Source organism: Lactuca sativa, chromosome 3 (genome assembly GCF_002870075.4).
Source record: "Lactuca sativa cultivar Salinas chromosome 3, Lsat_Salinas_v11, whole genome shotgun sequence".
NCBI classification, from domain to species: domain Eukaryota; kingdom Viridiplantae; phylum Streptophyta; class Magnoliopsida; order Asterales; family Asteraceae; genus Lactuca; species Lactuca sativa.
In genome coordinates this window covers 209172898-209244986 of record NC_056625.2, presented here as the reverse complement: position 1 = coordinate 209244986, position 72089 = coordinate 209172898, and the positions used below count along the sequence as shown (strand labels likewise).

General features: G+C 39.4%; 4 protein-coding genes across 4 annotated transcripts; 3 read left to right on the top strand and 1 right to left on the bottom strand.

The window, feature by feature from the left end:
• The first annotated feature begins 40096 nt into the window (after positions 1 to 40096).
• Positions 40097 to 43365, top strand: LOC111877720 (protein NUCLEAR FUSION DEFECTIVE 4). The gene is made up of 3 exons (XM_023874228.3): positions 40097 to 40555; positions 40882 to 41819; positions 42698 to 43365. Exons 1-3 carry the CDS (start codon positions 40220 to 40222, stop codon positions 43206 to 43208), a joined length of 1785 nt encoding a protein of 594 aa, XP_023729996.1. The 5' UTR covers positions 40097 to 40219; the 3' UTR covers positions 43209 to 43365.
• An 808-nt stretch (positions 43366 to 44173) lies between these two features.
• Positions 44174 to 49091, bottom strand: LOC111877715 (peroxidase 55). Its single transcript, XM_023874224.2, has 3 exons — positions 48876 to 49091; positions 48615 to 48806; positions 44174 to 44731 (listed from the first exon to the last, which is right to left on the bottom strand). The coding sequence occupies exons 1-3, from the start codon at positions 49089 to 49091 to the stop codon at positions 44174 to 44176; spliced, it is 966 nt and encodes a 321-aa protein (XP_023729992.1).
• A 5459-nt stretch (positions 49092 to 54550) lies between these two features.
• On the top strand, positions 54551 to 56305 carry LOC122196048 (zinc finger BED domain-containing protein RICESLEEPER 2-like). Its single transcript, XM_052769892.1, has 2 exons — positions 54551 to 55287; positions 55375 to 56305. Exons 1-2 carry the CDS (start codon positions 54551 to 54553, stop codon positions 56303 to 56305), a joined length of 1668 nt encoding a protein of 555 aa, XP_052625852.1.
• On the top strand, positions 56304 to 57168 carry LOC122196354 (zinc finger BED domain-containing protein DAYSLEEPER-like). The gene is made up of 3 exons (XM_042898825.2): positions 56304 to 56755; positions 56832 to 56896; positions 56979 to 57168. Exons 1-3 carry the CDS (start codon positions 56485 to 56487, stop codon positions 57024 to 57026), a joined length of 384 nt encoding a protein of 127 aa, XP_042754759.1. The 5' UTR covers positions 56304 to 56484; the 3' UTR covers positions 57027 to 57168.
• The last annotated feature ends 14921 nt before the right edge of the window (positions 57169 to 72089 follow it).

The following is a 72089-nucleotide window of genomic DNA, read 5'->3' as shown; positions in this document are numbered from 1 at the left end:
CTCTCTGCATATCAGACCTACATGCTGATGCTGGGATAGATATGGGTAGTGACATCAACTTCTTCGTCACTAAGGATCTCAAAAGGTACCTCCCTTCTTCTGATCAAACTCTTTTTGGACCGATCCGTAGGCTTCCCACTCATATCCTTTCTTCTCTTGGTCCTGAGACTGCTGATGTCTCAGACCACATTGAGGCTACGGAGGGTATTACCTCATACCCTTCTACCCCGCCTCTTCCATCCGCAGCCGTTAACCCTGAGGGTACCGCAGTCCCATCTGCCACTAATTTATCCAACCTTTCTCAAAGAAGAGAGCAGTTAGCATCCAAGAAGAAACAAAGAACACCTAAGAAGGATGCTCCCAAACAAACCGCACCCACCAAGAAACACAAAACCAAACCAACCACTGTATCTAGCAGTGATTCAGAAGAGGACAGGAAACCAATATCTATCCTCAAGAAAAGAAAAACCACCACTACCTCTAGCCATATGCGTGACCGGACCGATGCTGAAGCCTCTCAAAAGGCTTCAGTAGTCCTTAGGGTGGCCGCAGACCCATTCATTACCACCATCCTTTTTCAGCCAGACTCAGAAAGTGAGTCTGATTCTGATTCTAATCAACATGGAGACACACCTCCGGTATCACCCCAAAAGGATGATACTGGTTCTTTCCCTAAGGTCTCTAGGGCTTCCCGAATTCATTTGTTTTCTACAGAGGAGTTGCACTCCATCCTTAATTCCGTCACCCAAACACTGCAAATACATTCCCATCCGCAGGGCAATTCTTCAGCCCATGCCAGAACTGATTTGAGGCCAGACTTGACCACGGGTCAAGGAGACCAAGGACACTCAGGAAATCCTACTCTGCTTTCATCTTTTACAGGTGGTTTAGGCACGGTGAGCACTAATGTGCTAGGATCCGTGAACCCAAGGGACACCTTGGTGCGAAATCAAGGAATTAACGAAAGTAACTCTAGCGATTCTTGGAGTCGTTATCAGCCAACAACCGCAGCTGAAATCAAAAAGTATGAAGCCTTCCGAAGGGCTTTCCAAGCCCACAAGGAGCAACAAATCAAGCAGCAGTAGCAAAAAGAACAGGAGATCCATTCCGTTGCTAAGTATTGGGCAAATGCAATCAGTAATGCCCATACTGTAGCAACCATTCAAAAGGTTCAACACTGGATGGATGAAATGGCAGAAACACTTCTCAAAGCACAAGCTTCAGGTGCACCCGCAGGTCCCTCCAAAGCCCCTCCTACTCCAACTTCCATCCCAGTCAATCCATCACAAGATGAAAAACCCGCAATCTCAATTAGCCCTGCCCCTACTTTTGGTCTGGATGATGATGACATTCAGGAGGTGAACATACCCTCTCCTTCAGATGATGACTTCATGATGTTTGATGAAGCTGAAGAATCAAGTGGTTCCCATCACTCCATCTCCAAACCCAAAAAGAAGAAGAAGAAGAATGCGGTGACCAGAAAAGAATTCTTATCCCTTCAAGCCAAAGTCGATCAGATCTTGGCTGCGGTTAAGCCAACTCAACCGCAACCTGAAGACACTCCAGGACCTCAGTCACTGATTGAAAGAATAGAGCGTCTGGAAACCAGGGAACACATGGCTGTTGAACGCATCTATCTTAAAGTAGAGATGGGGATTCGGTCCCTTGACAACAACCGCAAGGTTGACCACAAAGAATTCTTGGCTGCAGCAGAACGCCTCATCACGGACGTGACCGCATTCAAAACGGATCTCCAGGCCGCCATCGCGGATCAAGCTTCTCAGTCTCAAATAGTTATAGATGAGACTCATAATGCTTATGAGTCCACTATATACGTTCTTCAAACGACCATCAACAGACTGCATAAATCTCTATCCTCCAACTTCCATGGCCCTGAGATCCTCCAACTTACCAAAGAAATCCACAAATTGCTCTTTAGCTCCTCCACTCCAACCAATTCCCAATTGGCAGAACTCCTAAAAGCTAAATTCCAAGAAGTTTTCGCCAAAGTGGATGGACTTCGGCAATGGCTTGAGGAAGCACCTGCGTTGCATTCCTCAAGAGGGGGAAGTGAAGAAGAAGAAGAAGTCCATCACTCTAATAATGCCCTTCATCAGAGTCCCCCCATCATCACCAACAAAATTCCCTCACCGCAATCATCTCAGCATATTCCCAAAAAGCCTGAAACTCCTCCTCACTTCAAAAATCTTGAGGAGAACATGTCCTCACCAAGCCCAACTGATTCCCCTACCACAGCCCAAAAGAAAAGAGACTGGAGGTCAGCTAAACTTGCCAAATAAATATGGAGGCTAAGTGGTTTTGACACTCTCATAGATGAAACCCTTATCAACTCTTGGTTCAATCCTCACCGAAGGCTGCTAGATGAAGATTATATTCCCCACCTCACTTATGCAGAACCTCCTTCGGATGGCTACTGGGATGTTCCCATTTCACCCAATGCCAAATACTTTACAGTATTTGAGAAGTTTGACCAAAGCCTTCCTGATGCCAAGAGACTGCCTATGGAGTTTGAAAGACTTGTTCAATTCTTTACCAAACATTCCTCTCCCATAGAGCACATTTGGTCCTTTGACAGGCCATCCGCAGTTGTGAACTACAAGCCTCAGAGATTCATGAAAGCAGAATTCTTCCAGTACACCCTCACCCGAAGGGGACATGACTATGTCCGCACTCAAGCAGACTTTCCCCACATGAATCCGGAAGAAGTGTTTCTCATATCCAAAGTGTTTCAGAACAAGGCTAAGAAGTACCCAAAAATGAAGATTGCACTTGATCGGGTCAACAACTTCTTGATAGAAACGGTGTGCGACTTTGCCAAAATTGATGCGGACATCTATCCCATCATCTCCAAGAAACTTGATCTTCCACCTCTCAGGCCCCGCACCTATGCCCAACGAAGGCTTTGCTGACAGATCACTAGGTGCAACTAACTTCCCAGAGCTTGGCATCATTTTCAAAAGGAAAATCGACAATGTCAAATATTTTATTCCCATAAGTTCCATGAACCGCCTGCCCAAGAAACAACTTAACATCTTCCGGACCGCAGTTGAAAGATCGAAGCATACTACCGCAGAAGTCAAGTTCGAGATTACTAGAAGAATCACATGGCTGGAAAACGTCAGGAAGTTTTGGTGGATTTTGATCAAGTTCCTCAAACTTGATAGTTGAGCCAAAGTTAAAGAGGTCACTTAGGGGGAAATTGTTGAATCATGGAAGTGACCCTCTTGAACTTAGCTACCACAACCATCTCACTATCGCAACCACATCAGCACCCGGAGTCAGCTACCGCAGTCATTAGCTAGATTACTTTATTTGTCTTTTATGTAATACACTCTATTACCCTGTATGCCTTGCATGGCTGCTTATAGAGTTGTAATCTAGTATAGTTCTATGTCTCTATAAATAGAGACTTATTCTTCTGTAATGAACACCCTCATGTTCACTGATAACTTATGCATTTCATATGAATACAAATTCTAAAGTTATCATTCTATCACTCTTCACTCTCCACTTCTTACTTAAACATATCAGATTATAATCACTCTTCGGAGCAAGTCCTTGTGACTTATTCACTAAGTTTGATCTCACTTACTAACATTGGTTTGAATGCATTCCAAGTTATGAATCAACTTACGTATATTCTTGATATAACAATTGATGTCATTTACATTACTTTACTTTCTGCATCTAACTCACTAAGTTCTAAATATTAATATTATTGTTGAGCTAACAGATCCTTCGAGATTAACTATTCCGCTATATACTTGTTCTAACCATCTTGTTCAAGTGTGTCTCAAAGTTTTTCTCTCAACATCTATACACTTGATCTACAAGCCTACCTTGCAAGAATCTCCTTCCAAAGCTTCCAAGCTCACTCCAAAGGCTCACACATGATTTTAGGGTTTTCTGACTCTCAAGGGGTAACAAGGAGGCTGAGGTGAGGACTTAAGGTCCTTTAAATAGGGTGCAAACCCTAAGATTAGGGTTTTCTCTTCCCAGCACCAACTCGTCGAGTCCAACCGCCGATTCCGCGAGTTGGTCACTTAACTCGCGACCAGAGCCTACTCCGAATCGACGAGTAATCGCACCTACTCGTCGAGTAGCTCCCTCAATTTACACTTTAAGCCCCTGAACTCTTACTTCTGAACTTGAGGTGTTACAGCTTTCCCATGATCCTCTGAAGTATCTAAAACAACAAACTAAACTGTACGCCAAATCTTAGTGAGTTCCCCTAAAGTACCACCACATAGACATATAATCAAACAAATATCGAGTCCACAACCTCCTGATTGGATTACCCCTGGCCATAACCTTTCAGTTGGAATCCCCCGGCCCACAACCTTTCAGTTGGAATGCCCATTACATAATCGGTCCACAACCTCCTGGTCGGATTACCCCTGACCCACAATCTTTCGGTTGGAATGCTCCGAACCACAACCTTTCGGTTGGACTTCCCTGGTCTATTGACTGTCATCACAAAGCAGTAGTGTTAACCCTAACATCACATGTCGACATACAACAAATAACAAACATACTCAGCAGACAGATACTCACACAACTAGAAATCACAGGTAGTCCTACAGTTCTACCAGTCTAACGCGTATAATCAACTATCATATAATCATACAGATCTACCACATACTCAACATATCATCGATAAGTAAATAACAGGATAACACACCAATGGCTGGCATTGGTGTCTTCGACCCGCAAGTAGAGTAAGGAAAACTCACCTCTAAGTCTGAAAAAGATCATTGAACATTTCACACCTCTGAATATCAACTCAAATGGTAACCTAATCATTAAATAATAATCAGTCTCAGTTACCACTCAAAATACCCAAAATACCCTTAGGTCAAACTTGGTCAAAACAAGTCAAAGTCAAAATTGGTCAACACAGCTGAGTACGCCCAACGTACTCAGCTTGTACGCTTGGCGTACACAATCTTGACCGAAAATCGGGTTGGTTGACCTCGAACGGCCAACGCTCCTGGGGAACACCCAACGTTCATGTTTAAGTTCTTTCCTTTCCATTAAGAGCTTAATCCTTAATCTCTTTTGTCCATAATCTAGATCCAACTCTAAAATGACATCCTTAACCATAAAGTTTCCAACTTTATGGTCTTGCATGGCCATTAAGTGCCCAAATACAAAAAACCCCAACTACTTAACCCATTAATACCTAGTAACCCATGCATGTAAGGGAAATAATGATCAAGACCACATTTTTATGCTTATATACACCCTAGAAAGTTTGAAAGGATATCTTAAATGGATTGGAGTAGCTCATACTCAAAATACCAAACTAATGGAACCAAAAGAACACAAACTTCATGGCTAACTTAGATTTAAGCATAGCTTCATCAAGTTCAAATATTTTTACCTCCAAATGATGCCAAATTATGTTGTTATTCTGGATCCAAAGATCCCTACTCCTCCAAGATGATCTTCTCTACTTCCTCTCTCCTTTAAGGTTACCAAAACATACAGAAAAGCTCAAGAATGCTCTAAGAATGGATTAGGGTTTTCTTGGGGACGAAAATGGATTGAAGGTTGATGAAAGAAGACAGGTTTGGGACTTAAGGATGTTTAAATAAGGTCTAAACCCTAAAAATAAGGGTTTACAATCTGGCCACTTACACCGAGTGTTCCCAAGGAACACCCATCATTCGCACCCTACTCCCATAATTTATGAAAATGCCATTTTAGTCCAATTTTGCAATTAATTCACATCTAAGGTCAAATATGAATAAATTCTCATACTTAGGGTTTAAAATGAAAATACCTCGATGTCAAGATGTTACAACAAAATCGATTTTTTAGACACTGATGTTTCATTAGACCTTGTGGATGCTGATGAGGCATACTTTGTCTAAAACTTTCTTGGCTCTCCAATCTTATTATTGTCCGACTTCTCATAATGCTTCACAATCATTGCAGCACTTGAGTAAAGGTCAGCATGCCATTCTTCTTCTGAATCAGCAGTTTCTGATTTTTCACTATCACTTTTAGGAACTAAACTTGACATTCATGAGAGAAGTGTTGAAGATTTCTCTTTAAAGATGTCTCTCATAATCTCTTTCCCTGAGAGTTTTGTTTCTTCAAAAATTTTCAGATTGCCATACAAACAGTAAAGATCCATGGAGTTAATGTTTTCACTGTTTTTGCAAACATCCACATAATGTCCCCACTTATCATCAAGAGAATCTAGAAACTTTAAAACCAAAACCGATTCATGCTTATATCAAATATTCTCATGTCATTAATCAAATATTAAAAATATTAAAGGTTTGAGTAAGAGATTCATTCCTTTGAGCAAAGAAGTGTTCATACTTCCTGTTAAGTTTGATCTCCTTGGTTTCCTTTACTTCTTTAGTTCCTTCATATGTCACAGTCAGCGTGTCCATCATCTCCTTTGCTGAAACACAGATCTAAACAAGGTGGTAGAGATCATAAGGAAGGGAGTTACTAAAGGCAGCACGGTCACGAACGTTATGATTGAATAAATGTTTAACTTCTTCACTAAACATATGTTTAGGAGTCTTCCTTATAACACTAGTTTTAACACTATTTTTGGTTTCATCAAACATTGGAATATGTAGAACATCATCGATGTTGTCCATCAAATTATGATTCATGGTTTCAAGAACAACCATGGCTCTGCCTCTTACATAGCAAAGTTCTTTTTATCAAAATGAGGAATCTTGTTCCCTAATGTAGTACCAGTAAAGATTTTGGATTCAGAAGAAGACGGTGTAGATATTGCTTGATAACAAGAAACCTACTCTAGTACCATTTGAAGGATTGTAATTAACACTGAATATATCAAGCAATGAGAATAAAAGCAGAATTAATCAAAAACCAATTTTGATTAAGAAATCTATCATAAAGAAAGAATACACAAAGGGGTGATTTACATCATAACCTAGTGTAACTTATATACTAGGTTGGAAACTATTCTAGAATCAAATCCCTATATATCAGGGATATGAATACAAAGCTAACTACATTTTATAATATATATATATATATATATATATATATATATTATACAAAAGGATCCTATCACTAAGATAACAGATTAGAAACTTGTACGAAAAGCAAAGTCATACTACAATGAGAAACTTGTCAGAGGCTAATGGCATTGATTAGGAAGTAAGTGTGACATAGGTTTGACATATCAGATTATAAGGTTTGACCTTACAAAGGGAAAACTAGAAATAAATAGTAGATGAATGAGTATGATGCTTACACCTTAAAGAGAAATGATATGGTAATTTTACTTTCCGCCTTCCTATACAAATCTACTTTACTATCAAGAAAAATGACATTCCTTTGTTGGGTGAAGATGCATCGAACATGAATTAAACCATTTAACATCTTTAGGGTTGATTCAATCAGTTAATTCCACCAGTGAAACTTCTCGTACCTCAATGTCTCTTCACTTTCCTACAAAAAAGAGATATTAGTTCACTAATTTAAGTTGTTTCTTCACCACTACCACTGTCACATTTTACAAAATAAATCCCATTGGTAAAAATAAAAATCATTACTCTTTTTATCCATGAATGAGCATTTTTTGAGAAAGTTAGAAATTTCAGAAAACACACAACAAGCCCTACATCTTCTTTGTTGTTGATTCCATATTATGCCTCATCCACCGTTCATCTTGGTGGCTTCTTTGATTGGGTTGCATTACCGCTAAGTTAAGGGGAAGAAAAATCATGTTCATAGAAGAAGAAAGAAAGAAACAGATAACATAGATGTAGAGAACACAAAAGATCAAGTTCATAGTTGCTACTTCCACCAAAAGTGTTTAAGGAAAATGCGAAATCGACAATACAATTTTGGAAGCTAACAAAAAAATTTATAAGGAAACGGGAAATTGAAGTTTCAATTTTGGAAAGTGAAGAAGGGTTACAATTGTCACACCCTAAAGCCAAGAACGGCGGAAACGTTCCGGGGTGGAGGACGTCATGTGAAGTATCATAACAGTGTAAAGTAGTAAACAAGCAACAACATCATCCATTGCATTAAAAGTAAAGTTTTAATACATGTGTGTGCTTTCATAATGTACAATAATAAAATGAATAATCAAAATAAGACGAGTCTTGACTGTGCTCCGTCTTCTCAAAAACTGGCCACCGTACCTGTCTAACTGGTGACCTGAGAACACAAGTTATTTTGAAAGCAAGTATCAGCCTAAAGCTGGTAAATTCATAAGTATTTAAGTGTCATTTTCTTGTTTTGGAAAAATGTTAAGAATGTCTGGCAAATCTTTAAATGTAACAATTGATATAAGTTTGAAAACCCTAGAAAATCCCTTATTTCCTACTAGTATTAAATGTAGTCTTCTACCAAGACCCGAATGTCCTGTTATAAAAATGATAGTTTTTCCTTCTTTTTGACTATTACAAACAGTAATTAGTCTAACTCATCGTTTATGTGAATGTCTCACAAAATAAAGTAAAATAGGAAAATGATATGATAGTCTTCTACCAAGACCTGAATGTTCTGTTATAAAAATGATAGTTTTTCCTTCTTTTTGACTATTACAAACAGTAATTAGTCTAACTTATCATTTATGTCAATGCGTCACAAAATAAAGTAAAGTAGGAAAAGAATATAATATAAGTGTTATCCTTTGGTACTAGGACTACCACTACAAAAGAATATGATAGTCTTCTACCAAGACCTGAATGTTCTGTTATAAAAATGATAGTTTTTCCTTCTTTTTGACTATTACAAACAGTAATTAGTCTAACTCATCGTTTATGTGAATGCGTCACAAAATAAAGTAAAATGGGAAAAAGATATGATATAAGTGTTATCCTTTGGTACCAGGACTAACACTACATCGCGGTAAGCGAAATGTATAACCTAATGAACATCCGAAGATTGTCCAATTGTCCTCTGTAGCAGCAGCAGGGGGAAGGAAGGGTTAGTCCGGTAATCGATGTTCCTAATATAAGTATTAACCGTAGACCTCCGTAGATGGTCATCAACCACTGGTGCTAATCCGCTGGGATTCGGAATGGTTAGTCCCGCCTAGATATCCTGTTGAACTGGGATAGATAGAACAATTTACACAAAAAGTACTAATAAATCATCCTCATAACTCTAGGTACAAGTATCCATGTAAGTGAATACAGGAAAAATGTATCTATGTAACAGTACTCATGTATGGTATTCATGTAAGCGTATTCAGATAAATGTATATATGTAAACGTACTCATGTATCATGTAAGCCTAGGTAAATGTACTCATGTATCATGTAAGCATATGTAAGTGTACTCATGTATCAGGTAATGTACTGGTATAGACTCATGAATGAACTGACTCTTTTGTGATTCCTTATAATAGGAATAATGTTTTGTATCTTCTAACTATCCCTATGATAGTTAACTGAAAGGTAATTGGTTGTTCAAGTAGGTTTATACACCCTTGCTACACAAGAGTGTGGGAAACTGAATGAAGGATGAAAACTATAACATCAATACATACATATATATATATATATATATATATATATATATATATATATATATATATATATATATATATATATATATATAAGAACATAAGTGTATAAGTGTAGTTTGGTTCAAGAAGGTAAAAATGGTTTTGTAAAACATCTAAGAGTTTTGAACAATAATAAACAATGACTTGATGTCATTTTAATAAACTTTTCAAAAGTAATACATTTGATAAAAGAGTATTTTTAAGATAGAAAACCATGTCATGCATCACATTTTGTAGTATGTGAAATCTGCTGAATGAAAACACAGTTATAAAATACATATGAATGATTTAATAACATGTTGTTTTCTACTTGTATTCCCCCCCCCCCCCCCCCATTAAAGCATTTAAAATCATTTAAAACATTGATTTAGGGGTATGAACTCACCTGTTGTGAGTGGTTCTAGCGGGTACGCGTGTGTGGATGAGAAGTTCCACGAATGAAGTCCCGAGACACAATAAGTCCTAAATGACATATAAGGACACATATTGACATGAATATAGTGTTTATAACATCTATATGAAAGGAAACACCTTCCGGGACTAGGTAACACCTTGACCAAGTGTTGGAATCACATGTGATTCAACATAGGAAGGTATAAAGGCACGCACATGAGTTTACTACCATGAGGTCACGGCCAAAGGGAGTTTACGGCCGTAAACTCATGGCTACTCATGTGGGAATGCAAGTTTGAAGGCTTGGGAATGATTTAGGGACATTAGCTCTAATTTAGGATGAAGAAAACCCACTTTCTTTGAAGTTCTAAGGAGTTCACGGCCAAAATGAGTTTACTACCGTAAACTCATGGCCATTTATGTTTATGAGGGTCCTAAAGGTCATAAGGAAGCATTCTAATTTCAAGCCTAAGCCTTTGGAAGTGTGTGTGGCATCAAAACACCCTTAACTTGAGTTCACGGCCCATAGACCATTTGGTCATGTGTTTGCGGCCATAAACACTCATGGGTGTTGATATTTTTATTGTTTTGGGTCCTACACACATCAAGGTAAGATGCTATGTTTGTCTCTTGGCTTAATGAAGGTCTTTAGGGCATTTTGGCACCCTAATATGGAGTTCACGGCCCAAGAACTTCCTTGGTCGTGAACTCACTTTCAACCCTTGATTATATTTGTTTTGGATGTCTAAACATGTCATGTGTAGCCTCAAGGTTCATTTCCAAAGTTTGTAGGGACATTGGGTACACTTTGGCCCTTAAAAAGGAGTTTACTCCCCAAGGTGTTCTTGGGCGGTAAACTCACATATCTTAGTGTTTTGAGGTTGTTTTCTGTCCCTAAACTCATTTGTGTACAAGTCCAAACTAGTTTCATGGCTTAAGGAAGGACTAGGCACCATTTGGCTCGTGAAAAGGAGTTTACTCCCCAAGGTGTTCTTGGGCGGTAAACTCACAAATCTTGCTGTTCTGTCATGATTTTGATGTTATTAAGCACAATCTAAGTTATATAATACAACTAGAGAGAGGTACTCACGATTTTGGATAAAAACCCGAAGATCCGTGAGAGACAAAATGGCTTTTCTCTAGTTGGAAATGTAACTAATGAATGAATATGGCTCAGATTTCCATATATAGTCCTGAGATTTTTGGCAGAAAATATTTTATTCCCGGAATGAACTCTAATATCCTAGAGAATTGGAATAACAGTGTTGCACAAAACCCTAGTGCATCCATTCTCCTAATATCTTCTTAAGTGTTAAACCTGAAATACTCAAAGTTATACCCAAAGTCTAGAATTTCTCTGTAACTGTTCCAACTTCTATTGGCTTGATATGTTTTGTTCAGAATGGAAATTTCGGGTTGTCACATCATCCCCCTATTAAAGGGAAGTTCGTCCCGAAATTAGAATTTAGGCAAGGAAGTAGGTTGAAGTGATCGAGTCGTTAGATGAACTTCCTAATCGATTGGTTCTCGCGCTCCCAAGTGAAATCGGGTTCTCGGTTGGTATCCCAACGAACCTTCACTAACGGGCGACGACGTTGCTTCATCCGCTTGACCACTCGGTTGAGGGTCACTTCGGTTCTAGTACGAAGGCGTGGATCTTGTTAATCTCGATCTCGTTGAGAGGGCTTACGAGAGTCCTAACAGAAAGGTATTGTTTAAAAATTGAGACGCGAAGGGTAACATGCAGGTTACTAAGTTCGCGGAGTAGATCTAGTCGGTGAGATGCAGGACCGATTCTAGTAAGAATCTCGGAGGTCCCAACTACATTGGATTTAGCTTTCCACGCTTTACGAAGCGTATTAAGCCGTTCCCAGAGTGAGGTTTCCTAAAGAATTTGGTCTCTCACTTGGAATTCCAAAGGTTCTTTCTCTCGCTTAACTTCCCAGTCAAGGGCCACCCCTTGCTGGGTCACAGTTGAAAGGGTTTCTGAAATTTGCGAGGAGTTCTGAATGGACTATGATAGTAGGTCTATAAGACCTAGAATTTGGCAAATTTTCCGTCGGTTACTACGGTGCTGACAAATTCCCAACAATTTTTGTAACACTCGTGTTTCTAGCCTAGGCATTTATATTGAGTTGATAGTCTAGGTTAACCGTTGTAACTCATTTTGAAGAAATGAAAAGGAGTTATGTGAATATTATGTGAATTATGTGTTTTATGCTTAAGTATTAGGGCTTAATTAATTAAGAATAAAAATAAACGTCAAAATTAAAGTGTGAGATAAGCCCGATATCTTTACATAAAGTTGTAGTGGTCGAAACAAGGATTTCGGGGATATAAAGAATACCAAAATCCGAGTCATAACGAAGAAGTTATGACCTGTCGAAGTTTCGCGACAAAACTGGCACGGTGCTGAATGTCGTAAAAAGTGAGTTTTTGATAAACTACTTTTTAGCCTTAGTAATCTAAACGAAAGTTGTAGTATTCGTTAAACCGAGAAGTTTGATAGAAAGAACGCCCAAATCTGACTTCGTATGAGGAAGTTATGATTTTTCGAAGTTTCAGCGTAGCAGTAGACAGCTAAAAACTCGAATTTTAGATCGAGCGATTTTTAGCCGACACAACCTAAATGAGAATTGAAGGTCTCGTCATTAGGAGCACAACGGTAAAAAGTCTGACGAAAACGGACGTCGGATGAAGAAGTTATGAATTTTTAACGGATTTCCTGTCCCGGTCTGTTAAAAATAATAATATAAAAATTAAAGTCAAAATTAGCCGATGAAGTCTAAATGAAAGTTGTAGATCGTAATTTTAGCTACGCGTGCATATAAAGAACGTCAAAAACGGAGCTCGTATGTGAAAGTTATGGATTTTAGAAGTTTTGGCACGAAAACCGAGAAATTTCGCATAGTCACAATTGCCACGTCACCCTCGCTTAGAAAGTGACACGTGTCCTGCTGAGTCACCTGGCTGCTGAGTCATTAGGCTGCTGAGTCACCGAGGCTGCTGAGTCATGCGAGCCACGTGTCCTCTTCTGATTCGACCGAGGAGCAGGCCCAATCCGAAGCAGCCAGCTCCCCAGCCGAAGCTTCGCCCAGCTGCCGCGTGTGTCCGAGCCTCGCATAGCCTAGCTCCGAGCCTCGCAGGTGCGCCAGCAAGCCGCGGTCCACTTAGAAGCCGATAGCGAGCCCTCGCATGTGCGAGCCATGTGCGAGACCCCCCCCCCCCCCTGCGAAGCCTCTTAGCCGTCGGATCAGGAAACTTCTCAGCCTTTGGATCAAACTTCGGACCCTGTAAATAGAAGGGTACCTGCGAGGGTTTCCGGTTACTTTTGGAATTTAGCCATTTTTAGCCCCTCTCTCCATATTTTCTTCATCTTAACATCCCGCAAAGCCCCGGTATCAATTGTAAAGCCCGGAATACCCCACGAAGTGCCCGAGAAGCCCGAAAAATTTATCTTTTCGGTTTCGAAGCCCGACTTTTGCAGAGCCCGGTTTCTCAATAAAACTCCCGGTTTTATTAGAAACGATCGTTTTAGGAAACGAATTGCTGCCCGATTTTCACCAAAATAAGTGAGTGTGTAGTTACTTTCAATTTACACATAGATATGAAGTATTTACCTTGAAATACGTGTTATGTGTAAATATGCTAATTGTTTATTCGAGGCGACTGTTGAATTGATGTTTTATACAAGTTTTAAACTGTATATGCTTTTTATCTACAAAATATGTTGGGTAGAACATGGGTAGATGAAATAGTTGATGTGTGTTAAAATGGTGAGAGGCCTCGATGTCGATGTTGTGTTGTTGTTGTAGCCATCTAGCGAAGTATAGATGACGACCACGGACTTTCTAGATAGTCCAGTGGAACACTAGCAGGTTCGCAACTTGTAGGTGTTGATGAATTAAATTTTCATTGGCGTACTTCATCCCCCTCATGATTGCCTTAAGGACATGTATGGCTGAGGAAACCCCTTAGCAGTAGTGTCCATCCCGATGATAATCCTTAGGCTGGGTCTCTTGTGATAGGTGTTTAGGGACGTAAAGTGAGGACAACGGGAATGGGTAATCAGGGTTATTGTTGATTGGTGAACTTAATAAGTATATTATTATTGTGGGTTGAAAACCCTATATGCTCACCAGGCTCCCAAGCCTGACCCACTCAGTTTTATGATTACAGGTAGTGGACCCCGAGCATAGTCGGAGGATGACGAGAGATTTTTGGATTATAGGCTAGTAGTTGTAAATAACTATTGAAAGGCTTATAATGTCTTGTTTATGCTTTTGATCTGTATCGGAACATGACATCCCGAGGTTTTGATATATATATGGAAAATATATACCTTCTTAATGAAGGATTTTGATAAAACTTTTATCATATATTGTTTGGGGACCAATTCCGAAATATCCTATAAAAAGATTTCTCTGATTTTATTTTAAAAAGCATAAATTAAATCGGTCTTTTCTGGCCGAGAAATATGGGAATGTCACAGTTGGTATCAGAGCATTAGTTTAAGCGAACTAAGAAATTGTAGAATTTCTAGACTTGAACTTAGAATGCTAAGTGATGATTGTGAGATGAGTGTCTACCATATTTTAGACACGAGCACTAGTTTATTTTAGGGAAGATGCCTAAAATGCCCTTATGTGCTAAATGCTATGTGTTTGCCATGTGTGCCATTATTTGTTCGGATCTATGGTCTGTTGCCGACCGGATCTGGAAACCTTATGTGTGTAGGATTCTAAGTGTATGAATACGAGATTAGAACTAACATGTAAACGTTTTGGAGTGATAAGGGAATTGACATGTCTAACAAGGATAAAGACCTAAATTTCGCCTTATTCGGTATATAGATTGTAATGGCAAGAACTCGGAGTGGAGCTGGAAATGCAAACAGAAACCAACAACCTCAACCTCCAGTGGTGGAACAGGTGCCTATAGTAGGAGCTGCACCCGAACCCATCACTATGGCTGGAGTACGAACTATGATTCAGGCCATGTTGGCTGAACAGAGGGAGGAATTGAGGTAAATGTTGCTGAACGACAGGGATGAACCTTCAGTTCCAGTTGAACAACGTGAACTAAATAACGATCGATCTGAAGAAGGGAACAGTAGCAGATCGGTTGGTCATGGTGAACCGCTTGTGGTTGGGAGGAATAACCACGAGGGTAGAGCGGAGAGAAATGGGTGCAAGTATAAGGACTTTATGACTTGCAAGCCATCGACCTTCAATGGAAAAGAAGATCCTGTCGGAGTAATGGATTGGATCTCGGAAATGGAGTTGGCTTTCATGACTTGTGATTGCCAAGGCAAGTTACAAACTACGTTTGCAGTACGTCAGTTCAGGGGTAGTGCTGCCCGTTGGTGGAGCACTTTGGGGAAAACCCTAAGCCCTAACGAGCCACTGCAATTAACTTGGGCAGAGTTCTTAGTGCACTTCAAGCGCAAGTACTGCTCGGCCCAAAACGTACTTGAGTTAGAAAACCAATTTCTAACGTTGCAGAAGGGGAGTATGACCGTTGACGAATATACAAATAACTTCACAGACAAAATGGAGTTTGCTTTGCGTATTGTCCCAGATGAGTTGGCAAAAATAGACAGGTACGCAAAGGGACTTCCATGGGAGTATGCGGTGCCAGTACGTCAGGCACTTACTTTGGAGGCAGCTATCTGGGCTGCCAAGTCTGTTGAAGATATGATAAAAGGGAGAGCCGCCAGCAAGGTTGAAGTTGGCGAAAAGCGAAAGTTTGAAGGAACTTCAGGTTCCAATAAAAAGAACAAATTCTCGAAGACTGGTTCGAGAAAGTTTGGAGGAGGAAGCGAAGCCAAGTGGTGTAACAAGTGTAAGAAGAAACATGCTGGGAAGTGCAGCATGGAAGTCACTTGTTACAAATGTGGAAAGCCAGGGCATTATGCCTATGAATGCACCTTCAATAAGAACGTATGTTTTGGGTGCAATGAAGAAGGGCATATTTTGAGGGACTGCCCGAAGAAGAAGGACGCAGCAAAACCCAATCTACCACCAAAGCTGAAGGCGAGAGCCTTTCAGATGACCCTCGAAGCTGCGAAAGAAGAAGCCGATGTTGCTTCAGGTACCTTTCTCGTAAACGAATTGCCTGCCCAAATTTTGTTTGATTCTGGAGCCAATTACTCCTTTATATCGCATGAATTTGGTAGAAAGCTAGCTTTGCCTGTAGATATGCTAGTTAATGCTATAATAGTCGAGATTGCTAGTGGCAAGTTTGTACCTGTTAGCCATCGTATGAAAAACATCCTCATTGACTTGGATGGGAATAAGTTCCAAGAGGAATTATTGCCTATCGAGTTAAATGGATTCGACATAGTTCTAGGAATGGATTGGCTTAGCGCCAATGACGCAGAAATACTATGTAGAAAGAAGATAGTAAAAGTAAACCCGCCAGGGAAAGAGTCGTTTATGGTGTACGGAGACAAACGCAGAGTAAACTCTGGAATAATTTCCCTAATGAAAGCCAGAAAGTGTTTGGCCAAGGGATGTACATCATATCTAGCATTCGTGATCGATGCCAAGATGGAAAAGAAGGAGGTGCAGAATATTCCGGTGGTGTGTGATTATCCGGAAGTCTTTCCCGAAGATCTTCCCGGATTGCCCCCTAATCGACAAGTAGAATTTCGTATCGACTTGTTGCCAGGAACGACGCCGATAGCGAAAGCACCTTATCGACTAGCGCCAACCGAAATGAAAGAACTTATGACACAACTTCAGGAGTTATTGGACAAAGGTTTTATTCGACCTAGTTCATCACCCTGGGGAGCCCCTGTGTTATTTGTAAAGAAGAAAGACGGAAGCATGAGAATGTGCATCGATTACAGAGAGCTGAACAAAGTGACGATAAAGAACAAGTACCCGTTGCCAAGGATCGATGACTTGTTCGACCAGTTGCAGGGTTCGAGCTATTTCTCGAAGATCGATCTTAGGTCGGGATACCATCAACTAAAGGTGAGAGAGCAAGACATCGAAAAGACTGCTTTTAGAACGAGATATGGACACTATGAATTTTTGGTTATGTCGTTCGGACTAACCAATGCCCCAGCAGCTTTCATGGATTTGATGAATAGGGTTTGTAAACCATTCTTAGATAAATCCGTGATAGTATTCATAGATGATATCTTGATTTATTCGAAAAGCAAGCAGGAGCATGAAAAGCATCTGCGTGAAGTGCTAGAAGTCCTGAAAAAGGAGAAGCTGTATGCAAAGTTCTCCAAGTGTGAATTTTGGATTCAAGAAGTCCAATTTTTAGGTCATGTGGTTAACCAAGAAGGGATAATGGTCGACCCAGCAAAGATTGAAGCTGTAATGAAGTGGGAACAACCAAAAAGTCCTACGGAGATTCGAAGCTTTTTAGGATTAGCTGGATATTACCGAAGGTTTATCCAAGGCTTTTCTTCGATTGCTACTCCATTAACAGCTTTGACCCACAAAGGAGCCACTTATTCTTGGAATGAGAAGCATAAGGAAGCCTTTGAGAAGTTGAAGAAGAGATTGTGTGAAGCACCGATTCTTTCATTGCCCGAAGGAGTTGATGACTTTGCAGTTTATAGCGATGCATCCGGAGTTGGGTTAGGTTGTGTTCTGACCCAAAGGGATAAAGTGATCGCGTATGCATCGAGGCAATTGAAGGAGCATGAAAAGAACTACCCCACTCATGATTTGGAGTTGGCAGCGGTAGTATTTGCCTTGAAGATATGGAGGCATTATCTTTATGGCACAAAGTGTAAACTTTTCACTGATCATAAGAGTCTCCAATATCTCTTTAATCAGAAGGAATTGAACATGAGGCAACGACGCTGGCTAGAGTTACTCAAGGACTACGACTGTGAGATACTTTACCACCCTGGTAAAGCAAATGTTGTTGCCGATGCTCTCAGTCGGAAGGTAAACCTTGAAAAGAAAAGGCCAAGAGCATTGAGAATTGAAGTTGTCTCGACAATTGTGGGAAGTATAAAGAAAGCTCAAGAGGAAGCTTTAGAGAAAAATGACCGAAAGGAAGAACGTTTAGGCAAAACGTTAGTGTTCGGTACAAACAACCAAGGGTTGAAGGTATTTCAAGATAGAATTTGGGTACCTAAGACGGGCGGAATAAGAGATCTTCTGATGGAAGAAGCTCACAAGACCATGTACTCAATTCATCCCGGCAGTACGAAAATGTATAGGGATCTAAAACCCTATTATTGGTGGCCGACGATGAAGCTCGATGTTGCTAAGTATGTGGCCGAGTGTGTAACTTGTGCTAGGGTTAAGGCACAACATCAGAAACCGTATGGGAGTTTAGAACCTTTACCCGTACCCATGGGTAAATGGGAAGACGTCACCATGGATTTTGTAACTAAACTGCCCAGAACAAGGAACGGTCACGACATGATTTGGGTGGTCGTTGATCGCTTCACTAAGAGTGCGCATTTCATAGCGGCCAAAGAGAAATGGTCTATGGATAAACTTGTGAATTCTTACGTGAAGGAAATTGTGAGGCTTCACGGTGTTCCGTTAACGATTGTGTCCGATCGTGACAGCCGTTTTACCTCAAGGTTTTGGAGGAGTCTACAAGAGGAATTGGGTACCAAGTTGTGTTTGAGTACAGCTTACCATCCGCAAACCGATGGTCAGAGCGAGCGAACGATTCAAACATTGAAGGATATGCTGAGAGCATGTACCCTAGAATTCCAAGGTAACTGGGATGAACACTTACCTTTAGTAGAATTCTCCTATAATAATAGTTTCCACTCAAGCATTAAGATGACACCTTATCACGCTTTGTATGGGGAGAAGTGTCGAACGCCATCATGTTGGCTGGAAGCTGGGGAAAAGCAGTTTATGGGACCTGAAATAGTCCATGAGACTGCTGAAAAGTTGAAAGTGATAAGGGAAAGGATGTTAGCTGCTCAAGATCGACAAAAGAGTTATGCTGACAAGAAAAGACGACCGATATCCTTCGATGATGGAGATTCGGTTTTACTTAAAGTCTCGCCGTGGAAGGGACTTATAAGATTTGGGAAACGAGGGAAGTTGAGTCCAAGGTTTATTGGACCATTTAAAGTTCTTCAGAGGATCGGGAATCAAGCTTACAAGCTAGAGTTTCCGGAAGAACTAGAGGGTATTCATAACACCTTTCATGTGTGTTATTTGAGAAAATTCACAGGAGATGTGCCCGACATAATTCCGATTTCTGAGTTAAGGTTGGATGAAAACAAGAGGTTGATCGAAGAACCTGAGGCAATCGTTGACCGTAAGACTATGAAGTTACGACGCAAGATGGTCGATTTAGTGCTTGTGCGCTGGAAACATACGAATGGACCAAATCTCACTTGGGAAACGGAGAGTGACATGATGAGTCGCTACCCGCAGTTGTTTGGTGATATGTGATTCCGGGGACGGAATCATCCTAAGAGGGAAAGAATTGTAACACTCGTGTTTCTAGCCTAGGCATTTATATTGAGTTGATAGTCTAGGTTAACCGTTGTAACTCATTTTGAAGAAATGAAAAGGAGTTATGTGAATATTATGTGAATTATGTGTTTTATGCTTAAGTATTAGGGCTTAATTAATTAAGAATAAAAATAAGCGTCAAAATTAAAGTGTGAGATAAGCCCGATATCTTTACATAAAGTTGTAGTGGTCGAAACAAGGATTTCGGGGATATAAAGAATACCAAAATCCGAGTCATAACGAAGAAGTTATGACCTGTCGAAGTTTCGCGACAAAACCGGCACGGTGCTGAATGTCGTAAAAAGTGAGTTTTTGATAAACTACTTTTTAGCCTTAGTAATCTAAACGAAAGTTGTAGTATTCGTTAAACCGAGAAGTTTGATAAAAAGAACGCCCAAATCTGACTTCGTATGAGGAAGTTATGATTTTTCGAAGTTTCAGCGTAGCAGTAGACAGCTAAAAACTAGAATTTTAGATCGAGCGATTTTTAGCCGACACAACCTAAACGAGAATTGAAGGTCTCGTCATTAGGAGCACAACGGTAAAAAGTCTGACGAAAACGGACGTCGGATGAAGAAGTTATGAATTTTTAACGGATTTCCTGTCCCGGTCTGTTAAAAATAATAATATAAAAATTAAAGTCAAAATTAGCCGACGAAGTCTAAACGAAAGTTGTAGATCGTAATTTTAGCTACGCGTGCATATAAAGAACGTCAAAAACGGAGCTCGTATGCGAAAGTTATGGATTTTAGAAGTTTTGGCACGAAAACCGAGAAATTTCGCATAGTCACAATTGCCACGTCACCCTCGCTTAGAAAGTGACACGTGTCCTGCTGAGTCACCTGGCTGCTGAGTCATTAGGCTGCTGAGTCACCGAGGCTGCTGAGTCATGCGAGCCACGTGTCCTCTTCTGATTCGACCGAGGAGGAGGCCCAATCCGAAGCAGCCAGCTCCCCAGCCGAAGCTTCGCCCAGCTGCCGCGTGTGTCCGAGCCTCGCATAGCCTAGCTCCGAGCCTCGCAGGTGCGCCAGCAAGCCGCGGTCCACTTAGAAGCCGACAGCGAGCCCTCGCATGTGCGAGCCATGTGCGAGCCATGCGAGCCATGTGCGAGACCCCCCCCCCCCCCCCCCTGCGAAGCCTCTTAGCCGTCGGATCAGGAAACTTCTCAGCCTTTGGATCAAACTTCGGACCCTATAAATAGAAGGGTACCTGCGAGGGTTTCCGGTTACTTTTGGAATTTAGCCATTTTTAGCCCCTCTCTCCATATTTTCTTCATCTTAACATCCCGCAAAGCCCCGGTATCAATTGTAAAGCCCGGAATACCCCACGAAGTGCTCGAGAAGCCCGAAAAATTTATCCTTTCGGTTTCGAAGCCCGACTTTTGCAGAGCCCGGTTTCTCAATAAAACTCCCGGTTTTATTAGAAACGATCGTTTTAGGAAACGAATTGCTGCCCGATTTTCACCAAAATAAGTGAGTGTGTAGTTACTTTCAATTTACACATAGATATGAAGTATTTACCTTGAAATACGTGTTATGTGTAAATATGCTAATTGTTTATTCGAGGTGACTGTTGAATTGATGTTTTATACAAGTTTTAAACTGTATATGCTTTTTATCTACAAAATATGTTGGGTAGAACATGGGTAGATGAAATAGTTGATGTGTGTTAAAATGGTGAGAGGCCTCGATGTCGATGTTGTGTTGTTGTTGTAGCCATCTAGCGAAGTATAGATGACGACCACGGACTTTCTAGATAGTCCAGTGGAACACTAGCAGGTTCGCAACTTGTAGGTGTTGATGAATTAAATTTTCATTGGCGTACTTCATCCCCCTCATGATTGCCTTAAGGACATGTATGGCTGAGGAAACCCCTTAGCAGTAGTGTCCATCCCGATGATAATCCTTAGGCTAGGTCTCTTGTGATAGGTGTTTAGGGACGTAAAGTGAGGACAACGGGAATGGGTAATCAGGGTTATTGTTGATTGGTGAACTTAATAAGTATATTATTATTGTGGGTTGAAAACCCTATATGCTCACCAGGCTCCCAAGCCTGACCCACTCAGTTTTATGATTACAGGTAGTGGACCCCGAGCATAGTCGGAGGATGACGAGAGATTTTTGGATTATAGGCTAGTAGTTGTAAATAACTATTGAAAGGCTTATAATGTCTTGTTTATGCTTTTGATCTGTATCGGAACATGACATCCCGAGGTTTTGATATATATATGGAAAATATATACCTTCTTAATGAAGGATTTTGATAAAACTTTTATCATATATTGTTTGGGGACCAATTCCGAAATATCTTATAAAAAGATTTCTCTGATTTTATTTTAAAAAGCATAAATTAAATCGGTCTTTTCTGGCCGAGAAATATGGGGATGTCACAATTTTGGATAATTTGACAGAGTACTCAAGAATTTCCACGTTACTAATAGTGTGCCTCAGGAAATTTGACTCTTTAATTCCAAAACTCATGTTTAGAGAACTTCATGAAAATTATCTCCGAGGGTAATGTTTCTATGGGTCCTTTCTTACTACGAGGGTAGATAAGTAAGTCATTACATGGAGAAATGACGAACTGATCCCAGTAAGAAAGGCGTACTCCACTTATTTAGCTCATGAATTCGATGGGCGTATTGGTCCTATCCGAGGGGTATCACTACGGACTCAAAGTTTCTGTATCGAGCTCGGAGGGTAGTCTTTAGGACATCCTTCCCTAACACTCGAACTGGTGATATTCGGATCTCAGGTCCATTTCTAAAAGTAACTCTTTCCCTGTGTTTGCTCAATCAACTCATCTATGCGAGGCAGAGACAACGATTTCTAAAGGAAATCTTAATGAGGTCTCCGGTCGTCGAGGTACACATGATGCACTCCATCAACTTTGGTAAGAATAAGACCGGAGCTCTCAAGGGTGAGAAGCATGGTCTTCTAATTCTATTGTTCAGTAGTTCGTAGTGTTGTCCGGGCTGTTCTTGTATCTTCCGTAGGTGTTTAGACTGTAAGCTGATCTGGTTATAAGAGTCATACTGGGTTCTAAGTTTGTTCACATGCCAAATGCAATTACTCGTAGTCTTGGGCAGTCTCCGTCCTGAAGTTCATATTAGAATTCATACTTGGTTCAACGATCACCATCTCATGTATACGAGTCATATATAATTAAGATTGAAAAGGTAGTCGAATAACTGATTCTTCTTTAATCTCACATCCCATTGAGGGAAAAGAAGTTAAAGTGGAATCATCAATTCTAAACTTGTTGAACCTTGATTATATAATACTCTCATGTATACATACTTCAGTGATAGCTCGACCGTATGAATCTTTGGATTGAACTTGACGTACTGTACGAGTGATACTGCGGGGATTCCTTCAGGAAGGAAAAGAACTATAAGGTACTCCATGCATGAGTGCCTCGGTGTTCTAATATGACGGCTTCGCTAAAAGTCGTTTACTGAGAAAGAGATGTACTTATGAAGCTGGTATTGCGAGGATCAAGTTTACTCGAGTCGTATGATAAAGTCGGAAACATATGGAAACTAAAGACATTAGATTTGAACATAAGGCGTTACAGACAAAACACAACAGTGCAACCTTTAACAGAGTTACTGTACTTTTAGATTTACTACAAGACTATTGCTGCGAACAAGGTATACTACAAAAGACAAGTATACGCAGCACGAGCATCCTTAAACAGGCGGGATCTCGCAAAAGATAAGACTCTGGTTGCACTAGTTTTGGTATTGTTCATAAGTCTGTTACTACGAAACACCTAAAATTCATTAACGTGGGTCCGGAGTAGACTCTCCTACGGCGGTGGTCGGTAGCATACTTCTGTCTGTGCCAGCATTTGCTGCCTCTGGGCAGTTCCTTCTGTAGTGACCTACCTTGCCACAACCGTAGCAAGCCTGGTTCACATCGGTGTTGGGCACTTGGTTGATCGACCTTGTTAGGCTCCTGCAGTAACGTCAGGTGTGCCCCTTCCTGTTGCAGTTTGAGTACAGCATCTCCCAACAAGGTCCAAAGTGGTGAAAACCGCATTGAACACATTTTGGAAGATTGCCAACATATTTCTTCACTGAGTTAGGGACAATTGGGATGCCCGAAGGGATGGTAGTTGGAGGTACTGATGTCATGGCTGTGAAGGTTGTTACTGGTGGTTGTTTCTTGTTCGCCCTTCGAAGCGACTTGTCCTTAGATTTAGCCCAAGACTTCCTTTTGTTACTCTTGGCCTTGGGACTCGGGGTATCGTGGTAGTTTGCTGTTCGTTGAGGTGCTTGATTGTTACTTGGACTGGAATTGTTGTTAACAATCCCGCTAACACTTGCGTTGTTAGCGTTCATGTGGGTCAGAAAAGCTGACACGGCAGCCGAGACTGCAGCTTGAAAGGTAGTTGCATCAATCTGAAGAGTTAGTGTTTGGTTGATGGGCTGATCGTTTTTCTTGGGCGACATGACTCTGTTACACCGAAAGAAATTGAATTTGTGAGCGAAAATGGTTGAACCTACACGTAGTTCGATCGCTCATGAAAAGAATAGAAGTATGTTCTCTAAGGTTCGACCTACATCCCTATGATGCAGTCCTAGTACAAAATGGAAGTATGTTCACGAAGGTTTGACCTACATCCCTATAATGCAGTCCTAGCAAAGATCGGAAGTAAGTTCATACAATGGTCTCAAGACGTTTGTTGTTCGAACCGAGGTATCGTTGGTTGGTGAATAACATGATCCAACCATTACAAGAGACTTGGAGATGTCTCCAGAGTCACATTGCTATAGTCCAATGACTTGACTAGAGCCTGTTTCAAATAGACTCTGATGAAAGTATGATAAGAGTATTTGAATAAAAAATGACACAGAAGTTAGCCGACTGTCAATATCTTTGATATTCATGACGTACAAGTTTGGGAAAATGACCTTGTAAAAAGGTCTTACATCATATCCAGAGAAGATGGTTCTTGACAGCATAAAGACCTAACCAAAAGTACTTACAGTACAAGATAGTTTCATAGAAAATGCCACGTTGGGCATAGACAGAAACACGATTCCTTTCTAACAAGGAATATAAAGTAAAGTATCTACTACTAGCGACGGTCATCCCTCTGGTGAACTCTCAGTTCAGCCAGTTGGCATTCCACATCAAGTAGATGTCTTTCGTACACTCTCTGGCATACTCGAAGTTCTATGACTTCGGCTCGTGACTCAGCCAGTGCTTGCAGCAGGGTTTCATGGTCTCTCTCAGACCTCTCACGAGCATGTTCAAGGCGACCGGTGCGAAGCATATGCATTCCTCCATTTGTATCCACTTCTGTGATACGTTGTAGAGCTGTCCTGCCCTGAATTTCGTTTCAGGCAACTCTTTGGATCAGAATTGGTAGAACTCTGTCTGTTGAGCTCCCTTCACTTACGTTGTAGAAACTTTGGTCTCCATTGAACGGCATAGGTTGATCTTGATCTTCGCTCCATGTTTCCAGACATTCCACCCATGGAGACGTCGGGCCATGAAAAGCCGGACGAGGGTTAGGAATTGGAATGGGAGCTGCCTGGGGTAGATCCTCAACCTCGGGTTCGGAGTTAGCACCATCTGAAAGGTCTTCAGCATGGTGATCATTTAGAGGGATCGGATGATCATTATCTGGTTCTTCTCTAAACCACCCAGCAATAACCTCGTTCGGAAGGAACAGGTTGCCGTGGGGATGGACTCCAGCCATGTTATCTACGTGAGAATTGGGGTAAGAAAATAATTATTAGACGAACTATCTAGATAATTATTTAGGAAATCTTCATTAGTTACATCGCTATTTGTAAAGTGCATACCAGTTATATGTAATCAACACAGTATAGGCCTTCGAATAACTGACCTCAACTCCAAATTCACAAGGAATAGGGGTAAAGCAAAATTTTCACCGATTCTAAGTCTATAATATCCTAGTTAAATATAACTTTAGCGTATCCACTTAGCAATTATCAACCTAGAAATGAAGATTCCATTTTAGTTCTCAAGTATAAAGTACTTATAGTAACACAAAACACCCCTATGGTATTTTAGACTTAGGTTTTGTTATAATGTTCTCATTGTGGTAATGTTGGTAAGTTTTTAGACTTGTTGCCATATCACAACCATTCTTGGGCATGTGCTAATCACTCCTCGGGACAGCATAGTTAATCAGGCTATGCCACTCCCAAGACTGGCCATACATCCCCGAGCTTACCTGTGATATTCAACAATCGTAATACTTTTGTTCTTGTCATTGTGACACGGATTTTAGTATGAATGCAGGCACGTATACTTTGTTAAATATTTTATTATTTAAAAGTATATACTCTTAGACAGAGTGTTTTAATCCCAATGTATTTATAGTTAGTATATCTTTTATGGGTTGATATACTTAATTCACTATAAACAGTGCTCTGATACCAATCTGTCACACCCCAAAACCAAGAACGGCGGAAACGTTCCGGGGTGGAGGACGTCATGTGAAGTATCATAACAGTGTAAAGTAGTAAACAAGCAACAACATCATCCATTGCATTAAAAGTAAAGTTTTAATACATGTGTGTTCTTTCATAATGTACAACAATAAAATGAATAATCAAAATAAGACGAGTCTTGACTGTGTTCCGTCTTCTTAAAACCTGGCCACCGTACCTGTCTAACTAGTGACCTGAGAATACAATTTATTTTGAAAGCGAGTATCAGCCTAAAGCTGGTGAATTCATAAGTCTTTACGTGTCATTTTCTTGTTTTGGAAAACTGTTAAGAATGTCTGGCAAATCTTTAAATGTAACAATTGATATAAGTTTGAAAACCCTAGAAAATCCCTTATTTCCTACTAGTATGAAATGTAGTCTTCTACCAAGACCCGAATGTTCTGTTATAAAAATGATAGTTTTTCCTTCTTTTTGACTATTACAAACAGTAATTAGTCTAACTCATCATTTATGTGAATGTCTCACAAAATAAAGTAAAATAGGAAAATGATATGATAGTCTTCTACCAAGACATGAATGTTCTGTTATAAAAATGATAGTTTTTCCTTCTTTTTGACTATTACAAACAGTAATTAGTCTAACTTATCATTTATGTCAATGCGTCACAAAATAAAGTAAAGTAGGAAAAGAATATAATATAAGTGTTATCCTTTGGTACTAGGACTAACATTACAAAAGAATATGATAGTCTTCTACCAAGACCTGAATGTTCTATTATAAAAATGATAGTTTTTCCTTCTTTTTGACTATTACAAACAGTAATTAGTCTAACTCATCGTTTATGTGAATGTGTCACAAAATAAAGTAAAATAGGAAAAAGATATGATATAAGTGTTATCCTTTGGTACCAGGACTAACACTACATCACGGTAAGCGAAATGTATAACCTAATGAACATCCGAAGATTGTCCAATTGTCCTCTGTAGCAGCAGTAGGGGGAAGGAAGGGTTAGTCCCGTAATCGATGTTCCGGATATAAGTATTAACCGTAGACCTTCGTAGATGGTCATCAACCACTGGTGCTAATTAGCTGGGATTCAGAATGGTTAGTCCCGCCTAGATATCCCGTTGAACTGGGATAGACAGAACAATTTACACAGAAAGTACTAATAAATCATCCTCGTAACTCTAGGTACAAGTATCCATGTAAGTGAATACAGGAAAAATGTATCTATGTAACAGTAATCATGTATGGTATTCATGTAAGTGTATTCAGATAAATGTATCTATGTAAACGTACTCATGTATCATGTAAGCCTAGGTAAATGTACTCATGTATCATGTAAGCATATGTAAGAATACTCATGTATCAGGTAATGTACTGGTATAGACTCATGAATGAACTGACTCTTGTGTGATTCCTTGTAATAGGAATAATGTTTTGTATCTTCTAACTATCCCTATGATAGTTAACTGAAAGGTAATTGGTTGTTCAAGTAGGTTTATACACCCTTGCTACACAAGAGTGTGGGAAACTGAATGAAGGATGAAAACTATAACATCAATACATATATATATATATATATATATATATATATATATATATATATATATATATATATATATATATATATATATATATATATAAGAACGTAAGTGTATAAGTATAGTTTGGTTCAAGAAGGTAAAAATAGTTTTGTAAAACATCTAAGAGTTTTGAACAATAATTAACAATGACTTTATGTCATTTTAATAAACATTTCAAAAGTAATACATTTGATAACAAAGTATTTTTAAGATAGAAAACCATTTCATGCATCACATTTTGTAGTATGTGAAATCTGCTGAAAGAAAACGCAGTTATAAAATACATATGAATGATTTAATAACATGCTGTTTTCTACTTGTATTCCCCCCCCCCCCCATTAAAGCATTTAAAATCATTTTGTAGCACCCGGTTCCTGGTACGTAAATGTTATTTGAGTATTTCCTTTCTTTTAGCCTTGGACTCGGCGAGTCATAGGTCCGACTCGTCGAATGGATGCGGGACCCGGGACACGTTTAAGTTGGCGACTCGGCGAGTCCATATCCTGGACTCGGCGAGTCACAGCTGTTGGATGAAACCCTAAGTTTCAGGGGTTTACACCCTATTTAAGCGACTTATCCGCCCCAGGCCAGCCCCCATTCTCTCCCCAGAGCTCCCAACCCTCGTTTATCCTTGTTCTTTGAAGAATTGAAGCTTTGTTGTGTGCTTTTGAAGGTTTTGAAGGAGGAAGGAAGTAGATCCAGAAGAAGGGAAGCCATCCAGGCATTATTGTGTTCTTCCAGGAGTTACTTTGAGGTATAACTCGTTTTCCCCATGATTCTTTGCTTAGTACTTCATTTAGGTCTTTCTTGGACAAATCCCCAAGCTTGTATGTGCATTATATGTCGTAATAAGATGTTTGGCCTCTGGATCTAGGCAAGATTGATCTCCAGGAGCTCAGATCTGTTAGCTTTATGGCCCCATGTTGCTTGTTCACCCTAGATCTACCCTTTTGAGATATTTTGAGCCCTAAAATCCATATTGGTGAATATCCACACGTAAAGTTGGAAACTTTACATGTGATTCGTGTCCTAGAAGTCCAGATCTGTGAATGGCATGGACTGGAATCGAGCAAATCTGTGTATTTAGTGGGTGCATAGCAACGACTCGGCGAGTCGTTCATATGACTCGGCGAGTCTGTTTGCGAGTCTCCGAGTTTGTCCCCTCTTCGTAGTGTCGAGTGAACAGTGAGTCACGGGGTGTGACTCAGTGAGTCGGAAGCTGAACTCATCTATGGAGGTACTCGGCGAGTCAATGCCCTGACTCGGCGAGTTCAAGGCAATCTCCTTAGATCAAGAACAGACTCGGCGAGTTGTTCATACAACTCGGCGAGTCGCAGCATAAGTGTTCTTCGGATGAAGATGGACTCGGCGAGTTGTTCATACAACTCGGCGAGTCTCATCATAAGTGTCCGTCGGATGAAGATGAACTCGACTAGTTGTTCATACAACTCGGCGAGTAGGATGAAGGACTTGAATATTGGTTTAGAAGGTGAACTCGTCGAGTCGTCGCCTAACTCGACGAGTAGGATCGGGATTCAGGGCAGTCGTTTGGGTAGGGACTCGGCGAGTTGGAAAGCCAACTCGACGAGTCGGGTCAACTGAAAGTTGACTCTGACTTTGACTTAGGGCGTGGTCAGGGGTAAAATGGTCATTTTACCCAAAGGTCAGTGAGCAGTGTTTGATTGAGTATGTTGTGGGAATTGCAGCCGGAGGATTTCCGGAGCAGCAGCAGCAGCAGCAGTAGGCAGTCAGTTCCCGATCAGATCAGCAGCTACTTCGAGGTGAGTTACCTTCCAGTAGCGGTGGGTCTACAGCCACAATGTCGGCCCACCAGTAGGAGTTATTTGTAGATGTTTGTCTTTGTGATACTCATCTAGGTATTGCCTATGTTATGTTATGTGCTAGTATGATATGATGCTATGTGCTAGTGACAGTAGGGGGGAGATAGTCCCCGAAGTATCCGGTCGGTAGGACCGAAGGGGAGGCCAGCACCCAGATATGCTAGGCAGGATCCGGTCGGTAGGACCGAAGGGGAGGCCAGCACCCAAATATGCTAGGCAGTATCCGGTCGAAAGGACCGAAGGGGAGGCTAGCACCCAGATATGCTAGGCAATGTCCGGTCGAGAGGGTCGAAGGGGAAGGTCGGGCACCCAGATACGCCTGACAATATATGTATGTTATGAGATTATTTGGTATGTGGTACGGTGGGGGAACTCACTAAGCTTTGTGCTTACAGTTTTCAGTTTTGGTTTCAGGTACCTCCTCAGCTAGGGGAAAGGAGCCGGCGCGGTAGCGGCATGTCACACACACACTCTCTGGTTTCCGCATTTATGAGATTCTCTGGGATTTATACTCTGATATTTTGATTGGTTGTATGATTTGACTTTTAGACACGGTTTACGCTGTATCATGGTTTGATAAAACAACGTTTTAATTATTAAAGTCTTCTAAAGTAATGTTTTAAAACGAAATTTTTGGACGTGAAAATTGGGTCGTTACAAGTTGGTATCAGAGCCCTGGTTTGAGGGATTCGGACACACCTTCGGGAGTGTCTGAACTCAAATCGAGGGATTAAAAGATTTTCTAAAGGAAAATGTTTTCTAAAATTGAGAAAAGAGTTTGAGAAAGAACGAAGTGTGTGATGTGCGCGACCGGCCGAGCTCAAGTAAGTATTCCCCAAAGTACCCATACAAGTTTATGTTATGTTTATCAGCTTTTGTAGAACAGCATGCTAGAATAGGACTAAGGATCTAGGAGTGATGCCTTATGTTCCTGCTTTATGTGTTTCAGTTGTATGAGAGTTGCATGCTAGATATTGAGTAGACAGTAAGTAGGATAGCCTGATTAGGTTATGCCTGGTAGTATGGGCTTAGCACTAAATGCTAGCTCAGTTCCTGAAAGAAGATAGAGTTAATTGAGATTGTTACCCTTATCTGAATGCTGCTTGCTTCGTGCTACGTGGGACTCTGAATAATGGGAGTTAGCCATTAGGCGAATGCGTCACGTCACATGTGATCAGGGTTGAATAATCTTAGAGTGCCGGATTTGATCCTATTGCGCAGCTCTTGTTTGAGTCCAACCGTTGTAGGGACGAGTCGGGTACTCGAAGGATTATCTGAGCCTCGTCACATGTGATGGTATTCGGGTAATGGCTAATTGGCATTACAAGGAGGCCTGTAGCAACTGAGGACTGGTTAGAGTGGAATTAGAGATTTCCCTAGGGCAAGCCTAGGATGAGTATAGCAGTGATCAGCAGTAGTGAAAGGGGATCTGGTGGAGTCGAGGCATCCCTTGAAGAAGGTACGGATAGATGTGGAAGGTAGTATGGGCCCGTACTACTGAAAGCAGAGGATCTGTACCCGAACCAAGGAAGGCCAAGATAAGGCCAGGGAACTTGCAAGTAGTTGTGATCCCTCAGGAAGTATCAGTATCACTAATGATTGTGTTATGTATTGCAGAATGGTGGTACTTCGATCGAGGCCGGTAGATGGCGGTTCAGGAGAGGGGTCAGGTTCGGGATCAGGTTCCGAGCCGGTTGATGAGAGACTACGCGAGTTCATCGCGTCAGATATCACCAGAGGCATCCTTGAGTCGACCCCCATTCTCTTTGGGTCGATCAAGGAAGGGATCATGGAGTTGATGGAGGATCGCCTTCGGGCATTCCGGAGTGATATGACATCTAGCCAGTTGGGATCTCGCACACTGTCCTTCAAGGACTTCAGGGGCAGTGGTGCGCCGGACTTCCATGGGGTGAAGGACCCCATTGCTGCCAGGCGATGGATTACAGACATCGAGTCTGCACACTTGACTAGCTTCTGCCCCGAGGGGTCGAAGGTGAGGTATGCAGCAGGGTGTTTATGGGACCGAGCCCGGGATTGGTGTGAGTCAGTGGGTGACTCGTTGGGAGCCTCAACTATCGAGGCTATGACCTGGTCGGACTTTGTGACCAGGTTCAGGGCAGAGTTTGCGCCGGCTGTCGAGCTTCAGCAGCTGGCCAGGGAGTTTCTAGACATGAGGCAGACGACGGAGACTGTGGCGGAGACCACCGCCAAGTTCCGGGAGAGGGCTTTGTTGGTGCCCCAGTATGCTGGTGACGAGGACATGAGGAGGACTCGTTATCATGATATGCTACGAGCTGACATCCGGGAGCATGTTAGCTTTTCGGCTTGCCCTACCCTGGACTCCATGATTGCCAAGGCGAGGGAAAGGGAGATAGATTCGGAGCACATCCGGAAACGGAAGGCAGAAGAGGGTCAGTCAGGAGGGGCTTCAGGGAAGAAGCCCAAGGGGTTTGATGCGGGGCCGAAAGGCCAACAGGGACGGGGACGCTGCAGGAAATGTGGCAAGGCTCACGAGGGGGCATGTAGGATGGGATCATCAGGCTGCTACAAGTGCGGCAAGTCTGGGCACATCAACAGGGATTGCACTGCTCCGGCAGCAGTTATTCAGACATCAGAGTTGCTGTGTTTTCACTGCAACCAGAGGGGCCACAAGAAGGCCAATTGCCCCCAGTTGATAGTTTCAGTGTCGGTGAAGGCGCCAGCTCCAGCGACCCTGCGGATTACGGATGGCCGGCAGGGCAAGGCAGAGGCTCCAGTGGTGAGGAGCCGAGCATTCCAGCTGACTACCAAGGAGGCATGCGCCGCATCCGATGTGGTGACGGGTATGATTCTTTCCCTCTATCTTATTTTTATGATGTTATGTTATTGATATGTGCTCTGTATGTATATGTATGCATTAGGATCGTTCCATGTGAACGGCCTCCCAGTTCAGGTGTTATTTGATTTGGGTGCATCCCGATCATTCGTTTCCCTTGCACTTAGCAAGAAGTTTCATGAGCCATCAGGCGAGTTAGATTGCCCTTTGGAGGTGGAGATTGCTGATGATCGATCGGTGCGAGCATCGATGATATATCGAGATTGCGTGTTGCGTTTGTTCGAGGAGCGCTATTTGGTAGATTTGGTTCCCATTCCGTTGCGTGGGAACAAGGTGATTATAGGCATGGATTGGTTGAGCCCTAATGGGGCGGTGATAGATTGCGCGCAGCAGCTAGTGCAGGTCAGGACCCCAAGCGGGGGAGAGTTAGTGATTCATGGTGAGAGGCCTCAGTATGGACCGTTGTATGTTCAACAGCGAGGGCTAGGCGCTACCTTCAGCAGGGATGCGCAGGATATGTCGCATATGTGATGGATACCCGGGAGGCGGGTAAGGCGACAGTGAGCGGGGTTCCAGTGGTCCGAGATTTCGTAGATGTTTTCCCAGAGGAGCTTCCTGGGATACCTCTAGAGCGACAGGTTGAGTTTAGGATTGACCTTGTTCCTGGTGCGGCTCCGATAGCCAAGGCACCGTATCGGTTGGCTCCTCCCAAGATGCAGGAGTTGTCTACGCAGCTGCAGGAGCTGCTAGACAAGGGATTTATTCGTCCGAGCAGTTCGCCCTGGGGAGCCCCGATTCTGTTTGTGAAGAAGAAGGACGGGTCGCATCGGATGTGTATAGATTACCGGGAGCTGAACAAGGTAACGGTGAAGAACCGTACCTGCTTCCAAGGATTGATGACCTCTTTGACCAGCTTCAGGGAGCATCTTGGTTCTCCAAGATTGATTTGCGTTCGGGTTATCATCAGATGAGGGTCAGGGAGGAGGATATGCAGAAGACCGCGTTTCAGACGTGCTATGGCCATTATGAGTTCGTGGTGATGCCGTTTGGGCTCACCAATGCTCCTGCCGCGTTCATGGACCTCATGAACCGCGTATGCAGACCGATGTTGGATCGGTCTGTGATAGTCTTTATCGATGATATCTTGGTTTATTCCAAGACTCGGGAGGAACATGAGGAGCATCTGAGAGAGGTGTTGGAGACCCTGAGGAGGGAGAGCTTGTATGCCAAGTTCTCCAAGTGTGAGTTTTGGTTGCGCGAGGTGCAATTTCTTGGACACCTCGTCAACCAGAACGGGATTCTGGTCGATCCGGCCAAGGTCGAGGCCGTGATGAGATGGGAGGTTCCGAAGTCTCCATCTGAGATTCGGAGTTTCCTGGGATTGGCAGGCTACTATCGGAGATTTATCCAGGGTTTCTCCAAGATAGTCGTACCCCTGACGCGGCTGACAAAGAAAGTCGTGGTCTTTCGGTGGGGACCCGAGCAGCAGGCTGCATTTGAGACGCTGAGACAGAGACTGTGCGAGGCGCCGATCTTAGCCCTGCCAGAGGGCGTAGAGGATTTTGTGGTTTATTGTGATGCGTCCATTTCTAGGTTGGGCGCGGTACTGATGCAGAGGGGGCATGTCATTGCCTACGCTTCGAGGCAGCTCAAGCCTCACGAGGTGAACTACCCGATGCACGATTTGGAGTTGGGGGCGGTGGTCTTTGCCCTCAAGATTTGGCGGCATTACCTCTACGGGGTTCGATGTACCATCTACACGGACCACAAGAGTTTGAGGTACCTCATGGATCAGCCGAATCTGAATATGAGGCAGCGTCGATGGTTGGACGTGGTGAAGGATTATGATTGTGAGATCCTTTACCACCCGGGGAAGGCCAATGTGGTGGCCGATGCGCTTAGCCGCAAGGCGGCGCCGATCAGGGACGTTTGTATGAGGATGACCGTGGTGACTCCCCTGTTGGAGCAGATTCAGGAGGCTCAACAGGAGGCTATCAAGGAGGAACATCGGAAGAGTGAGCGTGTTGTGGGTCAGGTTTCCTCCTTTGATTATGATAGCCGAGGACTTTTGACACTGCACCGTAGGGTGTGGGTGCCGTATCACAGAGGCGTGCGCCAGATTTTGATGGAGGAGGCGCAGAAGTCCCGATTCTCCATTCATCCCGAGGCGACGAAGATGTATAGGGATTTTCGTCTAGATTATTGGTGGCCCTGCATGAAGCGGGATGTGGAATGGTACGTTGAGCGTTGCTTGACCTGCAGGAAGGTCAAGACCGAACATCAGAGGCCGCATGGCAAGATGCAGCAGTTGGACATCCCACTGTGGAAATGGGAGGATATCACGATGGACTTTATCACGAAACTTCCCAGGACCGCGCGTGGAGTGGATTCGATTTGGGTCATTGTGGATCGATTGACCAAGAGTGCTCACTTTATCCCGATTCAGGAGAGCATATCGGCCGAGAAATTGGTCGACATCTATATCAGGGAGATTGTGGCACGACATGGGGTGCCAGTATCGGTGATATCGGACAGGGATGTGTGTTTTACTTCCAGATTTTGGAAGAGATTCCATGACGAGTTGGGCACTCGTCTGCATTTCAGCACTGCCTTTCACCCGCAGACGGATGGTCAGAGCGAGCGGACCATCCAGACTCTGGAGGATATGCTGCGGGCGTGCGTGCTAGACTTCGGTGATAGCTGGGATACCTATCTTCCTCTGGCCGAGTTCTCCTACAACAACAGCTATCACGCGAGTATCGACCGCCCTCCCTTCGAGATGTTGTACGAACGGAGGTGCAGGACCCCGATATGTTGGGGTGAAGTTGGCCAGAGGGTCATGGGGAGCACCAAAGTGGTGCTCAAGACGACCGAGAGGATCTAGCAGGTCCGGAGCAGGCTTCAGACTGCTCGGAGTCGGCAGAAAAGTTATGCCGACAAGCGTCGATCCGATTTGGAGTTCCAAGTCGGGGATATGGTTCTCCTGAAGGTGTCGCCTTGGAAAGGCGTCATTCGATTCAGGAAGCGGGGCAATTTGGGCCTGCGATTCATCGGACCGTTCATGGTCGTAGCCCGGGTGGGCAAGGTAGCGTATAGATTGGATCTGACAGCCGAGCTCAGCCAGATCCACAGCACTTTCCATGTTTCTCAGCTGCGAAAGTGCCTAGTGGACGATTCAGCGGTTGTGCCGTTAGAGGACATTCAGGTTGATGACAGCCTGAATTACATTGAGCGCCCAGTCGCAATCCTCGACAGGAAGTCGAAGGATTTGAGGAACAAGAGGGTGGAGCTAGTGAAGGTGCAATGGCAACACCACAAGGGTTCGGAATGGACTTGGGAGCCGGTGGACGAGATGATGGAGCATTATTCCGAGCTGTTTCAGGATCGAGCAGCAGACTTCGAGGACGAAGTCTAAAATAAGTGGGGGAGATTTGTAGCACCCGGTTCCTGGTACGTAAATGTTATTTGAGTATTTCCTTTCTTTTAGCCTTGGACTCGGCAAGTCATAGGTCCGACTCGCCGAGTGGATGCGGGACCCGGGACACGTTTAAGTTGGCGACTCGGCGAGTCCATATCCTGGACTCGGCGAGTCACAGCTGTTGGATGAAACCCTAAGTTTCAGGGGTTTGCACCCTATTTAAGCGACTTGTCCGCCCCAGGCCAGCCCCCATTCTCTCCCCAGAGCTCCCAACCCTCGTTTATGCTTGTTCTTTGAAGAATTGAAGCTTTGTTGTGTGCTTTTGAAGGTTTTGAAGGAGGAAGGAAGTAGATCCAGAAGAAGGGAAGCCATCCAGGCATTATTGTGTTCTTCCAGCAGTTCCTTTGAGGTATAACCCGTTTTCCCCATGATTCTTTGCTTAGTACTTCATTTAGGTCTTTCTTGGATAAATCCCCAAGCTTGTATGTGCATTATATGTCGTAATAAGATGTTTGGCCTCTGGATCTAGGCAAGATTGAGCTGCAGGAGCTCAGATCTATTAGCTTTATGGCCCCATGTTTCTTGTTCACCCTAGATCTACCCTTTTGAGATATTTTGAGCCCTAAAATCCATATTGGTGAATATCCACACGTAAAGTTGGAAACTTTACGTGTGATTCGTGTCCTAGAAGTCCAGATCTATGAATGGCATGGACTGGAATCGAGCAAATATGTGTATTTAGTGGGTGCATGGCAACGACTCGGCGAGTCGTTCATATGACTCGGCGAGTCTGTTCGCGAGTCTCCGAGTTTGTCCCCTCTTCGTAGTGTCGAGTGAACAGTGAGTCACGGGGTGTGACTCAGTGAGTCGGAAGCTGAACTCATCTATGGAGGTACTCGGCGAGTCAATGCCCTGACTCGGCGAGTTCAAGGCAATCTCCTTAGATCAAGAACAGACTCGGCGAGTTGTTCATACAACTCGGCGAGTCGCAGCATAAGTGTTCTTCGGATGAAGATGGACTCGGCGAGTTTTTCATACAACTCGGCGAGTCTCAGCATAAGTGTCCGTCGGATGAAGATGAACTCGACGAGTTGTTCATACAACTCGGCGAGTAGGATGAAGGACTTGAATATTGGTTTAGAAGGTGAACTCGTCGAGTCGTCGCCTAACTCGACGAGTAGGATCAGGATTCAGGGCAGTCGTTTGGGTAGGGACTCGGCGAGTTGGAAAGCCAACTCGACGAGTCGGGTCAACTGAAAGTTGACTCTGACTTTGACTTAGGGCGTGGTCAGGGGTAAAATGGTCATTTTACCCAAAGGTCAGTGAGCAGTGTTTGATTGAGTATGTTGTGGGAATTGCAGCCGGAGGATTTCCGGAGCAGCAGCATCAGCAGTAGGCAGTCAGTTCCCGATCAGATCAGCAGCTACTTCGAGGTGAGTTACCTTCCAGTAGCGGTGGGTCTACAGCCACAATGCCGGCCCACCAGTAGGAGTTATTTGTAGATGTTTGTCTCTGTGATACTCATCTAGGTATTGCCTGCGTTATGTTATTTGCTAGTATGATATGATGCTATGTGCTAGTGACAGTAGGGGGGAGATAGTCCCCGAAGTATCCGGTCGGTAGGACCGAAGGGGAGGCCAGCACCCAGATATGCTAGGCAGTATCCGGTCGGTAGGACCGAAGGGGAGGCCAGCACCCAGATATGCTAGGCAGTATCCGGTCGAAAGGACCGAAGGGGAGGCCAGCACCCAGATATGCTAGGCAATGTCCGGTCGAGAGGGCCGAAGGGGAAGGTCGGGCACCCAGATATGCCTGACAATATATGTATGTTATGAGATTATTTGGTATGTGGTACGATGGGGGAACTCACTAAGCTTTGTGCTTACAGTTTTCAGTTTTGGTTTCAGGTACCTCCTCAGCTAGGGGAAAGGATTCGGCGCGGTAGCGGCATGTCACACATACACTCTCTGGTTTCCGTATTTACGAGATTCTCTGGGATTTATACTCTAATATTTTGATTGGTTGTATGATTTGACTTTTAGACACGGTTTACGTTGTATCATGGTTTGATCAAACAATGTTTTAATTATTAAAGTCTTTTAAAGTAATGTTTTAAAACGAAATTTTTGGACGTGAAAATTGGGTCGTTACACATTTAAAACATTGATTTAAGGGTATGAACTCACCTGTTGTGAGTGGTTCTAGCGGGTACGCGTGTATGGATGAGAAGTTCCACGAATGAAGTTCCGATACACAATAAGTCCTAAATGACATATAAGGACACATATTGACATGAATATAGTGTTTATAACATCTATATGACAGGAAACACCTTCCGGGACTAGGTAACACCTTGACCAAGTGTTGGAATCACATGTGATTCAACATAGGAAGGTATAAAGGCACGCACATGAGTTTACTACCATGAGTTCACGGCCAAAGGGAGTTTACGGCCGTAAACTCATGGCTACTCATGTGGGAATGCAAGTTTGAAGGCTTGGGAATGATTTAGGGACATTAGCTCTAATTTAGGATGAAGAAAACCCACTTTCTTTGAAGTTCTAAGGAGTTCACGGCCAAAATGAGTTTACTACCGTAAACTCATGGCCATTTATGTTTATGAGGGTCCTAAAGGTCATAAGGAAGCATTCTAATTTCAAGCCTAAGCCTTTGGAAGTGTGTATGGCATCAAAACACCCTTAACTTGAGTTCACGGCCCATGGACCATTTGGTCATGTGTTTGCGGCCATAAACACTCATGGGTGTTGATATTTTTATTGTTTTGGGTCCTACACACATCAAGGTAAGATGCTATGTTTGTCTCTTGGCTTAATGAAGGTCTTTAGGGCATTTTGGCACCCTAATATGGAGTTCACGGCCCAAGAACTTCCTTGGCCGTGAACTCACTTTCAACCCTTGATTATATTTGTTTTGGATGTCTAAACATGTCATGTGTAGCCTCAAGGTTCATTTCCAAAGTTTGTAGGGACATTGGGTACACTTTGGCCCTTAAAAAGGAGTTTACTCCCCAAGGTGTTCTTGGGCGGTAAACTCACATATCTTAGTGTTTTGAGGTTGTTTTCTGTCCCTAAACTCATTTGTGTACAAGTCCAAACTAGTTTCATGGCTTAAGGAAGGACTAGGCACCATTTGGCTCGTGAAAAGGAGTTTACTCCCCAAGGTGTTCTTGGGCGGTAAACTCACAAATCTTGTTGTTCTGTCATGATTTTGATGTTATTAAGCACAATCTAAGTTATATAATACAACTAGAGAGAGGTACTCACGATTTGGGATAAAAACCCGAAGATCCGTGAGAGAGAAAATGGCTTTTCTCTAGTTGAAAATGTAACTAATGAATGAATATGGCTCAGATTTCTATAGATAGTCCTGATATTTTTAGCAGAAAATATTTTATTCCCGGAATGAACTCTAATATCCTAGAGAATTGGAATAACAGTGTTGCACAAAACCCTAGTGCATCCACTCTCTTGATATCTCCTTAAGCGTTAAACCTGAAATACTCAAACTTATACCCAAAGTCTGGAATTTCTCTGTAACTGTTCCAACTTCTATTGGTTTGATATGTTTTGTTCAGAATGGAAATTTCGGGTTGTCACAACAACGATGGTCACTTAGTATGCATAAATGTAGGCGCACAATTATTGTAGCTTTTGCTACCCTTCATCTCCGATTGGAAGCGCATGTGCACCAAAAACATAAGCAAAATCGATGGCAATTCCATGATTAAAAGGTGATGTGGACGACATATAAAGATAAGAAGAAGACAATGGTTATTTGGTTATAGAAGAAGGAGGTGGCGAGCCAATGACAATGCAAAAGAGAGGTCACATCTCCATATTTCAAGCCAACTTGTACATGTCACTATTCATAAGCCAAATATCTTTTAATTATATATATATATATATATATATATATATATATATATATATATATATATATATAATTCCAACAAGTTTCAATAAGTTTCTAATTAATTTATTAACCAATAATAAATTAATAAACTATTTATCTTACTCTCATTTTTTTTTGCTATTTTAGCTATTGAAATCAATCCTAAAATGAATTTGTTATTATTTTCAAAGTTATACAAATTAATTATAACAGTGGACATCTATTTTCAATAAATATTATATATTAAAAATAATATTTATTTATATATAATAATTCAATAAAATTAAAAAGAAAATATGTATAAATGGTTCTTATAGTTTGGTAAAAAGACACGATTATAAAAATGATTAATGAGAGTAAAATTATCAATCTAATAAAATTAACAGTCAAATTGTTATAGTTAACTAAATACAGACTAAAACCATACAAAATATCTAAAATAAAAACAATAATATACCACCAAACATTTTTAATCAGAAATCATATATTTTTTACAATCAAACGACCATTTTTGCAATTTTGTAAAAATAAAACATGGATATACCGCCAAACAAATAGTTATCATCATTTTCATTTAAAATAGCAAAACCAATGTGGACAGATTTTTTTTAAAAGGCATTTCGTATTTTTTCCAATATCCTGCCAAACAAACAAAAAATATTTAAAAATTAGAAAAGGACAGTGTTGACAGCAAAGCAATCTACATCCTGAATTCATCACAAAAAGTCTGTTTTGATCACACAGATCTTCACTTCCCGATATTAGAAATCGGAAAACTACAACACCAACATCCATTCTCTCTGGATTCACAAAAATGGGTCGGGTCAAGGATTTGATCCTCACTTTCTTCAACAACAGATGGCTTGTTTTTGTGGCGGCAATGTGGATTCAATCGTGCGCCGGAATCGGCTACTTGTTCGGAAGTATTTCTCCGGTGATCAAGAGTTCATTGAACTATAATCAGAAGCAGGTTGCGAGATTGGGTGTAGCTAAGGATCTCGGTGATAGTGTTGGATTTTTGGCCGGAAGTATGTCGGAGATATTGCCGTTGTGGGCTCTGTTACTTGTTGGTGCTGTTCAGAACTTTGTTGGGTATGGTTGGGTGTGGCTCATCATCACCGGTAGAGCTCCGGTGTTGCCATTGTGGGTTGTAAGTATTATTTCTCCGATCATCTTAATTACTAGTCAACGAGACGTGTGTCAGTGGACCACTCCGTTGATCACCTATCCAATCATGAATCATTTCCTTTTGGTTTTATCATGAAGAAGCTTAATAGTATAATAGTATAACTCAACCTGATTTGATTTCTGTTTTGTTTATTCAAAATTCTGTTGATCATGAGTTCGATTAAACGAATTTCTCTGGGTATGCATTCAATTGATCCATTTCGAAGTGATTTAGCTTCTGTATTCATTAATTTTCAGACAAATCAAAACGTTTTAGTGATGTTGATATGTTGATACGTTGATTTGCAGATGTGCCTTCTGATATTCATCGGAACAAATGGCGAAACATACTTCAACACAGTCGCACTAGTTTCATGTGTTCAAAACTTCCCCAAAAGCCGTGGCCCAGTCGTCGGAATCCTAAAGGGATTTGCAGGTCTCGGCGGCGCAATCTTAACCCAGATATACGCGTTAGTCAAATCACCAGATAGCGCTTCCCTTATCTTCATGGTCGCCGTGGGACCTTCCATGGTGGTCATCTCCCTCATGTTCATCGTCAGACCAGTCGGAGGTCACAGACAACTCCGAACATCAGACGCATCAAGCTTCTCGTTCATCTACTGCATCTGTCTCATTCTCGCCGCTTACTTAATGGGTGTTATGCTCGTCGAAGATTTAGTCGATCTAAGCCAAACCATAGTCCAAATTTTCACCGCGATTTTGTTCGTCCTGTTAGTAGTTCCGATCGGAATTCCATTATGGTTAACCTTTTCTTCAGATCGGAGAAACCCAAACCCAAACGAAGAATCTCTTCTACCCGAATCAGAATACAAAGAACCCGAAAGATCCGAACACGATCCAAACGAAATCATATTCAGTGAACTAGAAGATGAGAAGCCGAGAGAAGTCGATTTACTTCCGGCATCAGAACGACAAAAGAGGATCCTGCAACTACAGTCGAAGCTGGCTCAGGCGGCGGCAGAAGGAGCGGTGAGGATTAAGAGGCGAAGAGGACCACATCGAGGGGAGGATTTTGATCTGACACAAGCTTTGATTAAGGCAGATTTCTGGTTGATTTTTTGGTCGCTTCTGTTGGGATCTGGTTCAGGGTTAACAGTGATTGATAATTTAGGGCAGATGAGTGAGTCTTTAGGGTATGATAACACGCATATTTTTGTCTCCATGATCAGTATTTGGAACTTCTTGGGTCGTGTTGGAGGTGGCTATTTCTCAGAGATCATTGTCAGGTATACAACTTATTATGTCTTTATAAAGTTATAAATACTTTTGTTTGTTTGTGTATTATAGTTTGTACTATAATTACTTTGAAAAGCTACCTCCTTATATAGTATTGTATTTTATATAGTTGATAGATTTAAAATAAAAATAAAAATGATGTAATGGGGAGAAAGGAAAGTAGGATGCTATAGTGAAGAAAATACATGAAAGTATGTTGTTGTTTCTTGTATTTGATTTTGGGTAAATACAATGACAAAAACATACTTTTATTTATTTGTTTATTATAACATTCTACTTTTGTTTTTTTTTTATTACAAACTATACTTTCTTACCTTCAATTCTAGCGTGGTAGCGAGAAATTGTTTTTTTTATTTATTTATTGTTGTAGTTGGTGGATTTTTAAAAGTATAATGTTGAAGAGGTAAAACATCAAGCCATTTTTTGGAAAATGGGTTGAAATTGCCATTTATTTATTATAGCATTCTACTTTTTTTTTCTATTGTAGCATTGTACTTTTAGTTTTCAATTTTAGTGCATCATATTTTGAAAATTTTAACAAATTATAGAATTCTACTTTCAGTTTTTCTCCTATTAAAGCACTTCTTTAAAAATCTACCTAATTATAGTAGTTATAATTGCTTTGTCTTCAAATCATATTTCTATAATTGAGTTGTTTTTTCAAAATACAATGGTAAGTAGGATGCTTTAATAAATGAATGAATGAAAGTATGCTGCTTTTACTATCATTTAACCTTTTCTTTTGCCGATTGATCCGTTATAGATAAAACACAACCAAAATCAACAATTTTAGGAAAACCGTTAAAATTGCGATCTCTAATATTCCAAAACCTTGATAATTCTAATAATTTTTTTTTTCATTTTTCAGGGATTACGCATACCCCCGACCCGTAGCCATGGCAGTTGCCCAAGCCATAATGGCAGTCGGGCATTTATTCTTTGCCATGGGTTGGCCCGGTGCAATGTACATCGGTACACTTCTAATCGGGTTAGGGTACGGGGCCCACTGGGCCATCGTACCTGCTACAGCTTCCGAATTATTTGGACTCAAAAAATTCGGAGCGTTGTACAATTTCCTAACACTAGCGAACCCTGCGGGTTCACTAGTGTTCTCTGGTGTCATTGCCAGCTATATTTACGACTCTGAAGCCGAGAAACAAGCAGCACAACGCCATCAACAAATTACCAATTCCACTTCTTCTTTTCTTACCAAACTTTTTGACACGGATGACGCTCTCAAGTGCGAAGGCTCAGTGTGCTTCTTTTTGACATTCATGATAATGTCAGGACTTTGTATCATCGCACTTATCTTAAGTTTGATACTTGTTCGCCGAACTAAGGTTGTCTACCAGAACCTCTACGGGAGAACCCGCGCTTAAAATTTTTGGACTCGTGGGTGTGATTCTTGTTTTGTTTTGGAATTTTGGAATTTTTATTTTTGTATATTGTTGTTCAAATTTGATTGGAGTTTTGTTTTTTTTCATTTTTTTTTAAATTCAGTTTTTCATGAATCTATTATACTTTGCTTGAAAGATACACACAATCAGTTATTTAGATAGTGTTTGGTTTGATGGAACGAAGAAGGAATTGTGGTTTATATCATCGTAGTGAAAAAGAATTGTTTGTTTTATGCAATTGTATTGGTCAACTGGATATAAATTCCTTACATTTTGTTACTTTTTTTTTTCCTTAGCGTCTTTTTTTGGGTTAAATGAAGAAATACCAAGTATGTCATTTCAATTAGATCATCCTTATATTAATCAAATAACATTATATTTAAATACAACGCTATAATGGATCAACATTTGAAAGTACAAACCAATAATAAAAAAATGAAAGTAAAATGTACAATAGAAAAAGAAATAGGAAGTATATTGTAATTTTTTTTATTTTGACTTTTTTTTCATGCCAACATGGAATTTAATTAAAGACTATAACAAACCTATTTTAATTTATATAAAGTTGAAGAAAACAAATATATTTTTTTTTCAAAATTTCTTGATTTTAATTAGAAATAACAGTGAACATACTTTATAATGATATTTTCTTATTATAGTCTTATTTGGTTTTATTAAGCTTTAATAATTTAATTACTTATTTATCATTTTTGTAAATAAAAAATTCATTATCATCAAATAATATATAGAGTAAAACAAAAATTATACATTCTCTTTATATTTAATATAAAAAATTCCTATGAGAATTCATTTAATTCTTACATCCCAATAACATGACAATATATTCCATAGTCTTGTCAATTTCAATTGTTGGCTGTTCCATTCCATCTAAACTAAAGAGGCTTTAATGCATCATAAATCTTGAAATGAACATTTGGTAAATCTTGTCAATTAAAAGCTGTGCAATCCCTTCTTATTTCACCTTGATTACCAATTTTGACCCCAACCCTACCAAGTTTCCTCATCGCAGTTATAAACGCCGCATTAAAATCATCTCGATTATTAGCAAACTTTTTAACAACTTTTCTGGATGATAAATCCGTGTAAAGAACAACATCCGATGTAAACAAACCCTTGCCTACCATTAGATTCTTATAATAAACATTATCGAAAATGTTTGGAGTATTGGGATCCATATCCACAGTGATAGTGGAATTAGCATTTTTAGGGCAAGTAGCCATCAATTGTTTTGCATAGGTTGGATTCAGTAATGGGTCGACCCGTGAGTGCAAACGGTTGGCAAAGCTTTTGCACCGAGAAACACCGACTGTGTGGGCCCCGGATAGAGCGATCATGTCACACTCAGAAAGGTTTTTCTTTGCAAATATTTTTTTAATTTGATTGAGATTGAAGGTTGGTTTTGGGATGTTTCCAGTGACCCGTGATGCCTTTGAAATAAGTCCGTCTCGCCGGCCTAAATCCACATTGTACCAAGGCCCTCCGGCCTGCATGTATAGATTGATGGACACTTTGTAATGAGTATTGCCATAATTTAAAAAGACAACATGAGTATAAATTTCAATTTATTTAAGTAAATGATTTAGATTATAGTTTTATTATTAAAGGTCAAATTGATTAAAGAAAAAAAAAGGCTAAAAGTAGGTAAAAAGTAAAGGGAAATTGTTATGTACTTTCATCGATTTGTTAGGTTGAAGGAAACGTTTGAGACAGGATTGAAAACAAAACCTTGTCTTTTAATGGCATGATGTTTACCACTCAATTAGCCCAAGTGAGAGGTATTATTCTTCTTAATTCTCTATTTTCTCCAAACTTTTTTAAAACATTTTTCCCAAAACTTTCCTTATAAAAATGATTTTATTAAGAAAATTTATCACTTTTTCTTTACAAACATGTTTTTACGGTGATGAGTGTGAAGAGGAAGTTATGGTTCGAATCATCTTTTTCTTCCGATTCTTTTAAAAGTTGATCTGACATCATGTCAATTTAAGAAACATGAATATCATGATTTTGTTCTTATTTTTTTTCAGAAAAAAAAATATTTAAATATATTAATTTTTTTTTTTCCAATTTGTTTTTTTAAGCAGGCTCACCACTAATTTTATGGTTCACAACTTTTTTGGAAAACCCCTAAGCTTTTTTCTTTCTTTGAAAAAACAGTTATTTTTTTCTTTTGAAAAAACTAACGTTTAACTGGTGTTTCGGTTTAGAATTACTTTGTTTTTCTTGTTGTTTGCGAGATGCTCATAAGTAGTAGCAAACCAAGAACAATGACCCATGATGGTTTGATATCTTAAATTATTTTTAGAATCAAACCAAAAAAAAAAACTTCTAACTCCAATCTATATTTGGAATTTAATTTTAATTTTTATGTTTCCTCTCTTAAAAAGCAGATTTAGTTTCAAAGGTGATTTGATCCATATATTCTTTTATATTTCTTTGAGATTCATTTGTTACAAAATAGTAACCATATAATAGTAACCACTAATTTTTATGTTTCCACTGTTAAAAAGCAGATTTAGTTTCAAGTAGAAATTAGCAGACACACGATCTTCACTTAGCAACCGTAAAACCTTTAATTTTCAAATTAACAGAAAGCTTTATCTATTAAATTTGAAACTAAAGGTTTTGTGTTTGCTAACTGAAGTTTCTATCTCTGTTAATTTCAAATTGAATAATAACGTAATCCCTAAAGAATTTGTTGGCTATGTTATTATTAATGGGAATGAAATGAGTCTCATTTGAGATTGAAAATATTTTAAAAGGGAACTCATGGAAGCTGAAATTCCAAATATAGATTTGAGTTTGGAATTTATTTTTCTAGTTTGATTCTGAAAACAATCTAATATGCCAAGCTAGCTTATTACATTGTTCTTCATGTGATATTATCTATAAGCATTTTACAAATAGATTTTGGTATGTACTTTCTAATGAAAATTGGGCACAACTTTTATCTTTGTTTTACAAAGTCAAAATTTTTATTAAGATTACAATACTGAAAAATATCTAGAACATCATAAAAAATAACAAGAAAAATAGGTGAATCTTGAAGAAAAACAAAAAAGTTCGTATAAACAAAAAAGAATTGACAAATGTGAATGTTTAAAGAGGTTGAAGATTTTTTTTTTTTTGAAAAAAAAATTATATAAAAATGAAAGATTACCGGTAAATCCAATAAACGAGTCATATTAAAAAAAAGTTAGAAATGTATGGCTTTTTGGAAATAAAAAGAAAGTTTAGCTTTAAACACAAAAATATGAAAATATAATATATTTTGGTACAATTAACCCTTATCCAGGATTAAAAATGTTATCTATATTTCAGAAAAAAAAATGGTCAAAATATATATATATATATATATATATATATATATATATATATATATATATATATATATATATATATATATATATATATATATATATATATATATATATATATATATTGGAAATACTCATTTTTTATAGTATTTTCATCTTAATTTTTCCTATTACATTTTTCTATTTTGTAAAATCAAAGCAATTATACGGTCATTAAAATAAAAGGTAATTTCATGCATTGTAATTGGGTAGACTATTTAAAGTATAATATTTTAATAAAAGAATTGAAATTATATTGCTCTAGTTGTATAGATTTTTTGACGTAAAATGCCTTAATAAAAAAAATATTGAATATACACTATTTAATAAAAATAAATGAAAGTATAATGTCATAATAGACTACTAAAAATGGTTGCTAATTCTTGTATTAGCCTAAGTTTAGAGGCGACAAAGATTGGAAGGGTTTAAAAACTTTGCAAAACATTTAACTAAACTATACAAGTCGAATTAAAACACCAAAGTTTGACTTAATCTCGAGCTTTTTCAAATTAACTTTTTGGCAAGAATGAATGAGTCAAAAAGTTCTAAAAAATGTTTGACATTTACAAAAAATCAAAAAGTTCAAGAAGGAATGAATCAATCTCGAGCTTTTTGCAATTAACTTTTTGGCAACAATGAATGAGTCAATCTCGAGCTTTTTGAAATTAACTTTTTCCAAGGAGTCAAAAAGTTCCAAAAGATGTTTGACATTTACAAAAAGCCTTTAGAAATTAACTTTTTCGCAAGAAGGAATGAACGGTTTTTCAAAAGACAAGAAATCTTGACTTTTTGTGATTTTTATATTCTTAAAAGGTAAATTACCTTCAAAAATCAAGAAATATTAGACAAACACTTTTTAAAAATGACTTTTGACTTTTGCTCCCTCAAAATTTAAACTCGAATTCTGGATCTTTTCAACTTAAAAAACAATCTCAAACACCCCCTCAATCTCTTGTCGTTGAATTCAGGATCGACTTTAACACTCTATTGTTTTATTCGAAAAGTACCTCCTTTTATAAATAATGTTGTTTAATATACTATTTGTTTGTAAATTTTAAACAAGACAAAAATTGTAAAAAAAAATTATATATATATATATATATATATATATATATATATATATATATATTTATTTATTTATTTATTTATTTATTTGGGTTTTGGTCCGAACCCCAACTTTTGGTGGTTCTTTTGAGCTAGTTTCATTGTATATTTGGCCCTTTCGAAATTGAAATGACTGTAATACTATTAGTGTATTTATTTTCCATTTATTTTTCATTTTTTTTTAATTTAATACTTATGTATATATTTTAATAAGTAAAAAATAAGATAAGACTCACCTCTCTTATTTTTTAATTATTAAAATAAATAAATAAGTATTAAATTTTAAAAGAAAATGAAAAAAAATGAAAGATAAATACACCAAGGATATTATAGTCATTTTAACTTTCAGATGGACCACATACGTAATGAAACTAGTTTAAAAGAACCACAAAACAAAATACCACAGACCATCTTTGCAAGTTTTGTGGTAAAACAAAATACACAAAATTTCTTTTCATAGATTAACCCTCAATTTTGCTTCTTTCGTCGTTATAATTTTTGAATTAGATCGTGCTACTTTGAAATCCGATGGTGTTTTTCGTAGTAGTCCGAGGGCTTGGTTTACTTTTAGACATGCTTCATTTGCTTTGCTCTTCTTCTTCGGACACATTTTGCATGTTGAGAAACTTTTTCCCCAAAAAAAGTTCATGATAGTTAGAAAAAATTATTTTTCAAATATAAGTTTTTTTTCTTTTATTTTTTCTTTTCGAAAAACAAATCCTTTTATTTAGCAAGCCTTTGTCATGAGTTTTTTTAATAGTTTTGTAGGTTCTATCTATAGCAGAAATTTTAAAAAAAAAATTTCATCTTGTGTTGCGAAGATAAAATAGCATTTTTTATGTCAATTCTTTTAATGAAAAAGTTCCGCAAAAAAACTCTACTATTATGGATACTCTTAATTTTTTACCCGGGCTACGCAATCTCGAGTGGCAATGACTAAAATGTCCGCACACGAAACAACACCAGGACAAACAGACTCAACTGCCTTTTTAGCCTTCATAACTAAATCGATTCCATCATCATCAAGCGAAAGATTATCTGACGCATTCTTCTCAACGTCTCCCTTCTTTGATTCGATCATAATGGAAGCATCACATCCCTACATTCATGAAAATTAAATAGCTTATAATGTCCATTCAAACGAAACCTAAAGCTTTTAAAACCGCACCTCAACAAAGCAGTCGTGGAAAAACAGACGAAGAGTATCTGCAATAACCGCAAACTCCTGGTTAACCTTCTTATCCACTTCCTTTTTAACTAACGTTTCTACCATTGGACATGTTTTCGCATAGAAATTCTCGGTCAAATAACTTTTTCCGGTTTTGGTGAGAACCACCACCATTATCAAACTGTACAATACGTAACTTCGATGTGACACCTCCATCTCTCACTATAGAACACACAGGAAGAATGTAAATGATCCACTAATCAACTTTCAGTATTGGAGTATTTAAGCTTGGGGTAGTTATGATTAGGTGTTAGAGCTCAACTAATTATAGATAGTTAATGCGGTTTCCATCTCGAGGCATAATTTGGTTAAACCGATTTTGAGTGTTGATATGCACAATTACATTGATGTAGATCCAATGCATTCTGGTTTTTGCTGATGTGGAATCTAGCTTGGTATGATTTTGTTTACATAGTTTTTATTATCTTATCAATTATTATTTTTATAACATTAAGAACCTTTTTTAGCTAAAATGGCAAGACACCTACAATTGAAGTTCATTAAATTTGAAATGTCTAAATTATTTTTGGAGCACTTAATAGTAACCGCTAGTTGATTATGAAGAGTGATTTGTATAGAATAATTTTGTCATTCATAACAATTTATGATTTAAAAGATCGTACAATTTATATATTACATAATACTCTAAAACATAAATTGTTGTATATCAAAAAAAATTATAATATACAAATCATCCACTTTGATGACAATAGATTATTAAGAAGTAACCAACAACCTTGTTTTTGTTCATTCCATATGTTGGTCATCTGATTTACCAAAAACCTTGGATGCACCAACGAATAATTACATTCAAAACGACTTGTAAAACTTCTTACTATTGTGTTAGATGTAATTACACAATCTATGTTATGACATCAGTCATCTAACTTTTTAAATAAAAGGATTTAAATTATATGCACGTGAAATATTCGTTGATTGTTTCTAGCGGTTTTACCCATTCTTTTTGTAACAAACTTTATTTATTTTTTTGACTGTGACCTAACTCAAATAGATACATTTTAAGTAAATGGGTCGAATTCTAACATTTAGTGTCGATCATAATTGAGAAGTGATTCGTACAAAACAATTTTTAACTTTACACAATAATTTATACATTATATATATTTGTACAATATAACATTTTAAAACACTAATTGTTGTGTATAGATCAACTTCTATGATTTATAATTTTGTTATAGAAGATATTTTGAATGACTATATATATATATATATATATATATATATATATATATATATATATATATATATATATATATATATATATATATATATATTTATATTTCAAATTACGTACACGCTTGATTGTTTTAATGATATTATAATGATTTGCCCAAGTGGTACATGTGATTAGATACTAGAAAAAAAGACTAGTCCACGGATTGTTACGACTTCACTTTCACGTGTGCCAAATTGAAAGGTCAAATAGGAAAGGGGCACACAAAACGTCTCTTCTAAATGAACAAAACATTAAAAATGCCCCTATCATATGTTCCGTCCGTTTTGTAACCTTATCCATCATTACCAAGTTATTTCTAAGAGCATTCATATAGTTTATTCGTTGATATATCTTGTAACATCTTAATATTAAGGATAAAATAAAATTTTATTTAATTAAATAAATAAATAATAGTCTAAATATATGAAATAATTAACTATAAATAAAATGGAGAATTTCAAGTTTATCAAGAATATAGTTTTGGCTAAATTAGAAATTTGAGACGTGGGGACTAAATGTGTCAAATTGCAAAAGTGGCTTTGATCTTGCTTTGATGTAGCCCAATAATTATAATCCTAAGAATGCGTTGGGGGTAATTTTAGAAAGATTAGAAACTATTTAGCTTCAAAACAAAAACGAGGGCTAGATATTTTGGAAAGATTAGAAACTATTTATCTTCAAAACAAAAAGGAGGGCTACATGTTGGGAATCTTAGGAGTTTTAATCATGTGTTATTACTAAAGTGGAGATGATGTTTTCTTATCGACAAAAATGCTTTATGGGTTAAGGTGATTGAAGCACTGCATGGAGGTTCATGTGGATTTCGGTTTATTGAATCTTTAGTTGTTGGAAATGGATGTGGGCTCCAATTGTGAAATCGATAGATGAACTCAATACCAAAGACATTATCCCACATTTAGTTATGGTGAAAATTGTGGGAGATGGTGTAACGCCACATTTTTGGTATGTAATTTAAATAAAGTATTTTCATTTTTTAAGGGGTACTCGACGAGTCTGTAGCCCGACTCGTCGAGTAAAGACGGGATGATCACGCAATTTAAGTTGGCTACTCGACGAGTCCATATGCTGGGACTCGGCGAGTCCGCATGTCTGGATGAAGCCCTAATTTTAAGGGTTTGCACCCTATTTAAACACATTTATGCGCCCCAACTTAGCCTCCATCACCCTCAGAACATTTCTTATCAAACCCTAGCCTCCTTGAAGAGTGTGTGAGTGATTGTTGCCTTGTGAAGGAACTTTTGGTGCATTTTGGAGCAAGTAGAAGAAGGAGAAGGTTGAAGAGCTCAAGGAAGAAGTAGATCCAGAACACACTCATTTGTGGTCATCTTTTCTGGTAATAAAGTCTCCATCTTGTTTATTGATCTAATAAATCTAGTTTGTCCCTAAATTGTTGGTATTAAGCTCAAAAAACCCCAAATCCTTTGTGATAAAGCCTTATGATCGAGTTATACTTCAATTCTAGCCTCTCTTGGGCTCCAGGAGATCGCCTTTTTGGCAGCCATGACTTTGTTTTGGCTTATTAACCCCATAATAGTAGAGTTTGAGTGAAACAGCTTCATTTCTTCTTGGTTACACATAAAGTTAGCAACTTTACATGTTCAGATAGTCCTAGGAGCTTAGATCTACGAGTTAGATGCTCTGAAATGGATTAGAATCGACTTTATGGAATCTACATGCTTAGGACTCGGCGAGTTGTTCTTCGGAATCGACAAGTCGAGTCGCGAGTCCCCCCGTCTTTCCTCGATTTGTGAGTTCAAGGTGAATCAGTGAGTGGGGAAGGGACTCGGTGAGTTAAAGTCAGAGTTAGTAATGGAGGGACTTGGCGAGTCCGGTTAAAAAAAGTTGACTTTGACCAGGGGTAAAATAGTCATTTAACCCTAAGGACATTTATCAGTACCTGATCTAGTGTTTTTGGGATTTGTAGCCGGACAGTTTCGGAGCAGCAGTCAGCCAGTTTTAGAGTTAGCATCTCAGCAGCCAGCGTTACGAGGTGAGTTTTCCTTCCAGTAGGAAAGGGTCTACGGCCATAATGCCGACCCGTCTAGTTAGCAGTAGTTCTGGACTTTGGTCCGATGCAGTAGTTCAGTGTGCTTGATGTCTTTGTGATTCAAGCATGTCTTTGTGTTATGTGTTTCGGACTTCGGTCTGATGCAGTATGCAATATATATGTTTATGCTAGTTGATATGTTTATGCTATGATATGTTATACTCAGTCAGTTTCCGGACTTCGGTCCGATGCAGGGGACAAGGTCCCAGTCAGTTCCGGATTTCGGTCCGATGCAGTTAGTTCCAGACTTCAGTCTGATGCAGGGGACAAGGTCCCAGTCAGTTCCGAACTTCGGTCCGATGCAGTTTCCGGACTTCGGTCCGATGCAGAGGGCAAGGCCCTGGTTAGTTCCGGACTTCGGTCCGATGCAGTGGGCAAGGCCCAATAGTTATTTATGCGTTATTGTATGGTATGTGGTAATTTGGGGAGCTCACTAAGCTTCGTGCTTACAATTTCAGTTTTGGTTTCAGGAACTTCTGCTAGCAAAAGGAAGAGCTTGGGTTGATGGCATCGCACACACCACAACTTCAGTTTTATCCTGGGAGTTTTATTTAGATATTTTGTTATGATTTATACAATTTTGTTTTGACACATATACTATGACTTTTAAGTTACTCATTTCATGGTTCTTATTATATATGACATTCGATGATGTGAATTTTAGAAATATTAAAACAAAAAATTTTGGGTCGTATTTTTTGGATGTTACAAGTTGGTATCAAAGCCTTGGTTTGAGGGATTCAGACACACTTACGAGTGTGACTGGACTCAAACTAAGGAAATAGTAAAAAGATTTTCAAAAGAAAAATGTTTTTGAAAGAATTTTTGAAAAAGAAACTTAAAAAGAAAAGAGTTTTTGAAAACGAGAAAAGGCTGTGGAGCATGCGATCAGCCGAGCTCAAGTAAGTACTCCCAAATTAGCCATACAAGTTTATGTTATGATTATCAGTTTCAGTTTTAGTAGAACAGCATGCTAGAATAGGACTAAGGATCTAAGGATCATGCCTTATGTGCCTGCTGTATGTGTTTCAGCTTTATGAGAATTGCATGCTAGTATTGAGTAGACAGTAGTAGGATATCTTGTTTAGGTTATGCCTGATAGTATGAGCTTAGCGTTGTATGCTAGTACATATTCTCGTTATGAGAATAGATTTGCTTGAGTAGTTCCTGTGTCCGAATGCTGCTTGCTAGGGATGGCAAAAAAACCCGAACCCGACGGGGAAACCCGATTCCCGAATTTTTCGGGTCGGGTCGGGTCAGCACTATCGGGTATCGGACCGGGTTTCGGGTTCTTATCGGGTATTTTTTCCGGGTTCGGGTCAGGGAGTGGGTTGTGTCTGCCCCGACCCGCCCCGCCCCGATTATATATATATATATATATATATATATATATATATATATATATATATATATATATATATATATATATATATATATATATATATATATTAATATTACACTTCAGCCCTAAGCCCCTAACAGTAACAAAACTCGTTCCCTGGTTCGCAAATCGCAACACTCTTCTAGGTTACAGTCGAGACCGAGAGCCGACATTCCAAATCGCAAGCTACGAGCCTGCTGCCTGCGATAGACGATCGACGTCTTCGATAGTTCGATCGAGAGCCGACATTAATAGCCGAGACCGAGAGCCGACATTCTACTAATCTTCTCTTCGTCTTCTACGAACGACTGTGATAGTTCGATCGACGCCAGTACGCCACAGTGACGCTCACGCACAAGGAACAATCACAGGTAATCGATCATTCGGTCGCATCTTTCTTTAATTCTCTTCATTTTTCTTGAAATTGAGCATATGTAATCGATCACTACTTGTATCTTTCTCTTCAATCGGTCACTGTGACTTGTAAATGTGTATCTTTCTCTTCAATCGGTCACTACGACACTACCTGTGGTAATTTGGATTCTTGAAATCAATTAGAATATGTGTCCTACAGTCCTACTGTAATCTGTTTCTTTCTTCCCTGTATCAATTTCTTAAACTCAATTTCTTATTTATGGCTGTGAATCTGTAAATCTTTCTTTCCCTGTAAATCTTTCTTTCCCTGTATCAATTTCTTAGAATAATGTCCTGATGGCTGTGAATCTGTAAAGTATGGTTGTATCTTTTTCATTTGTGTGACCCTGTGAATCTGTAAAGTATAACTGTATCTTTTTCATTTGTGTGACCCTGTGAATCTGTAAAGTATGGCTGTATCTTTTTCATTTGTGTGACCCTGTATGGCTGTATCTTTTTCATTTGTGTGGTTAAGAATAATGTCCTGATAGGTAAACTAATATTTTTCAGGAAATATGAATTCAACTAGTCAAAATCATGCTCCAACTGCAAGTAGTCAAGATGTGGGAGGTTCGGGTTCTAATCAACAAAATACTGATTCTGTGGATCAACAAGATGGAACAAATATTAATGATACAGACACAGTTTTTGATGAAGATGGAGATGAAGTTGTTGGTTCGAAAAGAGCAATACGTTCACCGGCATGGCAACATTTTATAAAATTTAAATTGAATGATGAAGTTAAAGCAAGATGTAAACATTGCTCTAAAGTGTTGGGTGCAGATAGCAAGAATGGCACAAAACATTTACTTGCACATTATCAGCGTTGTTTACACAAACCTTATCCAGATATTCGTCAATCTATCTTGGTGCAAGAAAAAAAGAAATTAGATGGTACTACAACGCATGTTTCAAACTATACATTTAATGCTGATACTTCTAGGAAGGATTTGGCTGAAATGATTATTGTGCATGAGTATCCGCTTTCAATTGTAGAGCATCATGGATTTAGGAAGTTTGTGGGAGGTCTTCAACCTTTGTTTAAGGTTCCTTGTCGAAACACCATCAAGGACGACATCAAAAGAATTTATGATTACGAAAGGGATAAAACTATGAGTTTGTTAGCAAAGACCAAAAGCAGAATTGCAGTTACTACTGATATGTGGACATCTAATCATCAAAAAAAAGGATTTATGGCAATGACAGCACATTTTGTAGATCAAAACTGGAACTTGCAAAGCAGAATTATGAGGTATATTATACTTATTTAACTATAATTTATACGTACTTATTATTTATATGTTAATATTAACATATATATTTATATATTCTTAAACAGGTTTATTTACGTGCCTTGTCCGCATACATCTGATGTTCTTGCCGACATACTTTATACTACTTTGTGTGATTGGAATCTTGATAGGAAAGTGTCAACTCTTACTGTGGATAATTGCACCACAAATGATGCAATTATCAGGATATTATTAGAGAAACTTCCTCTAAAATCACTAATGATGAATGGTGATTTGTTTCATATGCGTTGCTGCGCACATATTCTCAATCTTATTGTCCAAGATGGCTTATCTCTCATTAAATTTGAGATTGAGAGAATCAGAGAGAGTGTTGCATTTTGGTCTGCATCACCAAAGAGGGAGCAAAATTTTGTGACAGCAGCAGAACAGTTGGGAATACCATACTCAAAGAAGTTGATACTTGACTGCAAGACACGGTGGAACTCTACATTCTTGATGTTGAGTGTTGCTATAAGCTACAAAGAGGTTTTCGATCGGGTAAAGACAAGAGACTCGAAGTATACATGTTTTCCTACAGAAAAGGATTGGGAGTTGGCTAGTGAGATTTGTGAAAGATTACAACTTTTTTATGAGGTGACTGTTATGTTCTCTGGTTCAAAGTATCCTACAGCTAATGTTTTCTTTCCTTTGATATGTGAGATTGGGTATTCTTTGCGTGAGTGGACGAAATCTCCTATTGAGGAGATTAAGATGATGGCTGACCAAATGGTTTCTAAGTTCAATAAGTATTGGTCTGTAATTCATGGGGTAATGGGAATGGCAGCGATTTTAGATCCACGATACAAATTAAAGTTTGTGGAGTTACTTTTTCCTGTACTTTATGGAGAAGAAAAGGCAAAGATTGAATTTCAAAATTTGGAGGCGTTTGTCCAAACTTTGTTTCAAGAGTACGTGTCAAGTAATGCATCTAAAAAAAGGAAGAGTGAAGGTATTATATTCTTCTTATTGTTTGTATAATAAATAGATCATATCTTAAATTATTAACATTTTTATAATAAACATTAGGTTTTTATGGTGGTTCAGTTCCTGGTTCATCTTCATTTGGTTCTAGTATCTCTTCCGGTCATCGTGTTGGATTCAAAAAGCTCTTATCGGATATTGCTTCTATTACTAGAGATGATGATGAATCAGGAGGTATGAGTGAGTTGGATAACTACTTGAAGGAGAAATTGTTGCCTAAAGATATGGAACTTGATTTGTTGGCATGGTGGAAAACAAATGGGATTAAGTACCCGACACTACAAAGGATAGCTAAAGATATATTAGCTATTCCTGTTTCCACTGTTGCCTCGGAATCAGCTTTCAGCACTAGTGGAAGATTAGTAAGTCCTCATCGTAGTCGACTTCATCCAAAGACATTGGAGGCTTTAATGTGTGCTCAAAGTTGGTTGTTGAATGAAATTCGAGGTAGTATACTATTTTATATTAATTATATGAAATTGTGATTTTTTTTTTGCATATTAATAATATTAATTTTATGTAGCAACTTGTTCTGAAGAGACCGAGGCATATTGTCGTTCTGTTGAATTTGATTATGATGTGGAAGAGGTAAAACGACACTTCTAAAAATATTAATTTTATATCGTTTCCATGATTTTGTTTGATTTTGAGTTTGTTTAATATTTTGTAGGAAAACACTAAAGAAAGCGGGACAACAAGTTTGGATGATTTTGTTTGATTTTGAGTTTGTAACTTTGTTTTAATGTTAATTGGTAATGTATTATTGTGATGAATTAGTTTTTCATGTTGTGTACTTGGATGTTTTGGTTGGTTGGTTGATGTTACAATATTAGACTATTAGTAATTTCTATTTGGTTAAATGATTGAAGAACTTATTTGGTATTTTAAGCCTATGCAACGTCTTAATTTATCATTATGTATTTGTAGTTTTTCCTTCTTTTTTTCTGCCATAATTCGGGTTATAGGGTCGGGTTATCGGGTAATTATCGGGTTTCGGGTTTAGGGTCGGGTTCGGGGAAAGTTTCAGCCCCGACGGGGCGCCCCGATAAGAAACCCGTCGGGTATCGGGTCGGGTTCGGGTACATATGTGAAAATCGGGTTCGGGTTTGGGACACCATGCCCCGCCCCGAACCCGCCCCGTTGCCATTCCTACTGCTTGCTTTGTGCCTTGTGGGACTCTAAGTGATAGGAGTTAGTCGTTAGGTGAATACGTCACGTCACATGTGATCAGGGTTGAATAATCTCAAAGTGTTGGATTCGGACCTACTGCGCAGCTCTTGTTTGAGTCTAACTGTTGTGGGGACGAGTTTTTTACTCAAAGGATTATCTGAGCCTCGTCACATGTGATGGTATTCAGGTAATGGCTAATTGGCATTACAAGGAGGCCTTCAGCAGCTGAGGAATGGTTTGAGTCAAAGATTTACCCTAGGGTAAGCGTAGGATGAGAGTAGCAGAGATCAGTAGTAGTAGTAGTGACTTGGTGGAGTCGAGGCAATTCTCGAGGAAAGTACGGATATATGTGGAAGGTAGTATGGGCCCGTACTACTGAAAGCAGAGGATCCGTACTTGAATCAAGGAAGGCCGAGGCGAGGCCAGGAAACCTGTAGTAGTAGCGATCCCTCGAGATATATCAGTGTTTCTGACATTTGAATTGATGTGTTTTCAGAATGGTGGTTTTACGCCCTAGACCAGCAGGCGGCAGTTCAGGTGCCGGTGACCGATTTTGTTTATACTTTATAAAAATCAGAGTACTTCATTTTATAAAAATGTTGCGGAATTTGTTCCCAGAAAAACATGGTAAATACGTTATTAAAACATTTTTGAAGAAACGTATTTATTTCATTTTAAAACGTTTGGGATGTCATCGTTAATACAGAAACATAAGCATAAACAGAACTTACAATTATTTACACTAGTGATTTACATCTCTTTAAATCTCTCAGTGTAATGTCACTTCATATCCACACCTGTGATATAAATAAACTGAGTGGGTCAGGTTGGGAAACCTGGTGAGCACATAGGGTTTTCAACCCACAATATTATAATTATCATTTTTAAACATCAAACAATCAACCCAATTACCCATTCCCGTTATCCTCACATTACGTCCTTAAAACATCTAATCACAAGGGACTTAGTCAAAGGACTATCATTGGGATGGAGTGTACCTGGTGAGCACACAGTTCACACAGTTCGAATGAACATACAGTTCGAATAAACACACAGTTCAAATAAACACCTACAGGTTGCGAGCCTGCTAGTGTTCCACTGGATTGTCTAGAATAGTCCGTGGTCGTCATCTATACTCCACTAGATGACTAGATCATCAAGAACAGTTATAACGAGGCCTCTCATTATTTTATTTTGTCACACAACAACTATTACATCTACCCATGTTTTAACCAACACATTTTGTAGATATAAAATACATATACAGTTTAAATCATTGAAAACATGTATAAAACGTTCATCCAGCATAGATAGCAAGTATTCAGATAATATGCACACATAGCACGTAATTTATATAAAATACTTCATATCTATGTGTAAGCTGAAAGTAACTATGCACTCACCTGAAAGGTGGTGACTCAGCACTCGGACAACCTAACGATAACCGCGACAAATTAATTAGTCTAACTATTATTAAGCATTAATAACACTCAATAATAGCCCAAATAATTATTTTAAGGACCTAATAACATTCTTATAATTATTTGAAAGCTATATAAAAAATTGCGTAGGCGTAGCACACTTACAGCGAATTTTATCGAAAACCGGAACTTAATTGGAGCGGCGTTTCGAAACCGAAAAACTCCTTTTTCTCGGGACTCTGGGAGCCTCGGGGCTTCCCTAGGGTGCTAGGGGGTTTTTCTAGGGTTTAGGGGGTTTAGATGAACTAGAGAGAGAAAGTAGTGAGAGAAAGAAGTGGATTTGGAGTGAAGAACAATGGCAGCCTCGCACATCAATTTATAGGGTCAGGCCTCGGTCATTACACTGGGCGTACCGAGGGTACGCTGGGCGTACTCCTCGGATAAGATTGCCAGCCTCGGACCAGCTGTCTTGCACTCCATCGGACGGATAAGAACCGAAGTACGCAGGGCGTACTTGGCCTCGGACGCGGGGCGTACTTCGGACGCTAGGCATCTCTTCGCTACGTTGGGCGTAACCCTCGCACCAGGTGTCACCATCCGAAGCGATTTCATCCGACGGCTGGGAGTTCGGCCACGTCATCATTTCATGCATCAGCTTCGCAAGTTTCACTACAAACTTTAAAAATTCGTATCTTTCGCATACGATCTCCGTTTTTGACGTTCTTTATATCCACGCGAAGGTGGGAATGTACTCTACAACTTTCATTTAGACTCCATTGGCTAATTTTGACTCTATTTTAAATTTTATATTATTAACAGGCCGGGACAGGATTGGTCCGTTAAATCCTCATAACTTCTTCATCCGACGTCCGTTTTCACTCATCTTTTTCTTGTTACGCTACTCTTAATGAGATCTTCGATTCTCGTTCAGGTCGTGTCGACTAAAAATCACTCGATCTAATATTCGAATTTCGGGCTGTACACTGCTATTCCGAAACTTCGAAAAATCATAACTTCTTCATACGAAGTCAGATTTGGGCGTTCTTTTTATCGATGTTCTTAGTTTAACATATTATACGACTTTTGTTTAGATCGCTAAGGCTAAATCTCGCTCTATCATAAATTCACTATTTACGCTTCCCGGTATCGTGCCGGTTCTGTCGCGAAACTTCGACGGGTCATAACTTCTTCGTTATAACTCGGATTTCGGCGTTCCTTATATGTACGGAAACCTTGTGAAATAATCTACAACTTGGTTAACATTATTTATTCTAAATAATCTTTTCTCGAAAAGTCATTTTCGCCCCCTATTGCCTCTAATTTGACGAGCCCGGATTTGCGGGCGTTACAATTATCTCCCCCTTAGGATGATTACGTCCCGGAATCATCAACGAAACAGGGATCGTATAATGACTCCATACGTCATCTTTTCATCCTAGGTAATAATTATAACTTCTATATTCCTTCAAGTCTATCTCTTAGACTCATTGACTGTAAGCAGTACTCGATCGTGCACCTGCTCTCTTCCTTAGGTTAGACTCCAAATTATGACCTTCAAGTCACAATCTCGATCCTTACTGGGTACAAACTTAAGATGAGTTCTTTTGTTACTACTATAGATCGATGTGTCATATTCTAATGACCTATCATCGTACGTTGCAACACTTAGACTTAGGTCTCCTAAAGTTAAATTCTAAAATAGACTATGCCTTCCTTCATGTTCTAATGTGATATAATCACACTTTAACATTAGGCATTTCTATCTATCAACTTCTTTAACAACGAGCGTGATATTTCTATTGATCGCTTTGATTTCAATCGTTTGGTTTAAGTCGAACGCTACATCAAACTTGGTTCTCTGAACCACGTAACCCACTCATCGTAGTCGGACTCAATGGGATATGACCACTAGGGTCGGGATAACAACAATCTTCTTATTCATTACCAAAACAATGGTAACGACATACTTGAATAAAACGAAATCATTTACTAGCTTCTTGGTAACCTTGTGACTTTCCCTGATCCAAGTGTGAGTCCTGTGCTTCTGGTAGTATAGGCCTCTACTACCATTCACACCTACTCATACTCGTCCCAAGTATTGTCCCGCAGTTTCCCAAGTCACCATGCAGCAAATCACACAACAATTTAACACACCAGATAACGAAACGAAGATTTTATTATTTCTTGAAACTATTACATGGGTGTTCAAGTTCACCCTAGATTATGCCTCTAATAGGCTACATCATATGACACTATCTATATGGCTTCTTCATAACTCGATATCTATATATCCATCCTTACTCCTGATTCCTTGCATCGTCAGCTGCTTCGTCAAGGATCATTTGAAATGCTCTTACCTTTGGTTTTGGCGGCACATTTGGCTTCGTAGCCCCTTCTCTCTTTGGGCAATCTTGCTTGAAGTGCCCTTCCTCGTTACATTCGTAACACACCCTTTTGTTGAATTTACAATCGTTGGCATAATGCCCATGCTTCCCACACTTGAAACAAGTGAACTCCTCACCACATTTTCCAGAGTGTTTCTTTTTGCACTTCTCGCACCATCTTTCTTCGCTCCCTCCTCTAAACTTCCTGGTACTGTTCTTGCTTCTCTCATCGGGCTTTGCAGACCCCTCAAACTTCCTCTTTTCACCCACCTCAATCTTGTTGGCAGCTCTTCCCTTAATCATATCTTCCACAGACTTGGCAGCCCAGATAGCTGCCTCCAGAGTAGGTGCCTGACACACTGGCATCGCGTACTCCCATGGAAGTCCCTTTGCGTACTTGTCGATTTTCGTCAGCTCATCCGGAACAAGACGCAAGGCAAACTCCATCTTTTCCGTGAAGTTGTTGGTGTATTCATCAACAGACATGCTTCCTTTCTTCAAGGTAAGGAATTGGTTTTCTAGCTTGAGTAGATTTTGGGCTGAGCAGTACCTACATTTGAATTGCACCAGAAATTCTGCCCATGTCAGTTGTAGGGGATCGTTGGGGCTCAGAGTCTTCCCCAAGGTATTCCACCAACGTACAACTCCTCCTCGAAACTGACGCACTGCAAATGTGGTCTGTTGTTTTCCCTTGCAACCGCACGTCATGAAAGCTAATTCCATCTCCGAGATCCAATCCATGACCCCGATCGGATTTTCCTTTCCGGTGAAAGTCGATGGCTTGCAAGTCAAAAAATCCTTGTACTTGCATCCATTTCTCTCGAATCCGTCATCTTGGTTGTTTTGTTGAACTATTGGTGGGTTGACTTGACCAACAGTTCCACTGTAGTCTCCTTCCTCAGTCTGCCCTTCCTTCAACTCGGGCTGTTTGATCTGAATAGTGGCTTTCTCTCGATTTTGCTGGAGCAAACGTCTAGTTTCCTCCATTTGACGATCCAACATTGCTTGGATCATCGCTTGCACTCCGGCCATTGTGACTGGCTCAGCAGCGGCTTCCATCACCGGTATTTGCTCAATCACTGGGGGTTGGTTTCTGTTCCCATTTGCATTCACGTTTCCGCTACGGGTTCTTGCCATCTTGATCTATACACCGAATAAGGTGAATCTAGATTTTTACTTAGGATTGACGGTTAAATCATCCTTATCACTTCGAAACATTTAGATGCTAGTTCTAATATCGTAGTCGTACGTTTAGAATCCTAAAGACATAAAGTTTCCAGATCCGGTCGGCAACAGACCATAGATCCGAACAATTAACAACATGTCATGCACAAAGCATTTAGCACATAAAAGCATTTTAGGCACAATTCCTAAAATAAGCTAGTGCTCACACCTCACAATCATCGCTTAGCATTCTAAGTTTAAGTCTAGAAATAAATCCATATTCCTAGTTCGCTTCAACTAATGCTCTGATACCAACTGTGACATCCCCAAAATCACAGCCAGAAAAGACCGGTTTTGTTTATGCTTTATAAAAATCGGAGTACTTCATTTTATAAAAATGTTGCGGAATTTGTTCCCAAAAAAACATGGTAAATACGTTATTAAAACATTTTCGAAAAACCATATTTATTTCATTTTAAAACGTTTGGGATGTCATCGTTAATACAGAAACATAATCATAAACAGAACTTATAGTTATTTACACTAGTGATCTACATCTCTTTAAATCTCTCAGTGTAATGTCACTTCATATCCACACCTGTGATATAAATAAACTGAGTGGGTCAGGTTGGGAAACCTGGTGAGCACATAGGGTTTTCAACCCACAATATTATAATTATCATTTTTAAACATCAAACAATCAACCCAATTACCCATTCCCGTTATCCTCACATTACGTCCCTAAAACATCTAATCACAAGCACTACAAGAAAAACAGCCTTTTACGACGCTCATTGCGCGTCGTAAAAGGCTCAGACGACGCGCAAATGCGCGTCAAGGAAGGCCCTGTCATAAAGAAAGACGACGCGCTTTTGCGCGTCGTATATAGACGACGCGCATTTACGACGCTCATTTACGACGCGCATTTACGACGCACGTTTACGACACGCAATGCGTATCAAGGAAGGCCCTGTCATAAAGGAAGACGATACGCATTCACGTGTCATAACCTTACGACGCACGTGTTAATGACACGCAATGCGTATCAAGAAAGCCACTGTCAAGAAAGGCCATGTCATAAATGAAGATGACACACATTTTTGCGTATCATAATTTTAAATGTTTAAAAAAAATATTATTTATAGATTTTTCTAATTTTCAAATTAAATAATACATTAAAAATCTCATAATACAAAATAAAATACCATAAATAACAAAGATAATTCATTTCACTAATATGTCAAATACAAATAACTATTCCAGTAGTGAGTAAATGTTATAAAAAAAATGAACTCATTTATGTACAATTGCATTATCTAGCTTCCTATGTGCTAAGAACTCTCTGTACAAAATGTTATCTTTGGTATGCATGTATAAATACCTACTAACTCCTCCTATTCAAAAGATAGCCACCAATTTTCTCAGCAAAGTGTTGAAAAGGTACCTGCAATACAAAATCATTAACAAACATAATATATTTTAATGTTTTATTGAAGTATATGAAAATTGAAGTAGTTAGTTTAGTTAGCTACCTCATTTTCCTGTTTGATATCATGTGTAAAGAATTGTTACATATACATCCTATACAGAGTAATAAAGTAGGAGGTTATTTCCTGTAGTTTACCCATAAAAGAAAGGAAAAAAAACTTACAGGTTCTGTAATATAGACACGTGCCAGGTCCTTCAAAAGGTGAATTGAGAGAAACAAATACGTTTTCAGCATTCATGAGATTAATACTTAACCTCCTTCCCATAATTATTCTTTGCATTTCATTGTACAATCTGTTAATCAAATTTATATGTAAAAGGGTCATCAATTTGAACTCACGTTCCAACACCTTCTTTGAATAGATTACTATAATTTCTAGCCACAATTCAACTTATAAAAAGGAAAGAAAACAACAATCTAGCTTATAAAAGATTAATATAGAGGGCCTGAAATTGCTTAAAGCTCAACACCAGTAATCGCTAATCAATAAGATAATACTTTGTTTTTTTAACTTCTCCAACCATTGGTGGTTGTTGAGTTGACCCGACATCTTGTTGGAAAAATCAGGGCTTCCTTCAACTTCTCTCACTTTGTCCATAAGAAGGGATGATGGGCTTACTTCCTTCAAATCAACATTCAGATTCTTAAACAAAACCTGAAAGGCCATAATAACAATAGTGAATATAGTATATTATCGGAATTGATGTTATAAACTTTTTGATTATGATGTGTGTAATATGATGTGTGTGCAGAAGAGTAGGGATCTTGCTGGGTACCATAGTTTTCAGCATAAGTAACCTGAACAGGAAGGGTTTGTCCGCTTGCAGCCCCACCGTATGCATGGTACACATCCACCACACCATGTGTGGCTGCATCTGCAACTGGTTGTGCATACGAATCTTGACTGTTCACCATTGTCCTGCAACCTATATATATATATATATATATATATATATATATATATATATATATATATATATATATATATTACAACTGCAAATGGTAACACTGTAACTCCTAGGCACCAAGAAGGGTATTTTTGGAAATTGTAAAAGATCAAAAAGGGTATTTCAGGAAAGTGAAAAACCCAAAAGGGTATGTCTGGAAATTGAGATACATGAACAAGCTCTTCATTTTCAGTAGCACAATTGGGTTTATCTTCATTTTCAATAGCACACTTGCAAAAATTTTAAACTTTTAAAACCCATCTTAGAAGGACTAAAGGTTAGAAAGGAGAAGTAATGAAGCTATGAGTTGAGAAAAGAGTAATCACAGCAAGGTCTCTAAAACAGACCTGCTGTTCAAAACGGATTTACTCCAAAATCTAAAACAGAAACATAGCTTTAACTAAATTTTATAGAAAACTATGATTGTTCAAGATTCCAGAACTATAAAGAACTCCTTCTAAATCCAAAGGATGAATTAAATATGAATTTTACAAAAAGGTGTATCACTTCTATCTCCAACAAGATAGTCAAGTGAGGTTGGCCAATTCTACCCAACTTGTGAGTAGAATTCGTCCATACCAAAATTCAGAGAAGTAAAGGACATACAAATGAAAGTCTCAGAGTTGGAATTGAATGAAAAGCATTTCCCAAGCTCCGGATATAAAATTCACATTGTGGACAATCACAACACTAGTAAAAGCTGGTGACTGCCCACTGATCTGGAGTCTGGATCAATTCTAACCAATTTATAATTGGAAATAACACCCCATCTGCTCCAGATCTTAAATTCATAATATCAGGAACATATAGAAACTTGGAATCACTCTGGATCCTTTTCCAAGCCTTATAAATGATGAAAACAAAATGACATATCAGAACAGACCCGGATCAGACCTAACAGCAAAGATTCCATTCTTGCACATAGATAAAGTCCTTACCAGTGAAGTTGGGCTGCTTAAGAAAGTTAGCCAACTCAATTTGTGAACTTTGGGAACTGGTTTGGGGTCCATTTGAGTTCTCTAGCTCAAGGTATGATTTTTACAATATGACTATAGATCTGATGGAAAACAGAATCATAGCCACCCGTGATTCCATTGTTAAAAAAAAGTTCTACTAAGAACTGATACAGATACAAGACATGAAATCTAAGTAAACCATTGAGATGAACATGTAGTCAACATTTCATAGATGTAAACATGATATCCCATGCCTCTAACATGGAACATGATATACACATATCAAAACTTTTAATTGAATTTACAAATACATACACTAGCCAAAATCAAGGGATATCAAGTACCTTAGTTGATGACTTGAGTAGTGAACTACAGTCATTTTCTGTGCAATCCATCATGTAGATCATTGGAACTGGGTAAAAGAAGAATAAAAACCAATGAGTGGACAGAAAAAAAAGTAAACAGGTAAAAGGAGCTAAACAGAAAGTTATACCAAATGAAAATACAAATGCCATCTACGCCTTACCATTCCTTGAATGTCTGATATACCTCGCGAACCACAAGTTCTTCCAGCTTATGATCATCAGGTTGAACACTTGTTACTAGCATTGTGATATCATTATCAAAAAGTTTCCACCTCTAAACGAAGGCTGCAAAGATACAAGGTCGAACAAAATTACATTATTACCCTCACGCTAAAAGTAATGGGAATTTAATAGTGATTTATTAAAAGTAAAATTCCAACACTCCACCAATCAGCGGCCTTATCATGGCCCCTCCCTTGTACAATTTTAGGTGTCATACCTTATATTTAGTAAGGAATGGAATATGGGATATGGGAAATATACCTTATATTTAGTAAGGAATTGAATATGGGAAATCATTTCAAAATCTTCAGTGTCTGCAGCCATCACTACAAATTCAGAAAACCCCTATTCATGTCCCTTGTAACTGTTTAAAAAAAAGAAAAAACAAGAAGTTAGAACCAACATTAAGAACAAAATATCAAAAATAAATATCAAAACAAGTCAGAATAATATTCACAAAGTTGATAAACTTTGGTTAAGAAAAAGAACAAGAAACATAGCCAATTTAGTTAGGCATTGAAACAAACCTTAATAATATCAAGCATTATGCAACTCTGGGAAAAGATAAGAACTTTATGGCCTTTCGGAATAAGATTACCCTGTAATTGAATAAAAAAATCACATTGTAAATTTGTACCTGATGTTATGAAACACACATTCAACTGATTAAGATTTTCACTGCTATTATGAAAAATCTACATTTGTACCTGATGTTAAGAAAAATCACATTGTACATTTGGATGACCTAGAAGCAAAAGTTTTCACTTTATGTAGAACCATGAACTATATAACAGTGTATGGCATGACCAAGAGAAACTTTATGCTGCAAATCCTTCAAGGATGGTTGGCAACAATCATCTTTCATCTCATTATCAGGCCGACTTCCAGCAGCAGCAGCTGGCAAGGAGCTCATTGATTTCTTCTAATAATGGGCATTGGAGTGAAGGTGAGAATGGAAATAATGATATGAGACTACTGTGACCAAGGGTATGATTGTCATTTTCTAACACAACATACCATTTTCTGTTTTCACCTGGAATTAATTTTCACAAAATAAAAAAAAAACATATAAGGTTTTCTCAAGTATCAACTAAAAAAAATAAAAACCAATTTCCACTAATCTCGATTGATGTTACTGCTATTCAGATGAAAGAAGAAGAGGAGAGAAGTAAAATAGAGAAAGGAAAAGAAGGAGCTATTGTGGATCTTATGCAAGTGCTTCTTGCCAGCACTAAAGAAGTTAAGGAACAAAATGATGGGTTTGTTGATGTGGTGAAGAAAACCAAAGGAAATAATGGAAATTTGTTTTCAAAAGAAGCTACAGGGGGGGGGAAAAACAGTTTTCGAGTCAGGGGCATCAAGGGAATTTCTCGAAAAATGAAGGTTCAGGGGTTTTTGCTGGAAACCGCAAGCAGGGGCAAAAAGGGAATTATCCGAAAATTGGAAATTCTGGGGCTTCTGCTGGAATTCGCTATCAAGGGTATAATGGGAATAATCAGGAAAATTTGGAATTTAGTTTTGATAGAGGTGGGAAGACAGGAGGTAAAAATGGGCAGGGGTATTATGGGAATATTCAGCCAATGAAAGGAAAGTCTAATGATTCAAAGATTGAACAGGGGAAAAGTTGGAAAAGTAACAAGGTTATGGGAAAGAACAAGGATGGGGTTGATGTTTCGGAAGTCAAAGGGTTTGTAGGGAATAGTTCTATGAGTCGGCCTGACCAGGAAGCTAAAAAATCAGAAGCAGGGGTAAATTTTAATGGTAACAGGCAGGGCTATATTCCGAAATCTGGGGCTCGATTTCAAAATCAATATTATGGCTTGCTTTTAAAATCGATTTCATTAATTTTATATAAGAAGGGTACAGCTGACCTAATTTTATATAAGAACTCTAGAACTGATATGTACCTTTCTCTTTGATAATTTCTTTTAAGATGACTATTGTTTAGGGCTATCAACAACACCGTCATCTCCGCTACCATAGTGTAATAAACAAAGCACCATTGAAGGCCCTTCATTATCTTCCGCTGCCATTACTTCCTTGAGTGAAAATTTCGAACTCGATGGGAGAGGAAATGAGTCGCCAATAAGAAATCTGAAATCATAAAATCAGATGGGAAGAAATCTGTGAAAAGAGTTGAAGTCGTTTGAGATACCGATGTAAATCCTTAGAAATCTCATTCGAGAAGAGAATGGAGAGCCGCTTCTTTTTTTGGCGCTGAATCGTTTCACCACCGGTCGATCACCACGGAAATAGGAGAACTGGAAGCTTAAAATAAAATAAAACCCTACACATATTTGTAATCTTCAATCGTCGGATCTAGGGCAGAAGTAGATGGAAGATGGGAAGTAGAGCAGATGTGAAAATAACCCTCAATCGCTAGTAGGCTATGGAATCGTTAGCTTGTGAAAATTTTGTGAGGCAGTGGATGTGGGTGAGAGGTGGAGACGATGTAGGGTAGATATGAGAGTCATATGGAAATGAATGTAGGAGAAGAAGGCGGGTGTTTAAAAAATTTGGGGATTTCATTTTCCCTGTTAGAGACGCGCGTTTCTTAAAAAAATATAAAACGACATTCACAGAGGACGCACGAGTGCCCTCCGTGTTTTTAATTTTTTTACATGAGACACTATTTAAGGGCACGCAATAATGCGTGACCTAAATCCTTAAATTTTTTGAATAGACGACACTCTTTTAATGTCACTCTCCTTTGCGTAACATAAATCACCGAGTGTCGTGGTTTGCACGTCGTAAAAGGCTATTTTTCTTGTAGTGAAGGGACTTAGTCAAAGGACTATAATTGGGATGGAGTGTACCTGGTGAGCACACAGTTCACACAGTTCGAATGAACACACAGTTCGAATAAACACACATTTCAAATAAACACCTACAGGTTGCGAGCCTGCTAGTGTTCCACTGGACTGTCTAGAATAGTCCGTGGTCGTCATCTATACTCCGCTAGATGACTAGATCATCAAGAACAGCTATAACGAGGCCTCTCATTATTTTATTTTGTCACACAGCAACTATTACATCTACCCATGTTTTACCCAACACATTTTGTAGATATAAAATACATATACAGTTTAAATCATTGAAAACATGTATAAAACGTTCATCCAGCATAGATAGCAAGTATTCAGATAATATGCACACATAGCACGTAATTTATATAAAATACTTCATATCTATGTGTAAGCTGAAAGTAACTATGCACTCACACTATGCACTCACCTGAAAGGTGGTGACTCAGCACTCGGACAACGCTTCGATACTCTCAAAACGATTTTCCTTCGATAAAACCTAGTACCAATACCACTAAGGTTTAGTCTAACGATAACCGCGACAAATTAATTAGTCTGACTATTATTAAGCGTTAATAACGCTCAATAATCGCCCAAATAATTATTTTAAGGACCTAATAACATTCTTATAATTATTTGAAAGCTATATAAAAAATTGCGCAAGCGTAGCACACTTATAGCGAATTTTATCGAAAACCGGAACTTAACTGGAGCAGCGTTTCGAAACCAAAAAACTGCTTTTTCTCGGGACTCCAGGAGCCTCGGGGCTTCCCTAGGGTGCTAGGGGGTTTTTCTAGGGTTTAGGGGGGGGGGGGTTAGATGAGCTAGAGAGAGAAAGTAGTGAGAGAAAGAAGTGGATTTGGAGTGAAGAACAATGGCAGCCTCGCACATCAATTTATAGGGTCAGGCCTCGGTCATTACGCTAGGCGTACCGAGGGTACGCTGGGCGTACTCCTCGGATAAGATTGACAGCCTCGGACCAGCTGTCTTGCACTCCATCGGACGGATAAGAACCGAAGTACGTGGGGCGTACTCTGGACGCTAGGCGTAACCCTCGCACCAGGTTTCACCATCCGAAGCGATTTCTTCCGACGGCTGGGAGTTCGGCCACGTCATCATTTCATGCATCAGCTTCGCAAGTTTCACTACAAACTTTAAAAATTCGTATCTTTCGCATACAATATCCGTTTTTGACGTTCTTTATATCCACGTGAAGGTGGGAATGTACTCTACAACTTTCATTTAGACTCCGTCGGCTAATTTTGACTCTATTTTAAATTTTATATTATTAACAGGCCGGGACAGGATTGGTCCGTTAAATCCTCATAACTTCTTCATCCGACGTCCGTTTTCGCTCATCTTTTTCTCGTTACGCTACTCTTAATGAGATCTTCGATTCTTGTTTAGGTCGTGTTGACTAAAAATCACTCGATCTAATATTCGAATTTCGGGGTGTACACTGCTATTCCGAAACTTCGAAAAATCATAACTTCTTCATACGAAGTCAGATTTGGGCGTTCTTTTTATCGATGTTCTTAGTTTAACATATTCTACGACTTTCGTTTAGATCGCTAAGGCTAAATCTCGCTCTATCGTAAATTCACTATTTACGCTTCCCGGTATCGTGCCGGTTCTGTCGCGAAACTTCGACGGGTCATAACTTCTTCGTTATAACTCGAATTTCGGCGTTCCTTATATGTACGGAAACCTTGTGACATAATCTACAACTTGGTTAACATTATTATTCTAAATAATCTTTTCTCAAAAAGTCGTTTTCGACCCCTATTGCCTCTAATTTGACTAGCCCGGATTTGCGGGCGTTACAATACTCGAGCAGAATCCTGTGATCTTTGGTTCAATCAAGGAGGGTATTTTGGAGTTGATGGATGAGAGGTTGAGCACATTATGTGCTGAGGTGGCGACCATGATGGGGTCGTGCACGCTCACTTTCAAGGAGTTCAGAGCTTGTGGAGCTCCAGAATACCATGGGGCGCGAGACCCCATTGCGAGTACCAGATGGTTGGCAAATGTCGCCAACGCATTCCGCACCAGCAGATGTCCCGAGGGGGACAAGGTCAGACTAGCATCCTGCCTTCTGAAGGACAGGACACGAGATTGGTGGGAGGAGATCGGGCATGTCATCGAGGGTGATGCAACATTTGATACGATGACTTGGGCAGATTTTACTACCAGGTTCAGATCCGAGTTTGCACCGGTTATCGAGGTGCAGCAGTTAGCCAGGGAGTTCTAGGATCTCACCCATACTACAGAGACAGTGGCAGAGATTACCACCAAGTTCAGGGAGAGGGCTCTTCTCGTTCCTTAGTACGCAGATGATGAGGAAATGAAGAAGGCCCATTATCATGAGATGTTGCGGAGTGATATCCACCAGTTTGTGAGCCGTTCTAGCTGTAAAACGTTGGATGATATGATTGCTAGGGATCGTGAGAGAGATATTGATTTAGAGATGGAGAAGAAGAGGAAACCAGAGGCGGCATCTAGCACAGGGAGTTCAAGCAAAAAGCCCAAGGTTGACAGATCATAGATCTAGAGGACAGCAGAGCCATAGTCAGTGTGGCAAGTGTGGGAGATTGCACGATGGGGCGTGCAAGGCAGGAAGTCCCGGTTGCTACAAGTGCGGCCCGGACTGGGCATATGAGCAGAGATTGTATAGCTACTCCCACCATTACCGCAACATCTGATCTGATTTGCTTCCATTGCAATCAGAGGGGACATAAAAAGTCCCAGTGTCCGAGTTTCACAGCAGCAACAACAACAGGGAAGGTGGTAGCACCTGCCCCTGCAACATTGAGGATTACAGACGACCGTCAGGGCCGAAGTTAGGCGCCAGTGGCGAAG

Coding starts and splice junctions, on each gene's coding strand:
- LOC111877720 (XM_023874228.3), top strand. CDS start 40,220: ATGGGTCGGGTCAAGGATTTGATCCTCACTTTCTTCAACAACAGATGG. Junction 40,556..40,881: donor CGGTGTTGCCATTGTGGGTT/GTAAGTATTATT, acceptor GTTGATTTGCAG/ATGTGCCTTCTGATATTCAT. Junction 41,820..42,697: donor TTCTCAGAGATCATTGTCAG/GTATACAACTTA, acceptor TTCATTTTTCAG/GGATTACGCATACCCCCGAC.
- LOC111877715 (XM_023874224.2), bottom strand. CDS start 49,091: ATGGAGGTGTCACATCGAAGTTACGTATTGTACAGTTTGATAATGGTG. Junction 48,807..48,875: donor TCCACGACTGCTTTGTTGAG/GTGCGGTTTTAA, acceptor TCATGAATGTAG/GGATGTGATGCTTCCATTAT. Junction 44,732..48,614: donor CTCGAGATTGCGTAGCCCGG/GTAAAAAATTAA, acceptor CTATACATGCAG/GCCGGAGGGCCTTGGTACAA.
- LOC122196048 (XM_052769892.1), top strand. CDS start 54,551: ATGAATTCAACTAGTCAAAATCATGCTCCAACTGCAAGTAGTCAAGAT. Junction 55,288..55,374: donor TTGCAAAGCAGAATTATGAG/GTATATTATACT, acceptor ATTCTTAAACAG/GTTTATTTACGTGCCTTGTC.
- LOC122196354 (XM_042898825.2), top strand. CDS start 56,485: ATGAGTGAGTTGGATAACTACTTGAAGGAGAAATTGTTGCCTAAAGAT. Junction 56,756..56,831: donor GTTGTTGAATGAAATTCGAG/GTAGTATACTAT, acceptor AATTTTATGTAG/CAACTTGTTCTGAAGAGACC. Junction 56,897..56,978: donor TTGATTATGATGTGGAAGAG/GTAAAACGACAC, acceptor AATATTTTGTAG/GAAAACACTAAAGAAAGCGG.